Here is a 70,908-nt window from a genome sequence, read left to right as displayed (position 1 = left end):
AATGACCTTCCAAATATACTAGGCAATGAGTGATCAAACACACTTATTTCTGACCCATACCTTTACTGGTTGGGATACGGATATTTCTTTGTTTGAAAAGGAAAAAAGACTGCATGGGAGACATTGATGGTATTTGAAGATGTGACTTTAACATAAAGAATGATGATTGATCAGACTAAATCACCGGGGTTTTACTGTAAGATCGCTCAAATTTATCAGATGGAGCTAACATGGTAAACGAAGCAAGAAAATCATTTTTTGCACAAACGGGAAGGCTAACTATAAGTGAGGCTATTCCCACAACTTGGTCTAGTCTTTTCAAGCATTTAAAGCGTGCAATATACTAATGCAGATGTTTATATTTATAGTGAGACGAGCTTGGGATTGGCTCTTATGCTACATAGTCCAGGCACTAATGGATTGCGAAGGGACAAAGAGGGTGCCTTTAAAAAAACTCTTTCTGAGGCCTCATCATTTTTTCAGAAGCTTGTACATTGTGGATGTAACAAAGGATGTCGCGGTCATTTTGAATGTGGAAAATCGTGTCTCCCGTGCACTGCGTAGAGTGCATGTGGTGTAGACTGCGAATAAACATGTGTTTTTGGCCAAATAGCAATATTTTTAATTTGTTTTAGTACTATAATGATTTTATTTTGTTTTAATCAATATATCCAAAACTCTACATCGAAGAAATGGATTGAGGACTCAACTTTAAAATTTCGTCATATTTTTACCGGAAGCGTCAACTTTATATTTTAACATTAACAACATTATAAGTTATATGGTTCGCTACTGACCCCGTACGGATCCATAGAGGGTTATAAAATCCATAGGGGGTGAGGCCGGAGGCCAAGTCCCCTATGAATTTTATTCACCCACTATGGATCCGTAGGGTGTCAGTAGTTAACCGTATAACGAATTTATCGGACGCTGGACTTTTTCTGCGGCGTTTTGCTGAAAAATAATTAATGAACAACAACAACATTAGTAGATGACGTCGCCATTAACGCGTCATGAACCCCATATGAAACTTACTTACCCCATACGGTCTCATAGGGGGTCACCACGTGACGGCGTTTAACCAATCACAACGTGATAATTCATCTGTGTTCCGATAATATAAGTTATATGGTTCGCTACTGACCCCATACGGATCCATAGAGGGTTAGTAAAATCCATAGGGGGTGAGGCCGGAGGCCGAGTCCCCTATGAATTTTATTCACCCACTATGGATCCGTAGGGTGTCAGTAGTTAACCGTATAACGAATTTATCGGACGCTGGACTTTTTCTGCGGCGTTTTGTTGAAAAATAAACAATGAAACACAACAACATGAATAGATGACGTCGCCATAAACACGTCACGAACCCCATATGAAACTTACTAACCCCATACGGTCTCATAGGGGGTCACCACGTGACGGCATTTAACCAATCACAACGTGATAATTCATCTGTGGTCCGATAAGATAGAATAAGTGGTTTTTGGGATAACTTAAAGCCAAAAGTTTAATGACCAGCACAAAAATAAACATTTTCTTTACATTTAAAAAAAAGTTGAAAATTTGAATAATGAATTGATATTTCTATGTTTACCATTTTGGATATTACCGGAAGTAAGGTTTTTTTAAGACATATGTCTTATACATTGTATCCATCAGAGAAGCACCAAAGAAAGGTTCCTGCACAATGTAATGATAGTAGCAATACGTCAAAACACATTTCAATTTCCCTCCCTAAAACATAAGCTTATTTAAGTACAATGTCCGCCATGTTGGATTTTAACCGGAAGTAGGGTTTCTGAAGACATCTAATCTATTTAATTTATCCAAAAGTAGTACATAACAAAGATGTGTACGAAATATTATGATAGTAGCATGATAATAACACATTTTTACACACTAGCCTTCGATACTTGGCTGTTTTTATTAAAATATGACGTCGATCATTTTGGATTTTACCGGAAGTGAGACATTTTTTTCAAATGCCTTCCTATTTGAAATAAAAGAGTAATAGTAGAGAAAGGTCTATGACAAATTTCATGCTTGTAGCAGGATGTGCACATTTTTTTTACAAAGCCGCCGTACTAATAAAGGGAATATAGAAGGTTCATTAATTTGAGAATCAATTTTCTTGACCCCCTTTTATGCCATCAAACCTCTTGATTTCAGATGACATTAATTCTAGATCAATTCAGTTTGAGCAAAATTCAGAGAGACTTAGAATTTATGGAAAGAATGATGGTTGTTCCCTTGACAACCCTTTTAAATAAGAGGAAATCTCTATAATAAACGAACTTGATTTGTAAGTGATGGTAGCACAAATTGGTCTATAATACTGTCACGCCCCGGTGATTTGAAAGCTGATATTTTTATTGTGGTCTCCGTTCCACACTTGATACAAACAGGTGTCCGTTGCTGAGTTCTGATACGTATTTTACAGAAGAAATAGCTTACTTTGACACTATATTATATACTGACTTTTTTATGTCTATATGTCGACTTTATTTATATGTTTAATTATTCATTTTGTATGTGTTTATACTTAGTTTGAAATTTCAGTATAACACGTGTTGTTACGTGTTCTTTTTTAATGAATAACTTGTGTATTACATCACACTTTGTATAAAATCAGGGACGCATGTTCCTACGTTGAGCTTCTCTTCCAAAAAACCTTCATGCAGTTAGCAGTCTCTCTTAAACTAGAATTTGCTGTACCAAGTAGGAGCACTTGGTGATAATGCAGTGCACCAAGTAGATTTGCTTAGTGAAAGTATTTGAATGCAGTGCACCAAATAGATGTTCCTGCTCAAAACAGATTTTCTTGCACCAAGTATGCAGAGTATTTAAATGCAGTGCACCAAGTAGATTTTACTGCACCGAGTATGCTTAGTATTTGAATGCCGTGCACCAAGTAGATCTTATTACACCGATCAATTGTTTTATTAAACTTGGTGAAAGTATTGCACATTGCCGTATTGCTTATTACATAACATATTGTGTTTCATGAACCACTGTATTTGATCATATGTATTGTTTAAATCAAAATAATACAATTATGAATTTCCATTATGATTTTTTTTATAACTTCCTACACCGGAGGATCACAAAAGTAACTACAGCTGTATATCCTGACAAGAAAGCCTCAGCACGTTACAATACCCCCAAAATAGCAGTTTTGGCTTTTAACTTGAAATTTTGATATATATATATTATATATATATATAAAATGACTGAATAAATAGTCAACGATAAATCTTACGGGGCGATGGATCATATAAACATGATGCAGTACACTACATAATATAATATATAACAAGTCTAAAAGAATACAACATCATATATATATAGATTGCCTAACAATGTAATTTTAACACACTATTTAATATGTAAATATAAGAATGTTTAAAATATTTACAAAATGATGAAAATAAACGCAATATTTCGCTAGACCAACTAGCTTTATCAAGCGTGCATCTATCCAGGTGAAATCGGATGTAGATGATAAGAAACTTTTGCAGCTCAATGTATATGTTGAACTTAGCTGCCTTGAAAATAAGAAAATTTTTTAAGAAAGTTTTGCAGCTCAATGTCTATGTTGAATTTGGATTGAGCTGCCTTAAAAATAAAAAAATAAATAAATTTTTGCAGCTCCATGTATATGTTGCTCTTGGATTTAGCTGCCTTAAAAATACATAATTGGAAGTTGAAATTAGCAACGTCCATTGGCCGATATTACGGGATAAAAAGGACGATGCTTTGTTTTTAAATTATTCTTTATCTTTCCTGTATCTTTTCTCGTCTTTTTCGTTAAGACCATCAGGTTCTAAAGTGTGGAGTTGGTGGATCCAAAAGTTTTCTCTTCTCCTTCTCGCCGTGGTGTCCCACTCGGTGTTGACTTCTATAATTTGGAAAGTGACATTTTCAAAAGGATGTTTCGTAGAACGAAGATGTCTTGTGAGAGGACAGTTTTTATTGGTTTTGTACGATGAACGATGGTTATTAAGCCGAATATTAAATTTGTCCATTGTTTCTCCCACATACTGAATGCCACAAGTGTCACATGTTAATATATAAATTGAGTTCTCCGTTTTGCAGTTGGAATTTGAGTAGATGGTATAATTTTGTTTAGTAACGGAGCTGATGAAAGAACTGTTTGTATTGGCAGCTTTACAACACAAACAATTCCTTCGACCACATTGTTTGTAGCAACCGGGCGATGGAGTAGGCTGCTTTACTAATACAGAAGTCACTAATTTGTCACGGATGTTTTTAGGTCTTCTGAAGGCCATGACTGGTGGTGATGAAAATACTTTTTTTAGATTTAAATCATTTTCTATAATTTTCCAATGCTTATGAACAATGGATGACACATTTTTAAAATCAGGATGGTAAGTGAGTACAAGGGGTGTTCTGTTAGCTGCTTTATTCTTATCTTTGTACTCAAGAAGTTCTTGGCGACTAGTTTTGTTTGCTCTTTCGAAAGCGCTATCAATGATGTTGTTATTGTATCCTCGAACAACTAGATGTTTACGAAGTTGTCCAAGTCTAGCATCTTTCGTATTTTCATTAGAGCATATTCTCTTGATTCGTAATGCCTGGCTGAATGGGATACCACGGGAGCAATGTTTAGGATGGCAACTTTTTGGAGAAAGGAATTGATGTTTGTCCGTTTGTTTGGTATGAAGGTCCGTTATAATGGTTCCGTTCTTGATGTAACTCGTAGTATCAAGGAAGTTAATTTTCTCCATAGAGAATTCAGATGTAAATTTTATTGAATGGTGGAAAGAGTTACAGTGTTCTAGAAATTCATTAAGATGTTTTTGTGAATCTGTCCATTTGAAATCAATATCGTCAATGAATCGGAACCATGATAAGGGCTGATATGGAGCACTAGCCAAGAGGCGTTTTTCAAGTTGGCCCATAAATATGTTGGCATATGACGGTGCCATTTTTGTGCCCATACTAGTACCGTCTATCTGGAGATAGTGTTTTTCATTGAAAGAGAAGTTGAAAAACGCCTCTTGGCTAGTGCTCCATATCAGCCCTTATCATGGTTCCGATTCATTGACGATATTGATTTCAAATGGACAGATTCACAAAAACATCTTAATGAATTTCTAGAACACTGTAACTCTTTCCACCATTCAATAAAATTTACATCTGAATTCTCTATGGAGAAAATTAACTTCCTTGATACTACGAGTTACATCAAGAACGGAACCATTATAACGGACCTTCATACCAAACAAACGGACAAACATCAATTCCTTTCTCCAAAAAGTTGCCATCCTAAACATTGCTCCCGTGGTATCCCATTCAGCCAGGCATTACGAATCAAGAGAATATGCTCTAATGAAAATACGAAAGATGCTAGACTTGGACAACTTCGTAAACATCTAGTTGTTCGAGGATACAATAACAACATCATTGATAGCGCTTTCGAAAGAGCAAACAAAACTAGTCGCCAAGAACTTCTTGAGTACAAAGATAAGAATAAAGCAGCTAACAGAACACCCCTTGTACTCACTTACCATCCTGATTTTAAAAATGTGTCATCCATTGTTCATAAGCATTGGAAAATTATAGAAAATGATTTAAATCTAAAAAAAGTATTTTCATCACCACCAGTCATGGCCTTCAGAAGACCTAAAAACATCCGTGACAAATTAGTGACTTCTGTGTTAGTAAAGCAGCCTACTCCATCGCCCGGTTGCTACAAACAATGTGGTCGAAGGAATTGTTTGTGTTGTAAAGCTGCCAATACAAACAGTTCTTTCATCAGCTCCGTTACTAAACAAAATTATACCATCTACTCAAATTCCAACTGCAAAACGGAGAACTCAATTTATATATTAACATGTGACACTTGTGGCATTCAGTATGTGGGAGAAACAATGGACAAATTTAATATTCGGCTTAATAACCATCGTTCATCGTACAAAACCAATAAAAACTGTCCTCTCACAAGACATCTTCGTTCTACGAAACATCCTTTTGAAAATGTCACTTTCCAAATTATAGAAGTCAACACCGAGTGGGACACCACGGCGAGAAGGAGAAGAGAAAACTTTTGGATCCACCAACTCCACACTTTAGAACCTGATGGTCTTAACGAAAAAGACGAGAAAAGATACAGGAAAGATAAAGAATAATTTAAAAACAAAGCATCGTCCTTTTTATCCCGTAATATCGGCCAATGGACGTTGCTAATTTCAACTTCCAATTATGTATTTTTAAGGCAGCTAAATCCAAGAGCAACATATACATGGAGCTGCAAAAATTTATTTATTTTTTTATTTTTAAGGCAGCTCAATCCAAATTCAACATAGACATTGAGCTGCAAAACTTTCTTAAAAAATTTTCTTATTTTCAAGGCAGCTAAGTTCAACATATACATTGAGCTGCAAAAGTTTCTTATCATCTACATCCGATTTCACCTGGATAGATGCACGCTTGATAAAGCTAGTTGGTCTAGCGAAATATTGCGTTTATTTTCATCATTTTGTAAATATTTTAAACATTCTTATATTTACATATTAAATAGTGTGTTAAAATTACATTGTTAGGCAATCTATAATTTTATTTGTGTAATTGAATTAATCTCTGTACTGATTAATCCACACTCCCATAGATTTGTATGTCATGTGCTGCTATTTATAGGCACTTATATATATATATATATATATATATATGTTAGTGGCAATATAAGTAAAATTATGCATTATATTTAAATCCTAGGCATTCAATAAGTCATTGCCTTAAATTTTTAACCATTATTAGAGTATCTTATACTATTTAATATAATTGTAACCTTAATTTACATGATTTACAATTCCTCAGTAGATACTTGTGTACAACACAGGCTCTTGAGAGCCTTCAGTTTGGTTGTTTTTTTTGTGAAAAAGTTTTGGAAATGATCCGACTGTATTGTATCAATATGATGCAATGTGAACTAGGTGAGCCATACATGCTACTTAGACTTATTGGACATTATTGCCATTTTTAGACAAGGACAAATCTGCAAAAATTAAATCACTTGGATTTTATTACATTTTTTCAGCATCACTAGTTCTCTCTTTTTTTCAGAACTTTTGGTTCTGTTAAGTTTGACAATTGCTGAAGGAGAATGTCCTTATAAGGGTCTGAAAAGACAGTTCGCTGATAAAGGGAAAGATTATGCTGATGTGAACCCAAATATTTCAGGAGCCTATGACTTTAATCCAAAACTTCCAATAAAAGTATACGGAGAATCCTATGAACAATATATTCATTACAAGATAGGAAATGGCACCAGATGTTCATTTGCTGTATTTGTTCGCAGTAAGTAAGTTAATTCCAATGTGTATCTTATTGAAATAATAAAAGATGTGGTAATGCTTTTTGAGTACAAATGAGACAACTTTTGACAAAATTGAAGTGGATGTTTAACATGTTTAAGCATTAAGCAATCATAGGCAACTTAAAGTTAAACTTAAAGTAGAAAACTCATACCTTATAATTGGCTTTTAACATGATAAAAGGCCATAATGGAATAAACATGAAACTATTCAATCAAGAAACATATGAACTAATCTTGTAACAAAATAATTTATGAAAAACAAATATCACAGAATTCAGACAGGCATATAAAGAATGTGGTTGGAATAAACAAGTTTGTTGGAGCACCCCCCCCCTTTTTTACCTAGGATAATGGTGTGACAGTATAACATAAGAACAAACTATAAAACTAGTAGATAAGGTCAGATCTATACAGACCAGGCATCTATATATTGCATAACAACAAATGACTTCATGATTTTTTTTTGTACTTTTTGTATTATTTTGAAAATGTGAAGAACATTAACTTACAACTGAATAATTGGGGTGGGATTAAATGCTGCATAAAAAATGTTTGCAGTTTCTGTTCCATTGTATACACCAAAATTGTTGGCTAGTAAAAGTGTGGCCATAGGTCACATTCAGTGAAAATAAGTAAAGATGATTTGATTTTGATAATTGATAATAACAAGTGAATTGTAGTTTAACCAACTTCAACATGTGTTGTTTTTTGTGTGACCTTGAAACAAAAATTTAATCTTACTTTTTAATCGCAATGTTTTCACAGTTCTTAAGTGTGAATAGAAAGTAAGCAGTATAAGTGATTATGAAGGTGGCACTAACTGCTCCGACCTGATATGGGGGAGATCATGTAATGCCGCCTGTTCTGATGGTAAAGTGTCTGTTGGTGGACCAGCAGTGTTTACATGTGAAAGGGATAATAGTAACAAGACTTTTCTAAAAATAGATCACCCTGCTATATGTCAAGGTATGTTTATCTTTTTAGAAATTATTAAGCCCATAATTTTACGTCTATAAATTAAAGTATTTGTCAAGTATAATATACCATACCTGCGAATTTCAGAAGAGACTATTAGATTTCTTAGGATTAATGTTTCTACAATTATATGTTTATAACTTCATGAATGAACCTGTGATCTATGTATGTAGTTGTATCTTATTTTTTCTATATGTATGCCGTAAGAAGGAGATCATATAATCTGTATTTCATTACTTAGTAATTGTAGAAAAATAGTTCTTTATATCCTACTAAAAGACTCGGTTTAATCTTGTAATATATGTTGTGTCTATGAGTTCATCCTGATGTGTAAATTAGCATGCACAAAAAGTAACTAAATTTGACTTCTTCTTCATGATGATGTAAGTTTTATTGACCTAGACTGGCTATTCAGCCCTCACACAGTAGGTTTCTTTATTTTTCGAAGCCACTATTTAAACTAGAGACCAGACACTTCAAATGACATACAAGTAACCATTATTAACATTGGCCAATAACAACAAGCAACACTCATACAACAAAGTAAGCTATATATATGGCCCTGAAATAACATTGAAAAAAATCAAACAAAAAAATGAACTCCTGGACTGATTTATATACCAAACAATAAACAATTGTTGATGTCAAACCCTCCCTGAATTCTTTGACAGTGATATAACAGTACAACATACAGACACACAAACATACAAAATGTGGCGGGGTTAAACAGGTTTGTGGATGTCAAATTATTTCTGAAGCCTTTGACAGTTGTGTAACAGTACAAAATACAGAAACGCACTGATACAGTATATGGAGGGGGATATACAGGTTTTGCGGATTTCAAACCCTCCCTGTATATTTTGACAGTTCACAACAACACACAAACACAGGATTTGGCCTCTTTTTTTACTTGGAGGTGGAGAGGGCAGAATTTGTAGTTATTTTGGACTCTTGATTATTTCTTTTTTAGCGGATCTTTGAAAGGATGCTTTATAGTTGTTTTGTATTTTCCTAAGATTTTAAAATGAGGCTGCTTCCTTCCCCTTAATCATATATTATATTATGGTATATAGAAATGAGTATAAACAGAAAATGCAGAGATTATCACTAAACACATAAACATAATTGTTACTGCAGTTATATAAATATCGCATATTTCTCATTGGTAATTTTATGATCTAAACTAATTCTCATAAAACGTTCCTTCTTTTACATTATTCATTGCTGGATAACTGTTTATTTTCAGTGGAACCATGTACGACATCATATTTGTATACTTATTATACCCTGTGCAACAGAGTTAGTAAAGTGTCTTATTTCCTTAGGTCCTTATATAGTTATCATAATCCCAAAGCAAAAGAGTTACATACCTGTGTTGATTGTTAGGACATACTATATAGATGTTTATATCGATAGGAAATAAGGATAAAGTTTTCGTCTGGGACTTGTGCTCCTATCAACAAGAATTTTAAGCATTAATATACCATCGCAACAGTTTGTCTTAGCAATGCCTGTGAAACCATTTGACACAACAATTTCTTTAACCTTTGTAGTTAATCGCAGAGAACATGATGTACAGAGCTACATATAAAAATATCAGTAAAATTTATTTATTTTTAATTTTGAACTATGGTAAGATCTGGTAACTGGTGAGATTTTGATTGCCTATTTTCTCAGTGACTATTTAGGGGCGTTCCTGGGTTTGTGAAAGTGCTCAAATCAATTCTTTAGTTTACATATAAAACTACATGAAACAACAATTTATATATTTGTAGATTCTGACTATGCTGTGAAATGTCCCCAAGATGTTACAATCTACACAAATACATCTTCAAGTCGTACTGCATTTGTCACATTAGATAAATGGACTATTCCAACTTCATTGGATAGTTGAAAGTCAAACTGCAAAGGAACGACCATACTCTACATTTAGCACAAACACTAACATTGTGATAGCTACAAGTTCAACAGGGGAAATGAGTTCTTGCACATTTGACTTCATGGTTGAAGGTAATGTTTATTTCCTTATAAATAATTGTATTATTGCAAAACATCCCCGTTCTATCTATATATATTTGACTGCAAAAGCAATTTTAACACCATCATCCCTGAGTCAGGTGAAAAAATATCCGATCCTTGATATGGACCAATGGCAGCACATGAACATTTTTCCGTGTGGAGTTGTGTAAAAATGGTTGTGACAAGCATATACCTTGAATCAAATGAACTCATCATAGATACCCAGATCAAAATTTTATATTTACGCCAGACCCAGGTTGCGTCTAAAAAAGACTCATCAATGACCCCCAAATCCAAAAATGTTTAAAAGGCATAATAGAGTACAAAGTTTAAGAGCATTGAGGACCAAAAATTCCAAAAAGTTTTGCCAAATACAGCTAAGATAATCTATTTCTGAGGTAAAAAAAAACCTTAGTTGACAGTTTTTCAAAATGTCAATGTTTTGCTAACAGTCAATTTATAATTATGAACATATCAAACATATACATTTACCTTTCATCATTGTGTTAGAAACATATCAAAGAACTTCAATTAATTTATTATGACTTTAAAATTATTATTAAGTATTGTTCAATGTTGTTGAGTGCTTTCAAATTTTAATCAGTCTTTGGTGGATATTTCATCTGAGGTGATAAAAGGCTCCCATTGACATTACGGTTTTGGGTAAAGTAGATATAAAAAAGTGCATTAATTATGGAAATACAAGGAATTATCAGTACAACACACATATATATTAAGGCTCTGTCTAATTATATATTTATATTATTTTCAGAATTAGGATGTACAGTTCCTGAATCAGATGATTCTACAATTAAAGGTTCTTCACCAAACAGTACATATTATGTTTCAAATAAGTTGCAAAAGATCTGTAAACAGGGCTATGATTTGCAACCAGGATATCCTTATGACTTTGCGCGTGTTAAATGTGTAGAAATAATACCTGGATATCCAGAGTGGAAAGATTGGTACAGTCGGAATTGTTCAAGTAAGTTCTGATTTTGATGATAAGGTATAATAAAGGGCTACTAGCTGCAAGATGTTTAAAACAATCAAATATTTGTTTTGCTCAATTATCATTTAAAAGCATATTGTGAAATAATAATTCGCTTTTAATAGCCAGTATACTTAAATTTTGACAAAATATGCTAAAAACATTGATTATGAATTATTCACTTGCATGTGAATAATTCGACCTCATTGAATCTGTATTCATGTGAACTTCAATTCAACCCCTTAGCCTGAGAAAGATAACATGTGAATTTTATCTTTAAAGTCATTTAAAGGAACAGAATGTAAACATTGAAAGTGAAACAAAGGTAAATCATTTGATTGACTAATTCGATCCACAAAATATCATTCTTATACAGGTAAAAATGATGATAAACATTAATTAATTTCTCATCTATAATATGAAATTAAATAGACATAGAATAATCTATTTATATCTTTATTAATGTTTACACCGCTTATATGGTCATCTCGAGGTTAACTCGATAAATAATTAGATCGCGTCTTGACTAAGTTACACAAGAAAATAAACTATGTCTATTCATGTTCATGCCCTGTTAATTGTTTATTTTAGACTTTTAACACATGTTTAATAGTTTGGATAAATGTTTTACATTGTTATAAATAAAATATGAGAATTTGATTAAATTGGTGATCATGAATTTGACAGCTAGTGCCCCTTTTAACGACAATACTTCTTCTGGACACTTCTTATGTTTGTCACTTGTAAGTAAGTAAGTATCAATGTTTAATGGTCCTTACTGGTTGATTCTGATGTTTAATGATTGACCTCTAGTATAAGTAAATATTGATGACAAAAGACACAAATACACCCGCATTTTTGATATGAATTAAACAGGATTTTTCACAATATCGAAAATATCACACTCTAGTTCAAAATGTCAAAAATCCCAAAAGTAAATGCACACAATAAATTCAGAATTATCAGTATACTGTCAAAGTATAATCTTATATGTACTTAATTGAAAATATTATCACTTTAAGAAAATGAAATACCTAAAATCTGTGGGAGAGAAGTAAAACTTGATGGAAAAGAAACAAACGCTGTCTACTTCACCTATAACCCTGTGGCATGGAAAGGCTTGATTGAACAGAATATAACTTCTTGCAAGTTTGGGGCTCTTTTGGATGTTAAAAACCCATCAATGTATGATCTGGAAATAACATTCCATACAGACACATCTTCACATCTTACTGCGGACAAATGTTTCTTTGAAATCTTATTATTTGCTGGTAATTCTACACTTAGTACTCCAATAAAGGTAAGAAGTCAAATAATTATAGAGTATATATAAAAAGAAGATGTGGTATTATTGTCAATGAGTCAACTGTCCACAAGAGACCAAAATGACACAGACATTAACAGCTATAGGTCACCGTACGGCCTTCAGCAGTGAACAAAGCCCATACCGCATAGTCAGCTATAAAAGGCCCCGATATGACAATGTAAACCAAATTCAAACGGGAAAACTAATGGCCTTGTTTATATAAAAAAAAATTAACGAAAAACAAATATGTAATACATAAACAAATGAAAACCACTGAACTACAGACTCCTGACTTGGGACAGGCACAAATATAAATAATATGGCGGGGTTAAACATGTTAGCGGGATCCCTAACCTGGGACAGTGGTATAATAGTACAACACAAGATACGATATACCTATAGTTGGTCATCTCAACAAGATTGATTTTCTGGCTTGAGCCGATACTATTTAAGCAAACTGAACAGCTGTCATTGCTAACAATCAATACAGAGCTAACCAATAGTCCAATTTGTATTTATAGACCATTGCAATTAGTAAGGACATGAATTGCATAGAATGTTATATCTGTTTGTCAGCAAGATGAATTTAGTATATTTTTCAACGCGATACGAAATACCTATGTTAACACTTTATGATTTATTCTTTTTATATTTGCAGAAGTTTGATTGCACCATTAAGGGATCTGTAAAAATAAAATGGCCAACACTTTATTTTACATTAGTGTTCCGAGTTTTTGACAGTTTCAAGTCCCAACAACATACAGATTTGACTGGGAATGGAACAATACTTTTCACAATGACAGAATGTTCTAACTGTGCTCTTTCGGATTTAACAGGACTTAATCTTATAGAATCACAAATACCAATTTTCAAATGTAAGTAAAAAGAATCCAATGAGGTTGACTAAATTACTGGTTTTTTTGTAAATATTTTATATGAATTATACAGGATTTTTCTCAAAATCGCAAAAATTAAAATTGCATTTAAGTCTAAAATGACAATTTATCGCAATAAGAAATGCACACAATAATATCTGAATTTACAGTACTCATAAAACATTTAAGATATTGGTTATTGTATTTCATATCAGAGGGGATGTGTTATAGTAAACATAAAGTGAATGTCCACAATTGTCAGAAGTTGTGTTTTCATTTCACTGATATTTTTTTTATAAATGAGACCACAATGGTATTGAAATTGAAATTGTTCACACACTTACAATTGGATTTCATAAGATGGTTAGTCAGATCAAATTTTGTTTATAAAGTAAACAAGGACCAAAATATTATTTTCTTTGAAACAAATTATCAATTGTTGAAAATGCTTTATAATTCCAAAATTATAATCATACATTGTTGTGGATAGGTATTTCCAGACTCATTGACATACACAAATAATGCTTAATCTATTAAGATTTTGAATATACAGTTAAGAATGGTGGTTCAATAACAGAACCTGCATCTATTTTAAGATCTAGAGGTGATGTTACTTTTCATAGCTGTAGAGATATTGGCCTGAGAGATAAATTCTTAATGATTTGCATATTTATATAAAAACTCGAGTGGGATTGGACTTTTCATTTTCCCATGTAGGATTGCATTCTTAAAGACCATGTTGCAGAAACAATTTTCCAAACCTATGTTGGTATTACTGTGATATAATATCCTAGAATGCAATGAAAATTAAAAATGAAATTACTACAAAACTATTTTCCTGAATCCTATGATAAAGCAAAGCAACAAGAAATAAACGATGAAAGCTTTGAAAAAATATTCAAGTTTCACAAAACTGAATGCATGATCTTCCCCTTTTTAGTTTACCTGACCTTAAACGGTAAAATTAGCTTTTTTCATCACTTGACATACATCGTCATCATCTGTCAACTTTTCAAAAAACTTCTCCTCTGAAGCTGCTGGGACAAATTGAACCAAACTTGGCCACATTCAGCAAATAGGTGTCTTTTTTTTTAATGTTTCCAACGACCCTGCTTGTCAATAATATGGCTGCAATTGCTAAAAATAGAACAAAATAGGTAAATGCAGCTTTTGGCTTGTATCACTTAAACTAAATCAATTAGAGTAAATTTGACTAAGTAGAAATATTTAGCAGGATTAGATCTATCTGCCATGAAATTGTCAGATAAATCAGACAGCCTGTTGTTGGGTTGCAGCCTCTGAGTTAGTTATTTTTAGGACAATTTGCAGTTTTTTATACGAACGCAAAATTTGAAAAAAATTTCGTCGTATATTGCTTTCACGTTGGCATCGTCGTCTGCGTCGTCGTCGTCGTCGGCGGCGTCGGCGTCGTCGTCGTCCGAATACTTTTAGTTTTCACACTCTAACTTTAGTAAAAGTGAATAGAAATCTATAAAATTTTAAAACAAGGTTTATGACCACAAAAGGAAGGTTGTGATTGATTTTGGGAGTTTTGGTCCCAACATTTTAGGAATTAGGGGCCAAAAAGGGCCCAAATAAGCATTTTCTTGGTTTTCGCACTATAACTTTAGTTTAAGTTAATAGAAATCTATGAAATTTTGACACATGGTTTATGACCACAAACGAAAGGTTGGGATTGATTTTGGGAGTTTTGGTTCCAACAGTTTAGGAATTGGGGGCCAAAAAAAGGGCCCAAATAAGCATTATTCTTGGTTTTCGCACAATAACTTTAGTTTAAGTAAATAGAAATCAATGAAATTTAAACACAATGTTTATGACCACAATAGGAATTTTGATATTGATTTTGGGAGTTAAGGTCCCAACAGTATAGGAATTAGGGGCCAAAAAGGGACCCAAACAAGCATTTTTCTTGGTTTTCACACCATAACTTTAGTATAAGTAAATAGAAATCTATGAAATTTAAACACAAGGTTTATGACCATAAAAGGGAAGGTTGGTATTGATTTTGGGAGTTTTGGTCCAAACAGTTTAGGAATAAAGGACCCAAAGGGTCCAAAATTAAACTTTGTTTGATTTCATCAAAAATTGAATAATTTGGGTTCTTTGATATGCCGCAGCTAACTGTGTATGTAGATTCTTAATTTTCGGTTCAGTTTCCAAATTGGTGTACATTAAGGTCCAAAGGGTCCAAAATTAAACTTAGTTTGATTTTAACAAAAATTGAATCATTGGGGTTCTTTGATATGCTGAATCTAAAAATGTACTTAGATTTTTTTATTATTGGCCCAGTTTTCAAGTTGGTCCAAATCGGGGTCCAAAATTAAACTTTGTTTGATTTCCTCAAAAATTGAATAATTGGGGTTCTTTGATATGCCAAATCTAACTGTGTATGTGGATTCTTAATTTTTGGTCCCGTTTAAAATTGGTCTACATCAAAGTCCAAAGGGTCCAAAATTAAACTTAGTTTGATTTTAACAAAAATTGAATTCTTGGGCCTCTTTGATATGCTGAATCTAAACATGTACTTAGATTTTTGATTATGGGCCCAGTTTTCAAGTTGGTCCAAATCAGGATCCAAAATTATTATATTAAGTATTGTGCAATAGCAAGAAATTTTCAATTGCACAGTATTCAGCAATAGCAAGAAATCTTCAATTGCACAGTATTGTGCAATAGCAAGAAATCTTCAATTGCACAGTATTGTGCAATAGCAAATATTTTCAATAGCACAGTATTGCACAATAGCAAGAAATATCTAATTGCATAGTATTGTGCAATAGCAAGAAATTCCAATTGGATTTCGATTGGAGTTATCTTTCTTTGACCAGAATAGTAGTTGAATCAACTTAAATCATTGTTTTATACAATATACAATGTATATTCAATTTTACTACCAACTGATAGCTTAAAACAATCATTACCATTCAGTGATAACAAGCACTTTTTTTACATTTTAATATTTTATGATGTATTTAATTGAGTAGTTATTGTTGCAAACTTCAATAGAAATTTGCATTGAGATCAGTTTTGAAATAAGGGAAAGGGGGATGTGAAAAAAAAATGGGGGGTCAATTTTTTTCATTTCAGATTTCATAAATAAAAAGAAAATTTCTTCAAACATTTTTTTGAGAGGATTAATATTCAACAGCATAGTGAATTACTCAAAGACCAAAAAAAATGTTAAAGTTCATTAGACCACATTCATTCTGTGTCAGAAACCTATGCTGTGTCAAGTATTTAATCACAATCCAAATTTAGAGCTGAATCCAGCTTGAATGTTGTGTCCATACTTGCCCCAACCGTTCAGGGTTCAACCTCTGCGGTCGTATAAAGCTGCGCCCTGCGGAGCATCTGGTTGGTTATTATCTTGAACATTATTATAGATAGAAATAAACTAAGCAGCAATAATATAAAGCATAGTAAGATCTACAAATAAATCACCATATTTATTATGATCTAGTTTGTCAATTGATTCCTTTATGAGTAATTGCCCTTTATAGTCAATTTTTTACATTTTTTGGTAAATTTTTTGTTACCTTGTATAAAAATCATATTAACTTTATCTACTGGGCCAAATATAATTCAACTATTTCCAGTAGGATATCTTTATTTAAAATGTATCTCATGACCGTTCTATCCAACAAACATGGATGCTACTTCTTAAAATAAAACATAGGGATTTACTATATTGATGAGAAGCTAGTCTATGGGCAAATTGTTAAAAAAAACAATTTCAAATGGTCACAACTGGAACACTTATTAAGATAATGATAAAATATGGGTCTTCAGTAACTATTGTAAGACTTCACTTGGAGGGCCTTCAATAAGTTTTACTTTTGGGCTAAATTAAACCAAACTGGGTCAAAATCATTCAGTCAAGAAACATAGCCACTATAGCTATAATGAAACTTAGGGGGAAATGCATTTGAAAGAAAATATGACAGATACAAAGAACATTTAAATGATCAGTTTAATCCACTCACAAATATATAATTATATATTGAAATTTTAAAATATATATAGATTTTAGCAAAGCATTTCAGGTGAGCAATTCAGGCTCTTAATAAAGATTATTGATATGTGAAATGGGTCACTGACTCACAAACTTTGCATAACATTCAATGTGTTAATTAATTACTTCAGTTTATACATCAAAAGCCTCTAAAAATGTGTTTAGTCCCAATGTAAATTGATAAAGGCAACAGTAGTATACCGCTATTTGATAGTCATAAATCCATTGAGAGATAACAAATCTGGTTTACAAACTAAAACAGAGGGACACATATCAACTATAAAAGCAAAACAACAATACAACAGAAACACTTAAGTGCAACAACAACAAAAAAACAATGTAACACACACAGAAGCAAACTTTTAGATAACAACTGCTTTTCTCCATAGATCTTGGAAACAATTGACATTTTAAAGTTTTTTAGTGGTCTCCTGGGTATAAATTTTTTTTTCTTATATAGCATTTCGCTATCTTTTTTTATAAATGAACTTTATCCTATACTTAAAAGAAAAATGAAATAAAAAGATGGGGTCACAGTTCATTTAAGCTCACAATCTGCCTCTAGAAGTTGTTAATGTCCTTTCTTTGCTGTTGAACTAAAAGCAGAAATATATGTAATATCGAAATGAAAAAATACCTAATTACAGAATTCGCTTAAATTTTACAACTATTTAGTTTATGTACAGCTGATTTGAAAACAATAATAAGAAATATAGGTCACCGATGAGTTAAACAAGATATTTCAAATTTAAGGCCAAAAAAAATTGCATTTTTGCACCAAAGGGAGATGATTTGGAGCTTTTTCAATGATATAACCATTTTAAAAGTCATCTGGGGCCGAACGGAATCATTTGTTTGGGTTGATTTTTGTACCATATCATAGATAATAACTAAATAGTAAAATCACAAAAATACTGAACTTGGATGAAAATCAATTCGGAAAGTCCATAATCACATGGCAAAATCAAATAACAAAACACAACAATAACGAATGGACAAGAACTGTCATATTCCTGACTTGGTATAGGCATTTTCAAATGTAGAAAATGGTGGGTTAAACCTGGTTCTATAGCGCTAACCCTCTCACTTTAATGAAAGTCTCAACAAATTCCGTTATATTTACATTGATGCGTTAACTAAACAAACATAATAAATAAAAGTCAAAATATGGGTACATCAGTCATCATCGTATAATAATTTTAAAAGGAACTTTCATAGTGTAATAAATAAAACTTGAATTGAAAAATAAAGGTTCAATTTTTTGCTGAAATTTGTGTACCCAGGAGCCACATTAAACTGACTTCATTGTCACACTTGTTTAATTTCATTTAAATCTGCTTTGTCTAATTCTAGAATTAGTTACATATAATTATATTTATGAATTTCAGTTTACCCTTTCCGTCCGTGTAGAATGGATGGTTGTTTGGAAGACTCACTTCAAATGTTTAAACTAAAGGGTGCACCGAACACCTGGGACGAACTATCTGAATTAAAAGGACAAAAAGCATGCACTGCTAACATAGAAGTTCAAAGTAATACTAAGACGATATGTTTCAAACAAGTTTATCAGAAGAGAAATTACGATTGTAGACAATATGTTGACATGTACCTGAACATATTTATACATTTGGATTCTTTTTTCACTTTGGTAAGTATAAAGGAGTTATATGGCAAAGAACTTTATATCTTGGCTCAAACAAATTCAAATCAATAAATGTTTGTTTGCTTAGAAGATACTTTTGGTCAGGTGAGCTAAAAAAACAACTTCCCTGTGGTAGCATAGAAAATATTTTAACATATGGTCTAACATAGAATTATAGGGTCATGACTCCCTGTCATCTTGTAGTAAAAACTAGTTCTGTATAGTTTCAAATACTGATTTGAAACTATACAGAACTAGTTTTTACGCATCTTCTCTTAAGTTGATGTCTTTACGTTGGACATTTACTTATTTAGAATGGAGAAAACTTTAATTTCTAGAATTAAACTGCAAATACATATAGATGTATGCGTTTCCAAAGAAAACAAAATCTTTTTAGTGCATTTGGATATTTTTCATTGTTTGTTAGTTTTCTTTAATAACACAGTTGTCTCAGTACTAGTGCAGAAGCGGGATCTGGCTAGATGACAGGGAGTCATGACCCTATAATCTTTGTATCTGTCATATTTTCTTTCAAATGCATTTCCCCCTATGTTTCATTATAGCTATAGTGGCTATGTTTCTTGACTTAATGATTTTGACCCAGTATGGTTTGATTTGGCCCAAAAGTAAAACTTATTGAAGGCCCTCCAAGTGAAGTCCTACTATAGTTACTGAAGACCCATATTTTATCATTATCTTAATAAGTGTTCCAGTTGTGACCATTTGAAATTGGTGTTTTTAACAATTTGCCCATAGACTAGCTTCTCATCAATATAGTAAATCCCTATGTTTTATTTTTAGAAATAGCGCCCATGTTGGTTGGATAGAACGGTCATGAGATACATTTTAGATAAAGATACCCTACTGGAAATAGTTTAATTATATATTGCCCAGTAGATGAAGTTAATATGATTTTTATACAAGGTAACAAAAATTTACCAAAAAATGTAAAAAATTGACTATTAAGGGCAATAACTCATAAAGAAATCAATTGACAAACTAGATCATAATAAATATGGTGATTTATTTGTAGATCTTACTATGCTTTATGTTATTGCTGCTTACAGTTCTCCTTTCAAATAGAGAAGTCACTGGAACTTTTAGTTTCTGTTCTTCAATAAATTTGAGAATGGAAATGGGGAATGTGTCAAAGAGACAACAACCCGACCATAGAAAAAAAACAACAACAGAAGGTCACCAACAGGTCTTCAATGTAGCGTGAAATTTCCGCACCCGGAGGCGTCCTTCAGCTGACCCCTAAACAATTATATACTAGTTCAGTGATAATGAACGCCATACTAATTTCCAAATTGTACACAAGAAACTAAAATTAAAATGATACAAGACTAACAAAGGCCAGAGACTCCTGACTTTGGACAATTTAGATTGTCTTAACCAAATGTTAATGAACTACATTTAATACACAATTCTCATAATCACAACACACTTATCAAATTTGAATTCAGTGATGTCAGTTATACCGTTCTTCAGTGCCCCTTTACAAATGTAAAATATTGCTGAATTTGTTCGTTTCCGTTATCTTCCTCTAGATTTCTCAACCAAATGTAATTTGAAATAATACACGTCTATAACATATTTGAAATAGTACACATCTACAATTGCTAACATTCCAGAGGTGCTATCCAGCACTTTGATTCTAAAAGAATAGTAAATTGCCATGCAAATCATAAAGGCCAATCAAGTTTCAATATTGTTTAAAAAATCTGGTTTCTTTTTAACAACTGTCTGGGCACCTCCTTTCAAAACAAAATCGCCATCAAAAGTAGAATCAGAGCCCAAATCTGTAGCCGATTTTAACAATAAACCTTAATGAATCACCCTGCCAAGTGTTTTCCTTAATCTTTAACAGAATATGAGCCCAATTGTATCAAATATGCCAAGGATGCTTTTCGGAATGGGATTACTAAGCCTGTAATTGGCGATTAGGGTCTCCTACTATGATTAGATGGGTAGAATGTTGGTCCCCTGTTAGTGTAAACATACCATGAGTATCCTGAATCGATGAGACCATCCAGTCTTGAGTAACTCTTCTATATGAGAAGCCATGGGTCTTACTGGATCAGAACGCACATGACTTTTAACAACCAAATTTCTTTTACGCTTACTAGTAGCTTTTTTCTCTACACCAGTCTGTTAGCGATAAGGCGATTACCTTTTTCTTTTCTGAGGTTTTATCTGTGTTGAGGGTGGAACTGGATTTTAAAACAAAAAAATAACAATTTGAACAACCTTAATTTCTATTCAATAATTTAGAAGTTACGTCCCAATACACTAACTTCATGTGACAAACACAGTCACAGATCAGAGTACAGAGAAAAAGGGGGAACTCGAGAATACATATGGAGTTATAAATTTTAGTATGTCCCATTTTGGGGCATTATGTTTTCTTGTCTGTGCGTCCGTTCGTTGTCCGTCTGTCCATCCATCTGTTCGTCCATTGAGTAAGGTAAAAAACATCACTGGTACCCACTGTATTTTACAGGTTATTAAATGTGATGACCTTCAGGGTTGGTGGTGTTTACCCCAGGATTTACCAAAATTTGAAAATCTGACGATAACATGGGATGTAGGACGTCTCTTTGATGTGGAAACAGATGAGTTTTGGGTACTTTCTGCATCCACAGGCAATAATAACCAAGCATGCTCACAGCCTATTATTTACACAACACCAACACCAGGTAATTTATCATAGTACTTGTGTTGTAGACAAAGAAAAGAGATTAAAAAAAAGAATGATTTTTATGTTATACAGCATAGTAGTTTTGTTGAAGACAAAGAAAACAGATAAAAAAAGAATGATTTTTATGTTATACAGCATAGTAGTTGTGTTACAGAAAAAGAATGATTTACACTACACAAAAAACATTAAACCAGAGCAAAATTCTGAACATCTGATAAAAATTCCAAATGAATTAAGGAATGTATCTCCCTTTTTACTTGAACAGTAACTCAAGCTCCCAAGCCTAAACCTAAGCCTAAGGATGACAATGGTGGTTTGTCAACTTTTATGATAGTTAGGATAGTGGTCGGTGTATTATCAGCCTGTTTTGCATGTGGTTTATGTGGATATTGCTTTCATTGCTGCAGGAAAAGATTATCGCAAGGTATTTACTTATTTCCCCACGTTTTGTAAATAGACTGTCTCCATGTAGACTGACATTGTGTGGTGATTGGTAATTTTACAACATGCATATATTGATTTCACCTCAGCCTAGCCAAGAGAGATATTCTGAAAACAAATATACATATTTTACATTCCTTGTTGTACTTTTAAAAATATATTTCCTTCGAGTTCAGTAAAATTATTTCTAATCATCTTTCCAAATAGAATATCCATTAAGTTAATTCAAATTAGGCAAGTTTGCTTCTTGGAGTCTGCATTGTGTTCTTGTGACAACTTTCCACAGGCACTTGTTTCAGATCCCCTTATATACCTTAATATAACACAAGGTACTTAACTCGCATTTTAGGAAAAACGTAAGGGGGTAATGAAATTCCGTTATATGCCGATTTCATTGCTTATATTTAGGTATATAGAATTTTTTATGAGACAAGTGCCTATGGAGCTTTCACTAAACTAAAGCCTTAAGACTTGAAACAATTATGAAAATTGTACTCGTTTAACTTATGTTTGGTACAATGACTATATAAACTGTTTGTGTTTTGTTACTCTTGGACAATTTTCAAGATATAAAATTGCAGTATGGACAAGTGTTCCATCAGAATTTTGGCACAAATTTGTGGGGACATAAATGTGTTGTCAAAGCTCTTGGAAGCACAGAAGTCATCCATTGTTAAATTTGGGTACACTGTCATAGCTGATAGAACTCTTTAAAACTTTAAAGGGAGGAGGCATTCCATAATTATTATTGCATTTTAATTCTTACACTAATTAATTGAAATTTAAATCTACTTTTCCCTTCCTATACATAATATTTATATTAAAGTCATGGATTGCTAGTTGTTGGCATGAATTATGTTTAGGCCAAATAAAAAAGGATGTGTGTTTTCTATTTCCATATCTTCCTTATTTTTTAAGCTAAAAAATAACCTATCCTTCAATTTTTTTGTCAATTTTTAATCCACACTGTTTAAATCTGACATCTCAGAGACTCAAAGTAAAAAAAATGGTAAATTAAAAAAAAAAAACTCTATCAATCTACATGATCTACCCTATTGTTTTCACAGATGTAATAGGAAATACACATATTAATTTTCTTTGGCCTTATTAGTGATACAAAATACCATTTGAATCAAAATGATTGAATCTTTATGCAATATTTATATCATGATACTAATTATATCTTGATTTTGTAACATATTTTGAATCATTTTTCACAGGGTCAAGTTATTGACGTAAAATGAGTTGATGCATAACTCTATGGTGATGGGTAAAACTGACATTTAAAATATGGATGAATAAATGCTGTGTATAATAGAAGAAACTGTTTAGTTTAGTTTAAACATATTTATTTAGAGTGAATTGGGAAACAAGTTTTGCAACTTATATTAATCCCTTTCCACTTTGCGGGTGCGAGTGCTGCCTTGTAGCGGCATTAGCCTACTCTTTTTCGAAATCTACAAGGGTGTCTTTAACGTGCAAGAGATATGGCTCTCTCTTAACACGGGTCAGCCATTTATCGACCGCTACCGACGGACTATCATCGTTTCCTCAAGACCATACTCGCGAACGGTGTCAAGGGAGAGCCGAAAATTGAGTTCCTGAAATTTTCATCCCAAACGGGAATCGAACCAGGAACCTTTGTGTTAGTAGTCCGATGCACTAACCACTACACCACGGAAACCGTGTTTATGTGGAATGCAATTGAAAATGTTTGACAGTTATCATAAACAGAAGTTTTGATGGAGCCAAACCTATCCTTTTATTTGTACAATTCTATAGCAATATTTGATCTTAATAAAGAAATTGATTGCCAGCAAGGGTACCTTGTTGTACCTATATAATAATGAATATGAAGAGTGTTTTTTTTTTTTTTTTTGTGATTTTCTTTTTGGTTTAACTTAGTGGCTGTAGTTTAACATATTTATAACTGTCTACCTCATTGTGAAAAAATGTACAGGGATATATTATTTAGATTAATATCAGGATTTGTGAAGTAACTATATATAGAATGACATACATATCAAGACTTGTGCAATTATTACATAAAAAAAATCGAGGAACAAATACATCAACAGCAGAGTCAGAGATGATACTAATAAATTTGACTTTTTACTGATAGACAGCAATTGTCATATATATCCTCTATAATGATATGTGGACACATGCATTATGATAAAAGAAAAACTTGATTCGTATTACTTGTGTGGTTGTTTAGAGTATTTGTGAAGGTGAAATTGTAAACTGATAGTAAATCTTTTTCCCTATTCTGTCTAATGTTTCTTGTATAGCAAGAGTATCAAACAAGATTTTGATTTGAGTATCTCATTTATAATTATGAAAAAAAGTTTCTGTAAAATAAACATCATTTGAAAGAGAAGAAGGTTATATACAAGAAAAAATACATGAATTAAAAGAGTAAATTCCTGATAAGCAGACAATTTGTATTCCTTCAATTATTTTTTTCACTCCTTCACACAAAAAGGTAAATAGCAGTAATAGAAAAAAACACATGAAATGATGTAGGCTAACATGTCACACAACAGTTGTCTTATACCATTCAATATACAGGATATATTATATACATATTTTCTCCGCTGTTATTAGACAATTGTTATCTGATTGGTGCTTATCTTGTTGTTATTGTCTTTTTATTATGATTTAATTTATATTGTTATCAGATCTGTGCTTACTTGGACTCTTGACATTATTGTTTTATATCAGTTACATATATTTTTTATTAACTGATTTAATATACAAACTGTTTTTATTCTGTATAGTGAATCTGTGATAGTGTATCTCAACTTGAATAATGTTACACAATTTGATGCAAAGTAAGATCAAGTCGAGAGTATTTTTTAAGCAAATTATTAATGTTTTAAATTAATGTATGAAACTATGCACCACAAATATAAACACACTTGTGTAAATAGGTATGGTATATATAGAGAATAATACATGGCAAAATCCGTATCATATGTCGTATCATCCCGAGACATCAATATCAGCCCGAGGGATGATATTGGTCGAGGGTGATACGGCATGTGATACGGATTTTGTCATGTATTATACGCTTTATCATATATTTCAACAGAAGAGTATTATATTTTATGAACTGTTTTCTGATCCATAGCACTGGGTTACCTTCAGTTCTGCTTTTGTCTTGTTTCAAAGCTTTAATTAATAACTGCTGAATTATTTATACGAAGCACCAAGGTTACCTTACAGTCTGTTGTTTTGAAAATATTTTGATTATTATTGTATATATTTGAGTGTTTTGTATTTTTTATAGTTGCATTTAGTGTGCCAAAAAATATGTTGTAAAAACTTGATGTTCGTGACGTCACATACAATATAAAAACTAGATGTTCATGACGTTACATACCAAACAATGACGTCATTCAAAAAATTGGCCTATTTTTAGAAAAAAAATTCTTTAGTAAAAAAAAAACCAAGAATAATGACTTTAGTTAAAAAAAAAAATTAAAAAAAAAAAGGTATGATAAAATTTATATATTTAGGACAAAATACAGCTATTCTGTATATCTAATAAAGGTTCATTTTTCCAGTCTGTATCACCTACCCTGTATCGCATACCTCGTATCGCATTGCTAAACCCGTATCGCATACCCCGTATCGCATGGTAAAACCCGTATCGCATACCTTTTTTTTTTTTTTTTTTTTTTTTTTTTTTACACGAAGTCAGTTTTTTGTTGGTTTTTTTTTTGGCGTCAGAAAAAATTTCCTCAAAATAGGTCAATTTATTGAATAACGTCATTGTGTGGTATGTAACGTCACGAACGTCAAGTTTTCAGATTTGTATGTGACGTCACGAACATCAAGTTTTCACAACATATTTTAGTGGCACACTAAATGCAACTATAAAAAATACAAAACACTCAAAAACGAATGGACAAGTACTGTCATATTCCTGACTTGGTACAGGCATTTTAAAATGTAGAAAATGGTGGATTAACCCAGTGCTATGGATAAAAAAACAGTTCATGTAATATAAAACTCTTCTGTTGAAATATATGATAAAGCGTATAATACATGGCAAAATCCGTATCACATGCCGTATCACCCTCGACCAATATCATCCCTCGGGCCTAAAGGCCCTTCGGCTGATATTGATGTCTCGTGATGATACGACATATGATACGGATTTTGCCATGTATTATTCTCTATGGACGGTGATGATTATATATATATGAAGCATCACTGAATAGAGGATGTTGGATTATTTTTATTGAACTACCTCTTTTTATAAAAATTTACATTTCATTAATATGATTTTTATTGTTCAGATGTGCAATCTATTAAAAATAGATGTTTACCTTATTTATAAATGCATTTGTGAATGATGTCAGGACAGTAAGCCTATAGCAATGTTTACTTAAACTTATTAAAAGTTATAGCTGCTTGGATTTTTTGCCATGATGGATATTTAGAATATTTGTTTTTGCCATTATCTCTATTAGATTTTCAAACTTTAACTAAATAAAATAAAAATATTTTTATATTGTTTCACATATTTTTGATTATGGTCTTGGAATTTCAGAACTCGAACTTGTTTTTTGCTGTGCTATGAACATTAAGGTTTAAGGTGGTTTCTTACACTATAGTGAGACAGCTGTGTAAAATCTTCTAAACATTTTAATTGCATTGTGTTTAAAGGGAATGTTTAGCTTCTCAATGATCAAAATAAGTGTTTGTCAAACTTTTTGAAATTTTTATATTTTGTCAAAAGATCAAAGTAAATACTTTGTTAAAATTTTATGAACATTAAACGAGTCAAATTGATTTTAATGAAAGTGTTGGATACCACCTTAAATGGTCACATACATTGTTTCTAATATTTGCATTTTGATGGAGAACTCAGTGCAACATGACATGTCTTTATTTTAGGGTATCCAAAAACATAAAAACCTCAATGCTTTTACTCATAGAAGGGTGAGATCCTTATGAATAAAGTTGACAATTTTCAGTAGTGGTAATTACAGATACAAGCTATGTACCTTTATCATTTGTCTAGATATAAAAACTTTTAGATTTGTTCATTTTATAAATAAATGGCACATTTATTTAAAGGTTGTAGTTTTTATAAGTGCAAACTCAATTAAGGTGATACCCAACACATTCACTAAAATTAATTTGGCTCGTTTAATTTTCATAAAAATTTTGACAAAGTATTTATTTTGACACTTTGACAAAAATATAAAAATTTCAAAAATTTTGAACCAACCATTTCTATATCAGAAAAATTACACTGGTTATGTAGCAGTTTGACAAACACTTGTTGTGGTCACTGAGAAGCTTACTATTCCCTCAAAACACAACGTAATTAAAACGTTTAGCTGATTTTACAGAGTTATCTCCCTGTAGAGTTAGGTACCATCTTAATCTTGGCATTTGTTTTGATTCCAAAGACATTGAAACTTGTAACCTAATCTAAATGGTTGAAGTTTTAGTCTGTACCCAGTTTGTATATTTTATTTTACCAAGTGTAATTTTTATGGTGACATTAGATTTGTTTGCTTTAAATGTCACATCACGTTTTATATACTTGATATTATACAAACTTTGATATTAAACAGTAAAATAACTGGATTTTTTAAATTTAAGTACAAATACGTGCGTGGTGCCCTGCTGCATGTCAACTGGAGGATGATATTGTCAGGCTTTAAGATTTATATGAGCTGCTGATGTTTTGAGGAATTGCCTAATAAAATACGGCTGGTGAGGTGAGTGTTAACATATAATGGTCTAGTAGGGTGACTCGCTTTCCTGTTGCCTTACTTTACACTGGCCATTTTGGAACCCTTTATAAATTGCTGTTCGGTTGAGCCTATTGAAACTCTGTGTTGAAGGCCGTACTTTGGCCTAAAGTTGTTTACTTTATATACATTGTGACTAGGATGGAGAGTAGTCTCATTGGCAATCTTATCACATATACACTATTAAACGAGAAGACCTCATTTTGTGTGTCGCTTCTCTTCCTTCCACAGTAAATCAATCATCGTGCATCTCTGTCCTATAGGTAACATGCATAGTCGCATTTGTCATCCATTCTTATGATTTTTCAGATTGAGTTATTTTGGGAGAAAAACGACAAAAAAAGGAGTCCGAATATGATTCCGTCATCGGACTGACTTTTCGCCATAGATAAGACTTCCGGTTTGAAACATGCACAAATACAACCAATGGTATGATAGATTACAAAAATGAAAAATGAATAAGCCAATCAGAGCGTTCTCCATATCATGACGTTAAGATCGCAACAACCACAACTATTATACCTCCTTAGAGAGAACAATTATTTTTTGCGTCTATCTACATTGAAACTACGATTATACTACTTCAATATATAGAGACTCTCTGTATTATTTCTACTGTTTTCTTTAAATATTTACTATTTAAGGGGTCATACCAGTTGCATATATGTGATAGTCGTGTTTTACGGGGGTTCAATAAACGACAAGTCTGGGGTTCTTTGACATCACTTTATTAAGTAAACATAAGAAATAAATAACCCTGCAATAACAATAGCATATAGTTGTCACATTTATCAATATCACAGTCTTATTAAAGTCTTATATTAAAAACATATAAATATATTAACACTGGCATACTAACAATGTTACAGGATCGCATATAATATTCTATTCTGTATACAATAAACTATACTGGGTATCAAGAATGAGGTAACATTCATAATATGCAATAGACTTACAATTATATCTTTCTAAATACAAATACATGCTTTTGATAAGTCGTATCAAGTAGTATATCATTATAATCAATCAAGGATATTATAAACAAGTCGAACATATCGTTCTTTATAAACAAGTGTCATTCATAAAACCTTTAGCATACAAAGGTTATTATCTGTTCACTATAGTATATATTCTATTAAATTCGTATACACTACTGTAATGTGAAATATCTATGTAGGTACCATATAATATAATATAACCCTTACCAATCTGTGGAATCAGGTTATATATCTAACATCTACATGACAACCAGTATGTTTCAGGGACATCATAATCTATGTGTCCTAAAAATAATAAATAATAGTAAGTATTAGGATCTAGGAAAATAGTGATCCTTTATATAAAATACATCATATTAAAGACTGATATAATAAAATCAAGTTATTACACAGAATAACCATATATGACAATATGAATGAAATTGTCAATGTGACGTCATAGATGCATAGCGGAAAGGTCAAGATCACTTTCAAAATCATTCGTAAGTCTCCCTTTCTACATTCAACCTACAGATTCCAATCATATATTCTTAGATTAATACATCAACTATCTAACTCCTATCATATATAAGGTATATGGGCATACTTACCTATAATGGGCAGAATTGTATAGCATGCACTGCATACGCCTTTCACACACCACAAAGAACATAAAATATACTTACCAGATATAAAGAATGTAATTTCCAATAACTACAGTTATTCCAAAGTATGGAAACTTCCGTGAGTAATAACGAGCACTAAATATAATGTCTCCATATAAGTTTCATCACTGTATCAGATACGGTTTCAATAAGAAGTATATATTAAATAAATGTATGTCTCCAGTTTTCAAGAGTTAACCATCCATAACTTCTTTTCCAAAATCTGAGGTGTGCCCAGAATGACAAATAAGAACTGACCATAAAGGTAAACAAAGTGTGACAATTACTTTACTAATGAGTTGGACAGGTAGATACTATTACAACTATGCTCAATAAAGAATGACTGACTGACATTTTAAAGTGTGAAGAGATAATGAACTATAAATCAAAAGATCAAATAATCAAAGTGAAGTAATCAAGTCTAATATCTGGCATTTCATAAAATGTAAAATACTAATAAATGAAATACGTAAAAATATACTCTGTCACATTCTCCCTCTGCTGCGAGAATGTCTTCCAAGACATAACTGGAATCATGGTGACAATAAACAAAAATATATAACAATGATCTACCCCCTGTGTGAGGAAAAGACGTCCACGTCTAATACTGGACACAACTGAAATACAAAAATCAACTAATCATCTGGCTTAGTGATCAGCTTTAAATAAAGGCAACAGTAGTATACCGCTGTTCAAAACTCATAAATCCATGGACAAAAAACAAAATCGGGGTAACAAACCAAAACCGAGCGAAACGCATTAAATATAAGAGGAGAACAACGACACAACACCGAAACGCAACACACACAGAAACTGACCAATCATCAGACAAAACACCACGAGAATAACAAATATAACATGAAAACCAAATACATGAATTTGGGATAGACAAGTACCGTGCCACGTCTTATCTCAAAAATAAGAGAAAACACAAACGACTCAACGTTAAAATGCAACACACAGAGAAACGAACAATAATATAACAATGACATCTTCCTGACTTGGTACAGGACACTTTTAAAGGGGAATAAAAGTGGTGGGTTAAATCTGGTTTTATGGCATGCCAAACCTCGCACTTTAATGGCAAAGTTAAATATAATATTGAAATGACAACATAATATTACAGGACTACAATACAAATAAATAGGAGAACATATTAGACAAAGAAAAACATGATTAATAGATAACAAAAAGCATCAGGTTTAAAATTCAATACGCCAAAAACGCGCCTTGTCCACACAAGACTCACCAGTGATGCCCAGATATAAAAGATCGAAAGTGAAAAAAGTACAAAGTTGAACAGCACTGAAGATCAAAAGTTGAAAAGGTTTCGCCAAATACGGCATTGTTTTTATGCCCGGGATAAGAACATTCTTATTATATAGAACAATTCATGCTATTGCAAACAGTAAATTTTATCAAATGAATATGAAAGAGATATACATAAAGAAACTGAAGTATTAAAAATTACAGAAAACTAAACCTGAATACATAACGCCTAGATATTAAAGATCGAACGTGAAAAAGGTACAAAGTTGTACAGCACTGAAGATCAAAAGTTGAAAAGGTTTTGACAAACACGGCATTGTTTTTTATGCACGGGATAAGAACATCCTTATAATATAGAACACTTAATGCTATTGCAACCAGTAAATTTTAACAAATGAATATGAAAGCGATATACATAATGAAACTGAAATATTAACTAATTACAGAAAACTAAACCCAAGTTTATCACAAAATAGACACACATCCGAATCAGTTCAGGCGTCAACGTAATTAAAAAAATGTGACGTCACATACGATGACGAAAAGGCAGAAACGTTATGCCACATTTGAATTTATGAAATTTAGAAACAGCATGACGTCACATATGAAAAACTATCATTCAAAAATGAGATAGAATTAGGATTGATTTAGAACTAAATACTGATAATTCATTTAAACAAAATGCATATTGCAATACTTATTAATAGCAATTAACTGTAATATATATATATATGTCCAGTTTGTTATGAATCCAACTTCAAACGTAAATAAACGTACAAAATTTAATATAATTAATAAAGAGGAGGTGATAAATTTTTCTATACGTCACATCTAAATATATAATAAGAAGACGTCAACACATTTGACAAAATCTGATGAGAATTACAAATATAACATTAAACATGTAAACTAAATACATGAATTTGGGATAAACAAGTACAGAAACACGTCTTACAGTAATGCGAATTCACATTCAGCAAAACAGTCACAATCGGGAATAAGTCACGTTTGGTAATTAAAAGATTAGACGACATAATGACAAACCACAATCTACCATGTGGTAAAAATGTCCTTAGCTAGTTTGGTTAAAGAGACATCACTTGGATCCACCAATTCGTGATGGTGTCCATAAAATTTACGGAGTGTCAATTTTAATCTGTCCTCCTCATAACTTTGTTGGAGCAGTTTCTGCGTAAGGAGCACACTCCTGTATATGAAGTCTGTATAGTGTGAACAAGCACGTGAATAACGGATCAATTGTGATATGTAAACACCATACGAAGGGGCAGAGGGTATGTTACTGCTGAGAAATGGGAAATTGATAATTGGGAAGTTGAAATCGTCCCGTTTATCATAGATTTTTGTGTGAAGTCGTCCATCTACGTCAATATTGAGGAAAAGATCAAGGTATGAAGCAGTCCTTCTAGTATCAGTAGTATCCTTAATTTCAAGTTCACTGGGATATATGAGATGTAAGTATTGGCTGAAGTATGGGTTGTTCAATGATAAAACATCATCAATATATCGGAAAGAAAAATTAAAGAATTTAGCAAGGTGCTTTTTCTTTTTTGTCTTTTAGAAGGTTCTGAATAAATTCTGCTTCATACGAATACAAAAACAAATCAGCCAGCAGGGGTGCACAATTAGTACCCATTGGAATACCGACTGTCTGTTGAAATATAAATCCTCCAAACTCAACAAATATATTGTCGATCAAAAAGTCCAGCATTTTAATAATATCATCTTCAGTATATTTTCTGGAAGATTCAGTGTGATTCTTCACAAAATATTAGTGTTGTCAAATCGTACACTTTTGCCTAACCGGTTACTCGGATAATCGTTCGACCGATTAACCGGTTAACCGGTAATTTAAGTTGGTGTTTGAAAGCCGTATCAACTATAGCGTTTGTACCATCTTCAGATTAAAAAATAAAAAAAAAAAATTAATCTCGTAGAATTGAATATGTTATATGTCTGAAACCTATTATTCTTTCCTTTTCTCTTGTTGTCTCCGAAAATAATGGGGTGTGTTTCAATTTGAAATGATTAACTATAAAAAAAAAAAAAAAAAAAAAAAAGAAGATGTGGTATGATTGCCAATGAGACAATTCTTCACAAGAGACCAAAATGACACAGAAATTAACAACTATAGGTCATTGTACATGCTGTACGATCTGTTTCTTCACTGTGTATTCTTTTTTCTTCAAGCATGTTACTCGTACTTTCATGTATATTTTGAGTACATTCACATTGGTAAAGCATTTCACAATTTTTGAATTTAAAGTAAGACTAACCCTTGCACTACAGATGTTGAACATTTAAATGTAGGTTTACACAATATTAGATCGAAAACGAAATAATGAAGTAATTAGTAAAATTAAATCTCATTACTGATTTAAAGTTACTGTTAAAAAAAAACATGTTTACTAATAATGTTTCTTAAAGATCCTGCCTCGAACTCTAATTAATTTTATGTTTTTAGGATTAACAAATACAATAGCAATCAATATACTGGACAATTGATCTGTCAAACTAATTACCACGACGACAATTTTTAAATAAAACATAACTATTTAATGATTTGATTTTCAACTCAATTTTTTATCAAATCTATCAAAATTGAAAAACGTCCGGTTAACCGGTTAGCGTTTTTGGTATTCGGTATTCGGTCGTTCGACTGATTAACCGGTTAACCGGTTAACCGTTGACAACACTACAAAATATGAATTATTGTATCCCAAAACAAGAAAGTTGTATCTACGATTCCCATTTTTATAGAAAAAGCTCTGTTTTATGAGTTGGTGAAGTCGATCTTTTAACTGAGCATGGGGAATAGTAGTATATAGCGTAGAAAAATCAAAAGTTTTTATGTTGCTGCAAAATTGCAAACATTGTGATCACAGGTTAAGCAGTAGATCTTTTGAATTTTTGAGAATCCACATCTGGTTAACACCATTGGTAGAATATATCTCCTCACAATATTTTTTTGAAGCCCATCTTTAACTGTAGAAAGAATAGTAGTCAATACTTTAGAAAGATGTTTAGTCGAACATTTTGAAGACCCAGCTATGTATCGTTCTTTATATGGAGTTTTGTGTAATTTAGGTATCCAGTATAATGAGGGCAAGTTTTCTTCGTTTTCTTTGATGTTGATACCGAAAGAAAGAAGGACAGATTTATGATTTTGTAAAATTTCATCCTTGGTAAATGATGTTAAAGAATATGTAGGATTACCAGTAGTTTGATCAATTCCAAGCTCTGTAGTGAGACATTGCAAATAATGTTTTTACATATGAAGACAATATTATTGGAGGCTTTATCTGCCGGAACAACGACATATTTGTCATGCAAAGAGGATAAAGCATCCACAACCTCCGGATTCTTGAAAGGGTTAGAAACTCTAGTACTCATATTACATCTTAGTTTTTGTATGCGCCTCTGAATGCATGATCGGTCTAGAAACTTCATCAGCCATGTTGATAAACATTTCAGAGGATGCTGCAGTCCTAAGGTAGTCAGCACGAACTATCCATTCTGGTTGTGCATTCCTGAAGACTGGTGGAACAAACTCCTTGTACTTGGTTGAAGCTGTTGATATCTTAGTTCTGGTAGATCGTCTTTGCTGTGGTTCTGGTGTACTAGTATCATCATCATCTTCCTCTTCATCATCAATGTTTTCATCTTCCTCATCATTATCAATGTTCTCATTTTCCTTGCTATCATCATCTGTTACGTCATGTAAAGTATCTGTTGCCAAATCGTATACTTGATCATCAAGTGATGTTTCGTGCTCTGAACTTGCCATATAAGTAATCCTTAAATTTCTCTGTGACGGCCCATTTTAACGCCAGGAATTCTTGTTTGTGTACTGGATGGTTTCTCTCTGCTTTTGACAAGCCTCTGCTGGCATAAGCTAACACTCGCTGTTTTCCTTCCTGTGTCTGATAAAGAACAGCTCCAAGTTCATTTATACAAGCGTCGGTGTGCAGCTCAAATGAATGTTCGGAGTCGGGAAAGCTTAATATCAGCGGTGATGCAAGGTGACTTTTCAACTGTTCTTTATTCCATTGCAATTGTTGTTACTTGTGATCTTTCTTTGGTTTCTTTCCTCTAATCTTTTTCCCTGTTGTAGGCATCAAATCCGTCAAAGGTCATGCAATCTTTGAGAAATCTTTGATGAACTTTCTGTAGTAGCCAACGAATCCTAGGTATTGTCGGACTTCTTCGGGTGTTGTTGGGCTTGGCCATTTAGTGAATTTGCTGATTTTATCTGGGTTTGGCTCAACTCCTTTCTCTGATACAATGTGACCAATGTACCCCACCTTTCGTTAAAAGAAAGAAAACTTCTTCGGAGAAAACTTTAAGCCAACTTCTCAGAGACGCTGGAAAACTCTCTCGAGGCGATCTAGCTAGATATTCGTCCAAGGTTTTCGAAAAGATGATTAGATTGTCTAAGTAGATGAAGCAAATTCTTGCATGTAGATCACTACGTTGCAATTAAGAATTTTGCAAACAAATCAACTAAATATATTTCAGTTTTATTGTATGATATCAATTATTAATTTAGTGTCTGTCTTGCTTGTAAATGTATAAGTATATATGTAATTGTTTTTGTATAATTGTTATCCTTTTGTAGCACCATACGTGTGCCTTAGTTGTAATAAATTTTCCTGTCTTGTCTTGTCTTGTAATGACCAAGGCATTCTTCCATCAATCGCTGATATGTAGCTGATGAATGTGCTAACCCAAATGGCAATCGATTGAATTCGAAGAAACCAAGTGGTCCTACTGTGAAAGCTGTTCGTTTCTTGTGTTCCCCCTCTAAATCCACTTGATGATTACCTGACTTCATATCAAGCACTGTAAATATATTATTGCCGCCTAGATAGTCAATGATTTCTTCAATTCTCGGAAGTGCGTAGGCATCTTTGATGGACAGATTGTTGAGTTGGCGATAATCAACGCACATTAGGAGTTTCCCATCTTTCTTCCGTACTAAGACGACGTTAGACGACCATTGTGAGTGTGAACGCCTAATAATGCCTGCTGATAACAATTGCTGAAGATGATCTCTGACTTCTTCTAGCATTTACGGTGGAATTCGTCGGTGTCGTTGCTTAAATCGAGCGTTATCTGTTAAATCTATCCGGTGTTTCACTAACGACGTATAACCAATATCTGTATCGCTCTTGGAGAATATGTCGTTGTATCGGTTTATTAAGTTCTTTCCTCGTTGAAGTTCATCAGATTTCATATCATCTAGTAAGTGTATATCCTTGAAGATACTAGCTGGTTGTTGTCATCTGGTTTTACTTGTTCTGTTGTTATGGTTACTGGTTGAAGTTCACTTAAAAGAGCTCTAGATGCAACGGTTACGGTTCTTGTAGAAATGTTCAAAATGTGAACTGGAATATCATCTCGTTGATTCTGGTCGTAAGTGATAATAGCTTGTACAATATTTAGGTCGTAAGGTATTACTGAGTTTGAAGTTGCATGAAGCATGGAAACGGTGGATGGATACGGTAACATCTTGTCCATATATCCTTTGATAACTACTTCGGTGTTAGGTTGTATGATAATCGGCTTTGTTTCTGCTGATTTCACCAGTGCTAAACGGTTAAGACCTGTTGGTGACCTTCTGCTGTTGTGTTTTATTTGGTCGGTTGTTGTCTCTTTGACACATTCCCCATTTCCATTCTCAATTTTATTCCAAGTTCTTTCTCTCTTAAGGTCATACACCGGAAAGCTAAGTAGTATGGCGTTATCAGGGAAGCATCTTGTAGAAAACGTGTACCATGTACTTGTTTCATGTCTTTCAAAACTTCAGATAAGATATTTGTTCCGATTAGCAGTGTACTTCTTGGTGATATTCGCTATCTGGTATGATGAGAAATAAACCAGGTTGTATCTTGTTGTCATTTGCTCCTTGAAGTTGTAAATCAGCTTCAACGTATCCCTTGTAAGGTACACGTTGTCTATCGGCGCATTCTATTTTCAAAAGAAAACTGAGTGAATGTAATGGTGTCGAATAAAGATGCTGATTGTAAAAACTCTCGCTTATCGTTGATAGCTGATGAATGTGCTAACCCAAATGGCAATCGATTGAATTCGAAGAAACCAAGTGGTCCTACTGTGAAAGCTGTTCGTTTCTTGTGTTCCCCCTCTAAATCCACTTGATGATTACCTGACTTCATATCAAGCACTGTAAATATATTATTGCCACCTAGATAGTCAATGATTTCTTCAATTCTCGGAAGTGCGTAGGCATCTTTGATGGACAGATTGTTGAGTTGGCGATAATCAACGCACATTAGGAGTTTCCCATCTTTCTTCCGTACTAAGACGACGTTAGACGACCATTGTGAGTGTGAACGCCTAATAATGCCTGCTGATAACAATTGCTGAAGATGATCTCTGACTTCTTCTAGCATTTACGGTGGAATTCGTCGGTGTCGTTGCTTAAATCGAGCGTTATCTGTTAAATCTATCCGGTGTTTCACTAACGACGTATAACCAATATCTGTGTCGCTCTTGGAGAATATGTCGTTGTATCGGTTTATTAAGTTATCCGATTAGCAGTGATACTTCTTGGTGATATTCGCTATCTGGTATGATGAGAAATAAACCAGGTTGTATCTTGTTGTCATTTGCTCCTTGAAGTTGTAAATCAGCTTCAACGTATCCCTTGTAAGGTACACGTTGTCTATCGGCGCATTCTATTTTCAAAAGAAAACTGAGTGAATGTAATGGTGTCGAATAAAGATGCTGATTGTAAAAACTCTCGCTTATCGTTGATACAGTTGAATCTGTGTCGAGAAGTGCTGTTGTGTTTATTCCATTAACATTAACAGTAATAGGAACTTCATTTGATGAACCAAGTAATCCTGATATAGGTGATTTCTGTTCAGTTTGTTGTGTTGATTGCTTCATGATAAATGATTGTTGGAGGTTCAGAGCACGCTGTGTCTTTCTCGAATGATCAAGTCGTACATTGCAGTTCATAGCGTAATGTCCTGGTTGTCTGCATCGCCAACATGTAAAAGCATTATGTTTGTGTCTTCTATGTTGTTCTACTGGTCGATATATAGTTTTTTCATCTGGATGATATGGTGTCCATGATGTATCTCTTCTTGATCATTGAATGTTAGTAGATGGTTGGTCACAACTTATATCTTCCTTCAAAGCCTTGACATCTTGTGAGAGTTGTTTCACCAATGCTGAATTTGCCTATTTTCTATTGTTGTTGTCGTTGATTTACTAGCCGCATGTATAAGTGGTTTCTTTTTCAAAGATGGCTTAAGGTTATGTTAATTCTCTATTTCTCTTGTAGCTTTCAATAAGGAGTGAAAATCGGTGATGGTATCTTTCTTGTAGCGGACAATATTCTTCATCTCCGGTCTTAATCCATCAAAGAACTTTGACGTAAGCATGTCGTTGATGTTTTCCTCTGTTACATTCTTTCTGTTCTTGGCTTTGCTTAATATCTCTTCTAATCGACAAGTCTACATTACAACGTCATCATCATCTTGCTGTCTAGCCGTGTAGAATTGGCCAAGTAAGTCCTCTTTTTCTATTAAATGCAATGGAACAGTAAAAAATAATGCTTTGCATCAAGTTTCCCCTTGGAATATGTATGAAATGGCCTATCTCTATTATTCATTATAGCTGTAATTTGGATGCAATTGAAGTTTGAAAAGTCCGTACAAAAATGGCTACAGAAGGGTACATAAACCTTAAGTTTCTAAAAGATAAAGAAAATAAATATTGTCTGAAATGAATACAAATATATACCAAAAGTTTGTCTCTTGCTTGTTAAAAGTGTCAAAATTGTTGGCTGTTATGTTTTATTTTTGTTTTGTTTTGTATATATTTTTTATATGTGTTCATGTGTTTCAGCGATGATCCTTTTGTACTGGATTTCATACTGAATAAAATTAGTAAGTTAGTTTGCTTGTTAGTTTATAATATTTATCCAGTGCCGTATCATACAATCTTTTAGTTTTTTTTATGAATGGAGACCGTCATAGCTTTGTAAAACACGATGTATCGGATATATGTGTCACACCTGTAGACAACCTTGAAAGGTTCATTGACCTTCATTGGTTTACAGCAAAGTTCATGACAGGTCACATGGTATAGTATGGGACTGGAATCCCTCCTATTGATTCCGGAACACCTATCACAAGACATTTATAAAATATAGCCTCTTTTAGGTCTGCGTGTATATTCTTTAAACAGAACAGAACAGGTAGAAAGAGAAAAAAAAACATTATACACATAATAAATTTATTGTATGAATATTCGTAGTCTTTGTAATGTAGTGTGTTAAATGCAGAGGTTAAATGACAGTCAGTAATAAATATTATCTAAGGTACAGTAGACATGTTAAATATCCTCCACAGGCACTTGTCTCAGAAAAAAATATATACCTAATATAACACTGTTTAATATTAAGGTATATTTAAGGTATAATGGATCAAAAATTGGGGGATCTGGGACACTGAAGTGCCTGTGATGTCCCCTTTGCAATATATTGTAGTAAATTATATTTTTACGCTCCATGATTTTTGATATTCCGATTGCATTGTATTGCAGATAATACATCTCCATTCGATGAGAAGTAAAACATTACAGTGTTGTCATTTTCAATTTATGACTTTCCACATCGTGTGTGTCTAGATGTTGAAGATACTGGAACTAACAACAAAAACATCAATTCTTTCCCCTTGCTCAAAGGATTCCACCTTACCTGACATTCCTAAATTGCTACTACAATGTTTCAATAGCGTGAGTAAAATTATTTCTATTCAATAAATATGAATTTTCCAAATTATGTTGTGCTCTGATATATTCAAGGCCTACATAGGTATTTAATTTACACAAAAGTCAACTTGACTTTCTAAGTACTCAAGTACTATCTACCGGTATCAGGTGCGTTCGCCCTTATTACATGTTCGCCCCAAGTACGTTTCGCCAATAGAGTCCGTTCGCACCAAATTCGTTCTGCATACTTTTAAAACTAAAATCTTAAAGAGTAATAAAGTTATTTTAGATATATTTACATGGTTTAAATTCTCGAAATTGATGAAAATAAATGGAAAAATTCTAAAGATAATCACTTGTTTAGAAGCATTAATTGTTCATAATTACAGAGACATATAACTCATTTATTTATTATATTATATGTGTCTGATAATAATAATTCTTACTGATTGTTGTTAAAATCATAATTGTCTTTATTCAATGTTAATTGATGAACATGATTATAACAATTGATCAACTTAGTCTGCTATGGATGAGTAAAAACAATCATGTACCAATTATAAAAAATGAAAAATTTATTAATCTGTCATTTGTCTGTGAATTGACTGACTAGTTTGACTTATTTAATTTTTTAACAATCATTATAAATAATTAATACAACCGCATTATATGCACTTTATGAACATGTAAACTCTGTAATATTGTCCTGATGACGCCGGATTAGCGGCGAAACATGTCGACTCAATAAACTATCACCTTGCGGTAACCCAGATGTTGTTGTCTTTACATATTATATTTGGTATCCATCTTGGATACTCTACCAGCTTTTCCGTTAGAATTAAGGTGTTGGTTCACTCGTCACATATTATTTATTTTTCTGTGAACCCCTGCATCCGCACACGATCCACCTTAGCCGTCCTGCGTCGTAGTTACAACCGTCAGCCTCATGTCTACCGACCAGTTCCATTCTACCACCAACCTCACTGAAGAAACCGCCCATACCTCGAAGAAAAGAAAAACCAGCGACGAAGATATGGAGGATAGTACAACCGCACCCGCAACTGCACCCGCTCCTACTACAATAACCATCCAAGAGAAAAACTTAGCCCACTTTAGATCCTTACGGAAATTGAACATTAAATTCATCCGCAGCCAGAACCACCTACAATACCTCGAACACATCTACCAAGATTTACAATTCCCAGAATTGCGGCAATCATACACTTCACCTTTTACTAATTCAATGGAAGCAGTACCTCCCTCGGAGCCAAGCCAGTTGATTTGGTACGGGATGGCCAATGGGGTGTTGTCCAATTTGGAAATGAACTGACATTTTATGAGCCACTTCCATCATTTCTACCATATTACCACTAGAAACTTAACTTTTATTCTTGCTACATTATGAACACTATTTTACATTTTCACTTTCACTTTTATTCTTTTACATCATAATTAATACAACCGCATTATATACACTTTATGAACATGTAAACTCTGTAATATTGTCCTGATGACGCCGCATTAGCGGCGAAACATGTCGACTCAATAAAACTATCACCTTGCGGTAACCCAGATGTTGTTGTCTTTACATATTATATAATCATTATAAAGATGAATACATTGTACACTATTCCAATATATTACACACTCGGAGTCTCCCCTCTTCTTAAAGCTTTTAAGAACTTTTTTCTTTATTGTTTACATTTTTTAGCTCACCAAAGCAATATTAAAGTGTGCTTTTCTCATCACTTGACGACTTAGTCTGTAGTCCGTTGTTGTCTGTTTACTTTTGCAAAAATCTTCTCCTCTGAAACTCCTGGTCTCAATTCAACTATATTTTAATTGCCACAATCATTATTTGGATACCTAGTTTAAAAAATGTTTCTGATGACCTCACAAGCCATTCAAGATGGCCAACATGGCTAAAAATAGAACAATGGGGGTAAAATGTTTTTTTCCGCAAATCTGACAAAGTGAAATTGTTCAATAGGTCAAGTTCTATCTGCTCTGAAATTTTTAGACAAATCAGTCAACATGGTCAACTTGATGTTGGGTTGCTGACCCTGAATTGGTAAAATTTTCTACCAAAAAAAAAAAGTTTTTTGTTAATATCTGCAATATTGTTATCAAAATTATATAGATAGATAGAAATAAAAAGTAAGCTTCACAAAAATCTGTTCTCCTGAAACTTCTTGAACAAATTAAACCAAAGTTTGCCACAATCATCTAAAGGGTAATTTTTTTTTTCAAATGTGTGACAGCATGCAGTGTCCAATGACCATGCTTGCCAACCAACATGGGCGACAGTGCTAAGACATAGATAGTACATTTGTAGTTCATAGGGTAAAATGCAGTGTTTGGCTTATATCTCTTAAAGCATAAACATGATAAAGAGCAAATCTGATCGACACAGTAAAAATTTTAATTTTCAGACAATAAGATGACGATGTTGTTCAGTTGCTGTCCTTCAATTGGTAATTTTAAGGAAATTTTGAAGTTTTTGGTTTTTATCTTTAATATCATTATGTATATATATAGATAAACTTTAAACAGCAATCATGTTAAGCAAAGTAAGATCTACAAATATGTCAAATGATCAAAATTGCCAATGAGGATCAGTTATTGCCTTTTAAATTCAACTTTCAACAATTTTCTTAAATTTTTGTACATAACTATCTATTTCTATTTTAACACCTCTTTATTCTCTAGTCTTTTTTTTCATTATTTCTTTTTTTTCATTTTCCTCCATTTAACATATTTTCTTCTATTTTTTATTATTTTCTTTTACCCTCTTTAAACAGACCCTCAATCATTATTATCAAACACATTTTGACAATAGTGTTCTGTGTTAATTAGTGTGTGTTGTATTAAGAATGTTGTAGTACAAATGTAGTACAGTTATAAATTTTATGCTTAACCTTGGCAGAAGTCACCACCACTTACACTCTATCTTTAATGTTATACATGTTGATGTATTTAATTAATTTCTGTTATGTATTTAAGTGTACATATATAGAATATTTACTGCATTTTCCTAATTTGTAAAAAATGTGTTTACTGCATGACTTTTTTAATGTTTTACAGTTGACTGAATTTTGTATGTCTGGGTGACACCTACAAATATCCTATAAAATTATTTTTTTAAATATTTTGTTATGAGTCATGAACTAAATGTATACATCATTTAATTGTACATCAGGTTCATTATATGTATGTCTTGTACAAACAACTGTGACATCTAGAGACGGCTCCCCCATGTTTTGGGAGGTTCGAGCCCTTAAAAGCATGGGCAATGCCTCCACTTTTTAGCTCACCTGACCTGAAAGGTCAAGTGAGCTTTTCTCATCACTTGGCGTCCGTCGTCCTGCGTCCGTCGTCCATCGCCCGTAAACTTTTACAAAAATCTTCTCCTCTGAAACTATGAGGCCAAATTCTACCAAACTTGGCCACAATCATCCTTGGGGTATCTAGTTTTAAAAATGTGTGGCTTGACCCGTCAAACCAACCAAGATGGCCACCATGGCTAAAAATAGAACATAGGGGTAAAATACAGTTTTTGGCTTAAAACTCAAAAACCAAAGCATTTAAAGCAAATGTGACGGGGGTAAAATTGTTCATCAGGTCAAGATCTATCTGCAGCCCTGAAATTTTCAGACGAATCGGACAACCTGTTGTTGGGTTGCTGCCTGTGAAATAGTTATTTTAAGGAAATTTTGCAGTTTTTGGTTATTTTCTTGAATACTATTATAGATAGAGATAAACTGTAAACAGCAATAATGTTCAGCAAAGTAAGACCTACAAATAAGTCTACATGACCAAAATTGTCAGTCGACTCCTTTAGGAGTTATTGCCCTTTATAGTCAATTTTTAACAACTTTTTCGTCATTTTTTGTAACTTTTCTAAAAATCTTCTTCTCTAAAACTACTTTGCCAAATTTAACTAAACTTGGCCACAATTATCATTGTGGATTATAGCTTTAAAAATGTGTGGCTTGACCCAGCCTTCCAAACAAAATGGCCGACATTGCTAAAATTAGAACATAGTGGTAAAATGCAGTTTTTGCTCTACATTTTGCTCTATATCTTTGAAACTAAGACATTTAGGGCAAATCTTCCAAGATGTAAATATCCCTCAGAATAAGATATATCCCCTCACAAATTTTCAGTTGAAATGGACAACCTGCTGTTGGGTTGCTGCCCTAAAATTGCATGGTGATTTTAAGGAAATTTTGCAGTTTTTGGTTATTATCTTGAATACTATTATAGATAGAGATAAACTGTAAACAGCAATAATGTCCAGCAAAGTAAGATATATACAAATAAGTCTGCATGATCAAAATTGTTAGAGGACCCCTTAAGGAGTTATTGCCCTTTATAGTCAATATTGAACAACTTTTTAACCAAATTTGGCCACAATCATAATACTAGGGTATCTATTTAAAAAAAAGTGTCTAATGACCCTGCCTACCAACGAAGATGGCTGACATCAGTAAACACATTAGCAGGTGAGCGACACAGGCTCTTGAGAGCCTCTAGTTTCATATTCCTGTCACAGGCCTTGTGACCTAAGGGGGGTACCCTACTATATATATCCCTTTTGTATTTCTGTCCAATTGTCTTTATGAAAAAACATGCAACCAACTGTAAAGTCAATGCTTTAAGGGAGCAACCATTTAACTTCAAAGGGAGGGTTATGATTTTTTGTCTGAGTCAGAATTTTTTTTTTGTGCCTAGCGAACAATTTTATTTAATTTTTCAACACTATATACCAATCAAATTATTTGTTTCAAAGTTCAACACTATAAGGTATGGGGAAATCTGGATTCAGAATATTATTTTTTGTCATCTGGTTGAACAGAATATTTGAATATTTTATTTTTTTCAAATTGGGGATCAGAATATTGCTTTAAGAAAAAACCTTAACAATTCCAGTAATGGAGAACAAGTATTAAAGGTGTATTACTCACATCCATTTCATTTGAACTCTGGTGGAAGTTGGCAATCATACCACATCATTTTGACTCATTTTATGATCCCGATATCGGGATTCGGGTTGAGGGGTAAAAATCGGGATTATACCGCGAAAATCGGGATAGTTGGCAGGTCTGCATCTTCTTATTTTTATATGCCAATCAAAGGTTGATTATTTGATTTGTCAGTACATTTGTGCAATACTTCTTAAATCAGTAAAATTTGTGTTCTCAAACTTAATATTTTATTAATTGTAGTAACATTTTTTTTTTGAAGTTTGTATCCAATAGCCATGAGCTTTGTCAGAGGCACTAAGTTAGTAATTTTAATAAGATTTTTTTTTTCTTTAGGTATAGAAAAAAAATCAGCCATTCTGAAGATTGGAGTGACAATTACAGTTACATGTAAGTTTATTAATGATATTAACTTTGAAAAACAAATAAAACAAGAAATGTGACAATGACATTTTACTCAGTAACCTAAAGAATTATTAATGAATAGTTGTAAATGGGGAAAAGAAATTTAGAATTTAGAAGGCAATCCACAAATAATGAGATCAGAAAGCAACAAAAGAAATACCTTGTCAACCTGGGAATAGCCTAAATTATCAATATTATTACATTGGTTGCAATTAAATATCAAAATATCCATAATCATGATAATAGGTATCACTTCTCTGACATCATACATCAAAGCCATTTTCAATGAGGATGCATCAAACAATTAAATAAACTCATCATAGATACCAGGATTAAATTTTGCATTTATGCCAGCTAGCGATTCGTCTACAAAAGGCTCATCAGTGACGCTCGAATCCCAAACAGTGCTAATTTGTAGAAAAAAGTGTAGTTCTTTGCATTTTCTACATGATTACATTAAAAATCAATGCATTCTGTAATAAAAAATAATAACAAATCCAAAAAATCATTGACAATAGTATTCTAATGACCATGTTGACTTAAAGTCATGAAAGTGTTGTTTAATCTCTCTCAATATATTTCAACATTTGAATTTTTGGATAAGTCCATATTTAATTTCAACCATGAGTATCATCAGGTCCTCTGTGATATAATTACAATTACTAGTGATAGCTTGGATGGAGAGTTGTCTCAAAGCTAGTCCATAATTATTTCTCAGCCATGAGTGCTGTCAGGTCCCCTAGGATAATTCCTATATTTAATACCACTTCTTCTTCTTTCGTTATTCCCTCCCGTTTAGGAGCACAGTTGTTTGAGACCGATAAATGTTAACAGTATCTGTACATTAAAACACACAAAATCCTCTGTAAAATATGAATGAACAGTATCCTCCACCATAATAACAATGTATGTAGAACAAGTCGTGAATTTATATATAAGCATGATAATATAGGGACTTTTAAAGTAATGTATGTTAAAATGGCAAGAGATATAAATAAATTACATGTTCCTATAACCTGTTTTGTTTTACAGAATGTTAAAAAAGCTTCTGATTGCGATTGGTAAGTGTTAACTGGTATTGAAATAGAAGGGATAAAAAGTATAAATTCACATATCTTCTTTATTCTTATACAAATTATCTATATGCACTGGACAAATATACCTCAAATTTTTTATTGCTGTTCTTTATCTTAATGTAAAATTGAGGCTTTCAAAAGGTAGCTTAACAAAGCTCCCATTTCATGACAAATTCAAGACAACAGTATGAATAATTTGATACATTCAGATGTAGTTTTGAAATGAAAATTTATGGACTATAATATTCTGACATCGTTGCGAGGTTTTAAAAATGCAAATAGTGCGACTGAGTGAGAATCGCATGAATAGGAACTGGCATTATTATATCTGATACATATATACATGAATATATACATGCAGATTTTCACGTAATCACAATTATTAATCTCACGATTTTGTCCATTTAAAAAAATATTGCAATGATAACTGCACACATTAATTTCTGAAATTACAATATCATATATTAATCAGAGTTAAGGAATAACAGTACTGTAGTTGAAGAGTTATCACCATCAATTGCTGATTTGACGTGGCAATGCGTAGGGGAGACAGTAAAACGGAGATTTGCGACAGTCAAATCAAAATTAATGGCGACAACTCTTCAACTGCAGTACTGTTATTCCGATTCTAATGCATTACAAACAAAAATTATAGGATAAAACTTGACAAAATGTCTAAATTTGACAAATAAAAAAAATCCGTGAAACTTCCTGAATGATTTTGGTGCAAAGACGCCATGGCTAAACGTGATGTCATACAAATGAAAACATACAAACTGGAGGTTATTACGTTACCTGTACGATTCAAATTCGGATAAAATTATATTAATATGATGAATTCCAGGTAGGTGTTGTTTTATTTTCGAATATATAACGTGACGGTACCCAAATTGCACCTATTTTGACAGTTTTTTCACCTACGTTTTTTTATGTGTTTATTGTGTAGCCCTATCCTTCTTTATCGTATAGGTACACCAATTTAATTTTTAATCCATAATGAGTCATAAAAAAATGGGTTGAATCAACCTCCAAACTATCCATGAATCTGAAATGAGGAGTACCCAAATTGCACACATGCTTAAATTCACATCGTCAAAAGTCTAATAACCGAGCTTTTGTTTCCTTTCTTCAAATATTTTGAACAATTAGATATTAGTCCATGCTTATTCTTCATATTTTACGAAATGGATACTTATTATATAGTGTATTTGCTAATTTTAAAAAGATGACGTTTTGATGACGTCGCATGATGACGTTTTCGTACATTTTGCTTTTTCAGTAAACAGTCCATCTGTTGATAAATACTGTGAACGTTTTGTGTTTATGATATCTAAATATGTTTACCTATGTTGAAAGACATGCATAGTATCAAATCATAAAAAAAACAAATTGTTTAGTCTCTAGGAAACCTTGTAAGATTTCCGTCACTATTTTTTCTAAATAGGTGCAATTTGGGTACTCGGTGCAATTTGGGCACCCTTACGTCAGTAGTAATCAAACATTTGTTGATTCAATCAACTGTGGATTTGACAGCAACTTTTAGCTAATGAAAAAAATTGTTACATACAAATTGCATTAGAATATATATTATACCCCCTCAAGTTAAGTTGGGGCTATATTTTACTCAGTTTGTTGGTCAGTCTGCTTGTTGGACTTATTTAAAATTTGCCCTTTTTAGATATTGAAAAAGTGGAATATATCTAATGACTTTTTACTTTGATTAGATATTTTTATCACAAATTCTCCCTGTTTCAGGATTTTTATTTCAGTTAAGTTTGACAAGTGCTGAAGGAGAATGTCCTTATGAGGGTGAAAAAAGACTGAACAACGATAAAGGGAAAGAGTATGCTGTAGTTAACCCAGACATTCCAGGAGCCTTTGACTTTTATCCAGAACTTCCAACAAAAGTAGATGGAGATTCTGGAGAGAATTTTATTATTTATAAGATAGGAAATGGCACTCAATGTTTTTTTTCCGTTTATGTAAAAAGTAAGAAACTTAATTACTTTATAGTGCATGAATCTATTATCAGTACCTAAGGTTCTAGTGATGTCATAATTAAAGTAATATTTAGATTAACTTCCTTTGTCCAGCATAATTGTAGTTGAACCAACATCAACTATAATTGACATATCTCTAACTACAAAAGCAATGTTTAATTTTTAGTACCCACTGCAAAATGAATGCAAGCACTCAAAAGCACTTGATTTATTTTGTTCATTAATTCCTTGTTTGTTTCACTTTTTCTGGACAATCTCATGTTAATTGTAGAAATGTAAAGAAGAATGAACATCATAGTTTTTATCACAGTTTTTGGTACTGTGCATTAATTTTTTTTTCTGTGAATTGAAATTTTACAAAATTTTTGTGGATATTTAGATTTGAAGTTTTGCATAAGTTCGAATTGAATTTTATAGAAGATTTTTAGTTTGTTGGTTGTTTACATAAGCCCATTTAAGCATGAATATTAGTATCCCACAAATAATAAGGAATCAACAGTCACATGACAGTATATTTCAAAATACGTTAAAATGAAAAGAAAAAAAAAAATTAATAACACGATTGTTATTGTGTGATTGACCATGTGACACTATAGAAATTATACATTTGTATCTCCATGTTTTACAGTTCTTAAGTGTGACCAGGAAGTCAGCAGTATAAGTGATTTTGAAGGTGGCACAAACTGCTCCGACCTGATATGGGGGAGATCATGTAATGCTGCCTGTTCTAATGGTAAAGTGTCTGTTGGTGGACCAGCAGAGTATACATGTGAAAGGGATAATAATAACAGGACTTTTCTAAAAATAGATCACCCTGCTGTATGTCAAGGTATGTTTATCTCTTAAAAATTATTAAACAGATATTTTTACTTCAATCAAATTATGCTGTAATTTATTTCTCAAAGATAAACAATTGATGATTTAAAAGATGCATTTTTGGCAAAGAAAAGACAAAAAGCAAACCCAAAACATGTTGAAAAGTGCAATCAGGGTCTATTTTACAGTAACTTGGGTAATTTAATTTACAATTATCATTATTCTACATGATACAATTAACAAAATTGCATAAATCTAACCTGGGCATTTTCTGCAATCAAATGTATGTGTTTATTCCCTATCATATTGCTATTTAAAAGTGTAAGGTGGACTTATCTAAATTTAATGCAAGAGTGGTATGTCAATTTTGTTATGTTAACCACAATAACTGATAATATGATTTGAAATTCACAACTCTTCCAGTCTTTCCATCAGTGATTACGATCGTCCAGTCTTTCCATCAGTGATTATGATCGTCCAGTCTTTCCATCAGTGATTACGATCGCTTTGATTGTAAGAAGAACCTAAGATAAAGAACACTATTTCTGAGAATATCATTTGCTGAAATTTTGTTTAAAGAATTTCATTAGCTCATTTTAAAAAATAGAACCAACACTGGTAGATATGTAGTAAAATAATAATGAAAATTATCATGTTCTACATTTAATCCAATTGTGGTCTTTTTCTATGCTGCTGCTGTAGTCAACCTTAGTCAACAGGGGCATTAAGTGTTACCCTTGGCCGTCCTTCCATCCATCTTTCCTTCCTTCCATCTGTCTGTTTTTCCATTTGTCCCATTTTTGTTTCTGTACTTTAACTTAAGTTTGCCTCAAGCACATTTTATGAATCTCATACACAATGCTAAAAACCGAAACTTGCAAACAGAGTTATAATTTAGGTAGTAAGTCACATGCGGTTCTCAAGTTTTGCCTAATTATTACTTGGAAAATATCAATTGTTTTCTTTTCCTCACTCTAACTTAAGTTTTCCTCATTGCAATTTGATTTTAATGAAACTCATACACAGTGCTAAGAACCAAAACCCAGGCTGACAGATTTCAAATTTGGGTCATTTGACAATCTATAGTTATGCCTCATTTTAACTTGGAATATTATCAAGCTTGTGCGGGCACATTCCTGTCCTCAGACATTTACTTCTTTTTTTAAATTTATACTGTGAAAGTATGTTTATTTGTGGGGTACCAATTTTCGTGGTTTTCGTGGATTAGTACTTTATCAACGAACTTAAGTGTCCAACGAAATAAATCAACCATTGTTCAAATCAAGACATGGAAAGATCCCCATCGGTAGTTTGACTACTGATATGATCTAGAGAATATATTGAATAACGCCAAATAGGATTATACTTTAATAGCAGTCACAGAACTACAACGGCATGCAGGATTGTATCCATTTAATCTTTAATAACCTATATCAGCACAACTTTTGATCTTTTAATTCTCATAAAAAATATTTTTGATCGACGAAAGTCAGATTTTTAGTATTGATATGCTAGTATGATAAAGTGTTCATTTTATATCCTCATAGTTCTCATACATATTTTTTTAATTTTCAAATGAGATCAGAAAAATGTTGCGACTACATGTAGCTCAAAAAAATGGCTGGAACACAGCACTTATAATGCTTTTATTCTAGGAGTTATGCCCCTTTGAACTTAAAGGTAAATATACTACTGCAACAGTTCTTCATTGCAACTCCTCTGAAACCGAATTTTATGAAAAATTGTACATAATGAGAGCATATATATACAACATTATGTAGATGAGCATATTTACAAGGAAACTAAGATTTAAAATTTTTTTCATAGCAGTTATTCCTCTTTTGACTTTGAAATTTGAACTAGATATACTACTGCAACAGTTTTTCATTGCACCACCCCTAAAACCACTCCAACAAAATTGCATAAAACTTTGTAGTTAACCCTTTCCTCCAAAAGGACCCTTTTTGACATCACCCCCTTTACTCCATAATGAGGCCTATTGACGCCATCCCCTTTACTCCATAATGATGCCTTTTGACGCCAGTGTAGTGCCTCAGTTTAAAAATCTTTCCTACGAAAAATCTGTATCAGACTTAATAGAGTTTATACATGGAAATATTCATGAGAACATCTGACTGGAGTTTCATTGATGAAATATTCGTTATCACAATGCATTAATATTTTAAACGTACTTGATGATTTTTTTTTAATTGAAAAAATCCTATGATAATCAAGTATTCAATGGAGGAAAGGGTTAATAATTGGACTAATTATGAAGATGTGCATATATCCTCAACAAAAAATATATCAATTAACTTTTGTTGGAGTTATGAGTCTTTGAACTTAGAAATCTGTTGAGATTTTGTTTGGCCAGTGACAGTGTGGGGTGTTTGGTATATTTAGTTAATTAATAAACTTGCATGAAATAACTGTCTGTATGATTTCAGATTCTGCTTATGCTGTTAAATGTCCACAAGATGTGACAATCTTCCCGGAATCAACTTACAGTCGCTCTACAGCCATCACATTAGATAAATGGACTATTCCAACTTCACTAGACAGTAATGGAAATCCTTGGACGGTGGAAAGCCAAACAGCAAAGGAAAAAAATTATGAAATTGGCAGATACACCAACATAGTGACAGCTTACAGTTCAACAGGGGAAATCAGTATTTGCAAATTTGACTTCATCATTAAACGTAATGTTTTACTTTCCATATGAAGTTGTTGAAGGAGAAATATATAAGTAACATATAATTCAGAACAGGCAAATTTTTACCAATTGAGCAACTCATCAATTTAGGAATCTCTTTTGTTGATAATCAATTATTTAAGATAACAAACTTTTGCTATTTGGTCAACTGTTTAGTCACACTTAAACAATTTCAACAATATTTGGTGTATAGAAATCACTATTAGATATACATTTCTATCTGACAGTAATTACTTGACCCTGTCATCATATTCAGGGTTCAATAACTTATATTTAAGGTTGTCAGTTACTATTAGGTATAGTGGTTAGAATAGATGTAGATTGAATTTCTTCAGTTGTATACCATGTATACATATATGTAGTCTGATTAATACCTTTACTTTGATCTTCACATAGTACACCTCTCTTCATACAATTCAGTGTCAGTAATGATTGAATTATTCAAACAGATATCTCAGTGTGTCAACTGGCATGATTTAATTAAACAAAAAACATGGCCATCAAAATTTGGATAAAGATTCAGCATCAGCCTTTGACTTTTGAAAATGCTCCCATAGGGTGAAGAAAAATCCTATGATACTGAGGAGAAAAGGTAAGAGCAGCTACTGAAAGCTGACATTTTTGGGGATTATAGGTTGAAATTCACCCTTGAAAGAAAGAAAAAATTTGGTGATCAGTAGGCCATAGGTCAAGGTCATAGTGCCTTTTAACAGACTGAAATTGTGTGTAAAATTTCATCATTGCAAGCATCTTTTTGAACTATAATTCAGATACTTACCAATCTTTGATGGATAATGTATAAGTTGTGGTAAACAACTACTGAGCTTAAATTATAAAAAGTGCTATACACAGACAGACGATCTGACATATGAAGGCTCTGACTTCCATTATTTAAAGTCAGAGGGGGGGGGGGGACAATCAAGTCTTTTTTTGTTACTCAAATTACCCCTAGTTTGTACATATATCTAAATATCCGATTAATTTCAGGATTAGGATGTACAGTTCCTCAAGTGGAGGATTCTACAATAGAAGGTGCTACACCTAACCGTACATATATTATCTCAACATACGGGGAGAAGAAGATATGCAAACAGGGCTATGCTTTGAAACCAAAAAAGAATTACCGTGACTTTGTGAGAGTAGAATGTGTAGAGACATCACCTGGACAAACAGAGTGGAAGCATTGGTACAGTCGAAACTGTACAAGTAAGATCTTATTTTAATAATAAGCTACATCAAAAGACACCGGACACTTTGTCAATAGTACAAGTAAATGTTCATAGTCAATGTTTCTCAACTGGTATTGGCAAAAAATTGATTGTCAATGTTTTTGTACTACATGTAGTAAAAGTATATATAGATAGTTTAATATGTGTAGTGCCAATGAGACAATTCTCCATCCAAGTCCGAATTTATAAAAGTAAACCAATATAGGTCAAAGTATGGTTTTCAATACAGAGCCTTGCCTCACATCAAAAACAGTAAGCTACAAAGGGCTCCCAACATTACTTGTGTAAAACCATTCAAACAGGAAAATCAAAGGACTATAATCTATATGAGTAAAATAAATAGTCAGTGGTGGATTCAGAACTTTTTGTAAAGAGGGGGGTGTTGGCCTGCTGACTGTGCTAACTGATCTTAGAGGGGCCCGCTCCAGTCATGCTTCAATGATTCCCTATATCATCAACCAAAATGTTCCCACGAAAGTGGAGGCCCAGGCTTCCCAGCACCCCCCCCCCCCTTTGGATCTGCCTATGATACAAATTTATCTTACTGACTATCTAAACATGTGGCATTTAGACTAGTGGCCTATCAAAGTGATTAAGCCTTCATTACTGTAATTATAAAGAACATACTTTCATTAGTCTATACAAAAGTGTTGCAGAAGTTTTTTCACTGACATTCAATTCATAGAAATCCTAAATCCTAATAATCTAAATACAGAATTATAAATTTTATCTATTTCAGAAAATGAAGTACCTAAGATCTGTGATAGACAGGTTAAGCTTGATGGAGAAGAATCAGAAATTGCCTTTTTAAGTTATGATTTTATGGAATGGAAGAGCTTGGTTGAACAAAATATAACTTCATGCAAGTTTGGGGCTATTGTAAATGTTGATAAACCATCAATGTATGATCTGGAAATGACATTCCAAACAGACACATCTATACCTCTTACTGCGGACAAATGTTTCTTTGAAGTCTTATTATATGCTGGTGAATCATCGCTTGGTACCCCTATGAAGGTAAGTGGTCAAAAGTTTAACTTAACAATCAGACACCTAGTTTGCGAATGAAAGTATGAGATCCAATAAAAGATTAATATGAACAAGTATTCTGAAGGTATTGTACATGCAATACAATATCTGCTTCCCTCTGTAATGCAATTGATCAGTTGATTCAAGCTTTACAGAAAAAAGTATAAAAACTGATATTTTCTTATTAAAATGCTACATATTCAGCAAAAATAATTCAAATGAAATCAAACTCATCTAAAGCTGTAATTTCTTGTGGTTAGACAACTAAACTAGTTAACTGATTCAGACATTTCAGAAACATTTAAGGAAATCTGATATTTTCAAATTCAAAATGCTACATCTACAGTAAAAATCATCAAATGAAAGGAACTCATTTCAAGCTGTAATTTCTTGCGAATGAACAACTAGTATACGACAAATATCTAGTTAACTTATTCAGGATTTATAGAAAAAAGTGTGGACAACTGAGATTTTCAATCAGTTTTCTATCTATAAAAGCAACAACATTGATTTAAATGCTCTAACAGAAGAAAAAAAACACTAACTCAATTTGCAACTAGTAATTCTATATGGCTGTACTGAAGAATATACAAGGTGCAAATATCATACCAATAGTTCCCTTCTTATCTTTATACCACTGATAATAGTTAAGACAGGAAATACATATGATGGTCCATTTATTTGTCAGGGGTACATGGCAAGTGATACTTTTTGTAAATAAACATTTTACCAAGCCTGAAGTTTTTTTATCAAGGAGGAAAGATATATCTGTGTAAACCGTTTATGATTTATTCTTTTTATCTTTGCAGAAGTTTGATTGCAACCTTAAGGGATCTGTAAAAATAATATGGCCAACTCTCGATTTTACATTAGTGTTCCGAGTTTTGGACAGTTTCAAGTCTCAACAAAATACAGATTTGACAGGAAATGGAACAATACTTTTCTCAATGAAAGAATGTTCTAACTGTGCTCTCTCTGATTTAACAGGACTTGATGTTATGGTATCTGAAATACCATCTTTCAAATGTAAGTAAACATTCTTGATTATGGTTAAGTTATGTATGAATATCGTTCCAAATATAATATTATTCATGTTACAAAGTATTCTATAAGTTAATGTATTTCATATTTTTGGAGTGCATTTTAACTATCTTCGAAGAGACATTTGTTGTCGAAATACACATCCGGTGCAGAAAAATTGGTACCATTAATGTTAATTGACCTTCAAATTATGTGAGGTTATGTTTTAAATGTACTGATGTTTAAAACTGAGAAAATCATTACCTAAAAACAACCTAAGCACTATGAGCACTGTGGGTATTAAATTACACTCCCACTGGACTTGCATCCCTGTGTAATGCATTCTACATCAAAAGTCGCAGGCAAGCCAAAAATAAAGCATTATTCATAGAAACTTAAGAGCAGTAAATTCAGTTATATTTTTTTTTTTAAACTGGCATTACATAGTTTTATTTGGCAATCGCCAATGGCAGTCAGCAGGGTTAAAGAACATCAGTTGTTCGACCTGTTAGTCAAATGCGTTTTGTTTAAATATACTTTTTCACTCTTTTGGTCTTTTGGAAAATTTTGTTTGTGCTGTTTTTAGACCCTTCTACAACGAAATTTGTTTGACATGCACACGTAAAAAAATTGCGGTTTTTATCCAACGCAGTCATAGGTTTGAACGTAGTTTTCAATTTAGACTCGTTTATATTTTTTGTTTGGGCATGTATCATATTTTCCCTCCGGTTTATATGATCCGTTCATCCTATATATTGACTCTTAAAATTCAAGAGTTAATCTAAAAATGAGGGTACTTTCTCTTAAAATGAGGGTGCTTTTTATATGGCCTTCCAAATACCGTTTCGATCCCTAACATCACTGAAGAGACATTTATTGTCGAAATCCGGATATGGTGTACTAAAGAAATATTGACACCAAATGTTTGTGGCACAACATCCTGTCCACAAGTTAACAATTATTTTGTTTTCTGTGACATATTAAATTTATAATAAGATCCATTTTGTTACAACCTGTGATCAATTTTATTTGGCAATCGCCAATGGCAGTCAGCAGGGTTAAAGAACATCAGTTGTTCGACCTGTTAGTCAAATGCGTTTTGTTTAAATATACTTTTTCACTCTTTTGGTCTTTTGGAAAATGTTGTTTGTGCTGTTTTTAGACCCTTCTACAACGAAATTTGTTTGACATGCACACGTATAAAAATTGTGGTTTTTATCCAACGCAGTCATAGGTTTGAACGTAGTTTTCAATTTAGACTCGTTTATATTTTTGTTTGGGCATGTATCATATTTTCCCTCCGGTTTATATGATCCGTTCATCCTATATATTGACTCTTAAAATTCAAGAGTTAATCTAAAAATGAGGGTACTTTCTCTAAAAATGAGAGTGCTTTTTATATGGCCTTCCAAATACCGTTTCGATCCCTAACATCACTGAAGAGACATTTATTGTCGAAATCCGGATATGGTGTACTAAAGAAATATTGACACCGAATGTTTGTGGCACAACATCCTGTCCACAAGTTAACAATTATTTTTTTTCTGTGACGTATTAAATTTATAATAAGATCCATTTTGTTACAACCTGTGATCAATTTTATTTGGCAATCGCCAATGGCAGTCAGCAGGGTTAAAGAACATCAGTTTTTCGACCTGTTAGTCAAATGCGTTTTGTTTAAATATACTTTTTCACTCTTTTGGTCTTTTGGAAAATGTTGTTTGTGCTGTTTTTAGACCCTTCTACAACGAAATTTGTTTGACATGCACACGTATAAAAATTGCGGTTTTTATCCAACGCAGTCATAGATTTGAACGTAGTTTTCAATTTAGACTCGTATATATATATAATATATATAAATATATGTGCCCTTTTGTTTACAAAGTGGGATTAAATGCTTAATTTGTAAGCGCATTCTTGCCATTTATACTTTTCTATTTCATTAATTTACAAATAAATGTTTCCCAACTCTGTGTCAGCAATGACAAGAACATAAATTTCAATAACTATTAAGCACTGTGAACCATCATAGTGAATAAGACAACAATCCTCCAGAGTTTAAATGAGGAGATATACACACATGACATAAGCAATTCTAAGATTATAGGTACTGTACGGCATGACCATCTACAATTGAGAAAAACCCATACCTTATAGTCAGCTTTAACATGAAAAATATGAACAAATGACCCAAACTTTCATCTGAAATAATTAGACTCTAAATTGAACGATCTTTGTTTGGGAGACGTTATGAACTCGAAATAATAAACTATCTTGTTGTTTATAGATAAAGTCAAGATTGCAATGAAATCTACACAAACAAGTATTTACAATTTTCAGTTGAAAACAGTTGATATTTTCATGCCTTTTGTATGATTTTGATTTTATAATCTGTTAGTAAGTTAAACATTTATGTAAGTGGGATTTTCTCGCTTTGTTGAAGACTCATTGGTGGCCTTCGTCAGTTTTCTGCTCTTTGGTCAGGTTGTTGTCTCTTTGACACATTCCCCATTTCCATTCTCAATTTTATGTTGTACACATCCAACTACATTGTTTATTTTTAAATATTATGAATTTATTCATATTTATAAATTTCAGTTAACCCATTCCTTCCCTGTAAAATGGATGGTTGTTTGGAAGATTCACTTCAAATGTTTAAAATAAAACGTGCACCAAATACCCGAGATCAAATGTTTGAATTAGCATACAAAACATGCACTGCTAACATAGAGGTACAAAGTAATACAAAGAAGATATGTTTCCGCCAAGCAAATCTTAATGAAAAACTTCATGACCGCTGTAGACCAGCTACAGATAAATACCGCCACATTCTTATACATATGGATTCTGTTTTCACTTTGGTAAGTTTAATTGAGTTTATAAGGAAAATACTTGATTTTTGCCTTGAAATTAAAGAATGTCAAATCAATTAAAGATTAAATTTGCTCATTAGAAAATAAATACAGATTGATTGTTGTTTGCTAAACATTGAGTGGCATTTAACTGAAATAAAGCATTGAAAAGAGTGGCGAAAGATACCAGAGGGACATTCAAATTCATAAGTTGAAAATAAACTGACAAACCCATGGCTAAAAAAGAAATAGACCAACAGACAAACATTAGTAAACAAAACACAACATAGAAAACTAATGACTGAGCAACACGAATCTCACCCAAAACTGGGAAATGTTGTAATATTCACATATTTTGTTTCCATTGTTGAACGTGGACCCTTGATAGAACCTCAAAATGAACTGCAAAAATATTTGAAGTCTTAGTATATATATAATAGTTGGGTGATTGATAAAAGGTTCGATTATAATATGAACATGGCAGCCAAAGTCACTGGTCCCTATTGTATTTTACAGGTTATTAAATGTGATGATCTTCAGGGATGGTGGTGTTTACCTCAGGATTTTCCAAAATTTCAAAATCTGACGATCACATGGAATTTGATATACCTCCATGGTACCGTTACAGAAGAGCTATGGGTACTTTCTGCATCCTCCGGCAATAATAGCCAAGCCTGCTCACAGCCTATCATTTATACTACACCCACACCAGGTAATATATCATATTAGTTTTGTTGTATGTGAAGAATAGAGATAAATAAAGGAAAATTTACAATACACCACAACCATGTTATATATCTTGTAAGTTTTATTTATGACGAAGAATCAAAATAGATAAAGAATTATATTTTCGCAAAGAGACATTGTTTTACCCTTTGAACTTTTTTGAAAATGTTTTGGTTTTTTTTCATTAACAGTAAAGGTTACTCGAGCTCCTAAGGAAGATAACAGTGGTTTATCGACTCCAAGAATACTAGGGATAGTGTTTGGTGTATTGTCAGCTTTATGTACATGTTGTGTAGGTGGATATTGCTGCTGCTGCAAGAAGAGAAAATCACAAGGTATTTTATTGTTTTCCCCTAAATCATTTGCATGTTCTGTTTTATAAAGACTGCACAGGGTGTATTACTGATTTGTATCATGGTTTTGTGAGTAGGTTCTGTTCCATAATAGATGTATTAGGTATATTTTTTCCAATTGTTTTGTGATTAAATTCTAGTCCATATAGTCTGCATTCAGGTATTTGACTGATTTCTCCCATATTTTGTGATTAAATTCTAGTCCATTATACACTTATTCAATGATATTTAACCATTTTTTGTGGAAAGATTATAGTCTGCATACAGTAATTCTCTTATATTTCTCCATATTTTACGAATAGATACTGATCCATTCAGACTGAACCAGGTATTTTATTGTTTCCCTTTTATACCTTATGAATAGATTCTGGTCCATATAGACATGATAGACGTCATAAGGAGTTTTACTGATTTTTGGTAAATAAATTCTTGTTTTTAACTGACTGTACATGGTATTTTATTGATGTCCCTTAAATTTTGTGATTAAACCCTGCCCTTTAAAGACTCCACCAGGTATTTTTCTATATATTTTGTGATTAAACCCTGCCCTTTAAAGACTCCACCAGGTATTTTTCTATATATTTTGTGTAACTTATCTGTTACATACAGACTGTTACAAAAAATATTGGATTTCCTCTCAAAATATTTTACTGATTTTCTTCTATACTTTGTGCAAATATTCTGTTCTATCAATCAACATTTTGTTGTAAAGGATAATTTTCAATATACAATTTTTTACCAACTCAGAATAGTCTAGGGAAATTTTGTGAAAACAAATATACATAATATCACATAAACAACATTATTCATAGAATATTTTTAACAAGATTTTACTGTTAAAAGTTCAGTTCTAAATAGTTAATCCTGTTTGTTCATTTTTTGGTGCTCAGATTATATACTATGCTCCAACTTATTATCATGTATTCTTTATATATCATTTAGCTTTGTCTATCTTACTTCGTAGCAATTTATTTCAATATGAATTTATAGATAAAAAAGGTCAAACTTTTACAACATCATGATGATTTCTACCAGTTTTATTTTCAACTGGCAAAAATATATAGATCTGGAAAAATAGTTGTCCTATAGAAACAATTTATAATTAGTGAGGCCACCTAAGCACCATGCTTTAACAGAATTTCTCGATCAGTATCATGCATTGATATGTCTTGTGTTTGTTTGTGTGTGCATACATTTTACTGTACCAGCATGGCTAATGATTTTAGAACAAACTAATACCTGTTTTGTCTGAAATCTATCTCACTTAAGAGTAGACATACATGACAAACATTGTAGGTCAATAAAAAACAGATTTTTGATTTGATGTATATATCTACAAAACATGGCAAAAAAAAACTCCCAGGAAAATTCAAAACGAAAGTCCCAAATTAAATGGCAAAATCGAAAGCTCAAACACATCAAACAAATTGATAATCAGAAAAGGATAGATTGATTGAAGTTTACACTGATTTCACCATTAATAATTTTCAGAACCTAAAATACGTAGGTGCATCATAACTTGTATGCAGATACCCTATGATGAGTTTCTATCTTTCAGACATCCCTTTTCCTTGACCTTATTAACTATACTACCTATGTTTGTAAGGAGCATATGTAGGATTCACCTGATCTTGACCTAATTTCATAGATACAAGAACGAAGGTTAAAGTTGCCTAGATATCTTGGATACCTTAAGCAGTATGTTAATTATATGTTGTGCATTCACTGAATGTAATTTGTACATGTCTGACATGACATCAATTTCTTGATATATTGAAAAATGATTAATTTGGTGTTGTTATGTCAGTTTATCAGTTACTATGATAAAAATAATAAGTTAACTATAGTAAGTGGATATGTTGATTGTATTGCAGGGTTCATATAAACTTGACATCATTTCATGGTTCATTGGTCAATGTTGCTATTTTGTGGTTTGATCTGTTTCTCTGGTTTTTTAAGCGATAATATCATCATATTTGGTGTATGGAATGCATAATTGTTACATGTACATGTCTGCCTAGCATGGTCAATCTTACTGTGACAACATTTTCATTTTGATGGATCTTTGATACCGCTAATGTTAATTTTTTGCAGTAAAACTTTCATAATTCAAACTTCCAACACTAATTTGATGTTTATGGGTTCCTTGCTAATATACATGTTTGTAAGTAGCAGCATATGTAGGATTCACTTGACGTCCACCTCAAGTGAAGAAATTGAGACATTTCAGTATGTATTCTCTAGCTGTCGTCGTAAACTATTTCAAAAATCTTCTCCTCTGAAACTAATAGGCCAAATACTTCCATACTTTAACTGAATCTTCCTTATGGTATCTAGTTTATAAATTGTATCCAAAGTTTTGATCTATCAACAAACATGGTCGCCATGGCTAAAAATAGAACATAGGGGTCAAATGCAGTTTTTGGCTTATATCTCAAAAACGAAAGCATTCAGAGCAAATCTGACATGGGGTAAAAATGTTCATTAGGTCAAGATCTATCAGCCCTGAAATTTTCAGATGAATCAAACAACCCATTGTTGGGTTGCTGCCACTTAATTGGTAATTTTAAGGAAATTTTGCAGTTTTTATTTATTATCTTGAATATCATTGAAGAAAAAGATAAACTGTAAACAGCAAAAATTTTCAGCAAAGTAAGATCTACAAAAAAGTTAACATGACCAATATTGTCAATTGACCCCTTAAGGAGTTATTGCCCTTTAAAGACAAATTTACTCTATTTGTTCATCAAACTTGCTTAAATTAAAAAATCTTCTCCTCTGAAACAACTGGGCTAAATACTCTCAAACTTTAAATGAATATTCATTGGGGTATCTACTTTCTAAATTGTATCCGAAGTTTTGATCCATCAACAAACATGGCTGCTGTGGCTAGAAATAGAACATAGGGGTCAAATGCAGTTTTTGGCTTATATCTCAAAAACTAAAGCATTAAGAGCAAATTTGTCAGGAGTAAAATTGTTCAATAGGTTATGATCTATTAGCCCTGAAATTGTAAGACCAATCTAACAATCCATTGTTGGGTTGCTGCCACTTAATTGGTAATTTTAAGTAAATTTTGCAGTTTTTATACGACCGCAAATTTTGAAAAAATTTTCGTCGTATATTGCTATCACGTTGGCGTCGTCGTCTGCGTCGTCGTCGTCCTTGTCGTTGTCGTCGTCGTTGTCGTCGTCGTCTTCCGAATACTTTTAGTTTTCGCACTCTAACTTTAGTAAAAGTTAATAGAAATCTATGAAATTTTAACACAAGGTTTATGACCATAAAAGGAAGGCTGGTATTGATTTTGGGAGTTTTGGTCCCAACATTTTAGGAATAAGGGGCCAAAAAGGGCCCAAATAAGCATTTTCTTGGTTTTCGCACTATAACTTTAGTTTAAGTTAATAGAAATCTATGAAATTTTGACACAAGGTTTATGACCACAAAAGAAAGGTTGGGATTGATTTTGGGAGTTTTGGTTTCAACAGTTTAGGAATTAGGGGCCAAAAAAGGGCCCAAATAAGCATTATTCTTAGTTTTCGCACAATAACTTTAGTTAAAATAAATAGAAATCAATGAAATTTAAACACAATGTTTATGACCACAAAAGGAAGGTTGGTATTGATTTTGGGAGTTTCGGTCCCAACAGTTTAGGAATTAGGGGCCAAAAAGGGACCCAAATAAGCATTTTTCTTGGTTTTCGCACCATAGCGTTAGTATAAGTAAATAGAAATCTATGAAATTTAAACACAAGGTTTATGACTATAAAAGGAAGGTTGGCATTGATTTTGGGAGTTTTGGTCCCAACAGTTAAGGAAAAAGGGGCCCAAAGGGTCCTAAATTAAACTTTGTTTGATTTCATCAAAATTGAATAATTGGGGTTCTTTAATATGCCGAATCTAACTGTGTATGTAGATTCTTAATTTTTGGTCCCGTTTTCAAATTGGTCTACATTAAGGTCCAAAGGGTCCAAAATTAAACTTAGTTTGATTTTAACAAAAATTGAAACCTTGGGGTTCTTTGATATGCTGAATCTAAAAATGTACTTAGATTTTTGATTATTGGCCCAGTTTTCAAGTTGGCCCAAATCGAGGTCCAAAATTAAACATTGTTTGATTTCATCAAAAATTGAATAATTGGGGTTCTTTGATATGCCAAATCTAACTGTGTATGTAGATTCTTAATTTTTGGTCCAGTTTTAAAATTGGTCTAAATTAAAGTGCAAAGGGTCCAAAATTAAACTAAGTTTGATTTTAACAAAAATTAAATTCTTGGGCCTCTTTGATATGCTGAATCTAAACATGTACTTAGATTTTTGATTATGGGCCCAGTTTTCAAGTTGGTCCAAATCAGGATCTAAAATTATTATATTAAGTATTGTGCAATAGCAAGTCTTTTCAATTGCACAATATTGTGCAATGGCAAGAAATATCTAATTTCACAATATTGTGAAATAGCTAATTTTTTTTTAATTAAGAGTTATCTTTCTTTGTCCAGTATAGTAAGCAAGAAATATCTGCAAGAATTTTTTTAATTGGAGTTATCTTTCTTTGTCCAGAATCAACTTAAATCTTTGTTATATACAATATACAATGTATATTCACTTTTTACTACCAACTGATAAATTTAAATAATCTTTACCATTCAGTGATAACAAGCAGTTTTTTTACATCTTAATATTTTATGATGTGTTTAAATGAGTAGTAATTGTTGCAAACTCCATTAGAATATTTTAATTGAAATTAGTTTTGGAATAAGGGAAAGGGGGATGTGATTAAAAAATTGGGTTCAATTTTTCTCATTTGAAATTTCATAAATCAAAAGAAAATTTCTTCAAACATTTTTTTGAGAGGATTAATAATCAACAGCAAAGTGAATTGCTCTAAGAGAAAACAAAAATTTTAAGTTCATTTGAATACATTCATTCTGAGTCAGAAACCTATGCTGTGTCAACTATTTAATCACAATCCAAATTTAGAGCGGAATCCAGCTTGAATGTTGTGTCCATACTTGCCCCAACCGTTCAGGGTTCAACCTCTGCGGTCGTATAAAGCTACACCCTGCGGAGCATCTGGTTGGTTATTATATTGAATATTATTGAATATAAAGATAAACTGTAAACAGCAAAGTAAGATCTACAAATAATCAATATTCAAATGGCATTTTAAAGCAAAAATAATAATTGTGAAAGGTTTAAGCAAAACGTTTCAGGTGAGCAAATCAGGCTCTTGAGAGCCTCTTGTTATATGAACTTTTACTATTGGGATGTGTCTCCCAACATTGATTGTGTTGTAATTTTACCACAATACCTATGTTGGTATATTGACTTTGTTAGAAACACCAGAAACTGTTCCTGATGTCAAACTGTCTATGCTTGATGAACATAATGACAACCATTAATTGAATTCATACTTCGGTAAGTATAAAAGTTTGTTCATATATAGATCTGTCTGTTGCTTTTCCTTTCTTAATTATAAACTATAGAAATCTTGATCAGATTGGAAAAAAAACTTCTTATGTCAAAAGTTTCAAATACTGTTCTGTAACTGCAATAAATAGTCTATTTAGGCTAAGTTATACAAGGCTCTCTCTGAAAGTGTGGATACATGTGTCTTTGAATCATGCATCTTTATTACTGCAACTTGAGTGTTTTGATCATCCATATATATATATATTCCCATACTATCCTAAGTTTCACATCACATCAGCATTTTCATTGAATTCTTTGTCCCACCTGCAAATATTTTATTTACACCCTTTACACATACATTTCATATGAGCACATAATCAGGTTTCCATTGATTTTCAAATCAGTTTGATTGTTAATCCCTTTTTAAACTTTTCAATGTAACAGTAGACTAGACATGATAGTGTGTCCACACTTGTCTATAATGTTGCATAACAATTTATATATTTTGCATGTGCTGTCATTTTGAAATTGACAAATCATGTCCTTAGAGCTATTATAGAATAGAATTTAAATAAATAATACATAAAATAAGTTTGCTTTTCGAGTTTGTAAGAAACTTTGCAATTAATAGTAAAACATCTATTACTGAAAATTCTGAATTATTGAGAACTTTTCATTAATGCATGTGAATGATGCCACTGGCTGAATACAGCAATATATTTAAAATATATATAATATGGTTCATTCTACACAAATCACAGCAATAAACGAAATTGAGGATTGAAATAGGGTATATGTCAAAGAAACAACAACCCAACCAAAGAACAGATAAACCTGAAGGCCACCAATTGGTCTTCAATGCAAGGGAAATCCAGCACGTAGGAGGTTGCCTCAGCTGGCCCTAAATAAAAATGTTTAATAGTTCAGAGAAAATGAAAATCAGACTAAACTCCAAAGTTCAGAATTAACTGTATACAGTACACTTTGTAATTTGTCAATTAAATTTGTTCTCATTCTTACCAAGCCTTTGTCTTTGTGTGCTAGTGTCTGTTTTAATTGTAATGCTTGAGCTAATTCCACAAACTTTGTTTCACTTTTTACATTGTAATGCTTGCACACAAACTTGCACAAATGTTGTTTTACTGTTTTAATAATGGATGAGCAAACTTCATAAAAATTTGTACATGATTTTTTACCAAAGTTGGGAATATTGCACTTCATCCAAACTAAATGATAAAAAGGTAAGTATGACAAGAATTAAAAACAATAAAAATAGATATAATTATCAAATATTTGGAATAACAATATCCTTCTCTGCTGAAATCCTGAAAATTATACAATTCAAACTTTTTTGTTGAAAACTTAACCTCAAGTTTATAAAATAGATAGCAAGAAATACCCAAAGTATAGAACAATAAAACAGTCAAAACCTAATGAATATTAATATCTCAGACCTTTTTCAGACTTTTGTTATATTTTTGATTAATTTGATTTGTGGTACAATAATTTACATATGGGGTTTGCATTTTGTTCTAGTGAACTGAACTTTCAAGAAATACAGTTCTCTGGCTAAAAACAAAATATGAAAATGAACTCATTATAGATACCAGGATTATAATTTTTATATGTGCCAGATGCACAGTTTGTCTTCAAAGGACTCATCAGTGACAATCAAATAAAAAAAGTTAAAAAGGTGAAATAAAATAGAAGAGCCTTTGAGAACCAAAAAGTCTTAAAAGTTCTGCAAAATTATATACATACTTTTTATTACTTAATGACTTACAGCTTGATATTGTGTGTTCATTCCTGTTGAAAAAATTTATTGATATGGCTGCAGGCAGGGGCACAACATTGTATAGTGTATTTTTTTAGTTGTTGGTGAGAAAATGTAGTCATTAATTAAACTCATCATAGATACCAAAACTAAATTTTGCATATACCCCAGACTCATCAGTGACGCTCAAATCCAAAAAAGTTAAAAAAAAAAAAAGAAAAAAAAGCCAAATAAGTAAGAAGTTGAAGAGCATTGTGGACCAAAATTCCTAAAAAATTTGCTAAATACAGCTAAGTTTATCTATGCCTGAGGTAGAAAAGCCTTAGTATTTCAAAAATCAAAAATTTTGTGAACAGTAAATTTATAAATATAACCATATCAATGATAATTCATGTCAGCACAAGTGCTGACTACTGGACTGGTAATACCCTCGGGGAAATAAATCTCCACCAGCAGTGGCATCGACGCAGTGGTAGTAAATAAACTCATCATAGATACCAGTACTTAATTTTGCATATACACCAGACGCGATGACACTTCATATAAATCCATGAAGTTTAATTGGCATACAATACCGTGTGATTCAAAATGATTGGATCATCCTGGACTATTTAAGACAAGTTACATCAATTATGATTTTGTAATTTTAATATTGTATCATTATTCACAGGGTCAAGTAATGGATTTCAATTGAATTAAATTCAGAATTCAAGGTGACAGAAAGAACTAAGCTGCCATTTGAAACTTGGAATTATTATGTGCCTAAAAGAAGAAACACTACTTATGTTAAATGCAATTGGAAATGTTTGACATTTATCACTAATGGAAATTATAACATGATGACCTGTGATTTTGTTTCCTTGATGGAGCTAAACACAACCATATTTGTATAATTTCATTGCAGTCTATGGCATCATTTTATGTCAAAATTGAAATGATTGCTAGCTTAATTTTACTTAGTTTTACTTAAATTTAAATGAGTACTAATTTGTTATTGCAATTTTTAGGGGCATTGTGATTGTTTTGTTTGTTTTGTTTTGTGTTTTATATATCAGGGCAGAAATACAGTTTTAAATAAACTCATCATAGAAAAACAGAATTAAAATTTAATGTATGCAAGAGGCGTGTTTCTATAATTGATAAAAGTCTACCTCATTTAGATCAAGATTTTTGCAGCAACATTGCATCACATATAGGAACAAATAAATCAGAAGCAGAGACACAGATAACACTTGCTTATGTGACTTTTCAGGAATTGAAAGATATTTTTCATCACTTCTCAAAAATGTTATTTGAAAAATGCTTGATGATAAGGAAAACTTAATTGTTATTACTAATATTAAGGTTGTTCAGAGTGTTCAATTTAGAGAAATTGTCAGATGGTTGTTTATTTTTCTTTCTCCATTATTTCTATATTTGTCTTTTCATAACAAGATTCAGAAGTAAGTATCTCAATTATAGTTGTGAAAAACACAGTTTTCTTTACAATAAAGAGCATTAAAAAGTAGGGGAAAGGGTATATGTCAGAAAAAAATTAATAAACATGAAATGAAAGTGTGAATTCATTATGAGCAGACATATTTTTATTGGGTTTTGTCACTCCTTACTTTTTCCCAAAAGATCCATGGTTTCAAACTATTTTGCATTGTTTGTTTATTGTCTGAAATGTATGCTTTTTCTTAAAAATATAAAGTTATGAGCTTTGCAGTATAAAGGGAATAACCATGATTATTTGAAGATATCTTATTGTTTGAACTCAGAACAACCAATGAAGAAATTCTCATCAAGCTTTTGTATTCTACCTTTTTCTAAACCTAATACAAATATTTTGTTTTATTCTAAGACAATGTATAGTTATTCAATATATTTCCGTAATTTATATTATATTGTTATTTGATTGGTGCTTATGTAGACTAGTCGCTATATTTTACAATATATATTATATTGTTATTAGATATGTGCTTACATTGGCTCTTGGCATTGTTGTTTTATATATCAGTATTTAAATTATTTGTAACATAATTTTTATCAATTTATTAGATACAAATGACTTTTATACTCTATAATAGATCTTTATATAGTTTTTCTCCGCTAAAAAGGTGACATTATATTTTTACTTTAAATGGAAGTATTCCTAAAGGTTTTACACTATGCATGAAACTTTTTATATGTGTTTGATTAAATAAAATATCTTAATGCATGTTTTGAGTTATATACATGTGCATGTCTAAATAGAGGATGTTGTTTTTGGTTTTGATCCTGTTATTGGAACTACCTCTTTTTATAAAAAAAAAATCTATTTTTTTATATACCTGATTTTTATTGTTTATATGTGAAATCTATTTGAAATTAATGTATACCTTAATTTTAATATAAACCTAGCTGCTTGATTTTTTGTTTTGATGAATAATTCCGATAATCTCTTTTGAGATTTACAGTCTATAATGATTATGTAATTTGCTGTGTTATTAGCATTTATCATATATTTAGTACAAAATACAGCTATTTTGTATATCTAATAAAGGTTGTTTTTCCAGTCTGTATCGCCTACCCGGTATAGCATACCCCGTATCGCATGGTAAAACCCGTATCACAAACCTTTTTTTTTTTTTTTTTTTTTTTTAAATAAAGTAAGTTTTTTGGTTTATTTTTGCTTAAGAAAAAATTTCCTCAAAATAGGTCATTATTTTTAATGACGTCATTGTTTGGTATGTAACGTCACGAACGTCAAGTTTTCATATTGTATGTGACGTCACGGACGTCAAGTTTTTGTATTGTATGTGACGTCACGAACATCAAGTTTGCATATTTTTTGGCACACTAAATGCAACTATAAAAAATACAAAACACTCAAATAAATACAATAATAAACAAAATATTTTTAAAACAGCAGCAGGCAAATGGTAAGGTAACCCAGGTGCTTTGTATAAGCAGTTATTTTAAGACTTTGAAACAAGACAAAAGCAGAACTGAAGGTAACCCAGTGCTAATCTATGGATCAGAAAACAGTTCATATAATATAATACTCTTCTGTTGAAATATATGATAAAGCGTATAATACATGGCAAAATCCGTATCACATGCCCTATCAACCTCGACCAATATCATGCCTCGGGCCTAAAGGCCCTTGGGCTGATATTGATGTCTCGGGATGATACGACATATGATACGGATTTTGCCATGTATTATTCTCTATTTATATACAAACTCAAGCAACTATTAATGATTATTGCGTAAAACGACAGGCATATCATGCACTCATGGCGCAGCTGTTTATTATCGTTTTATATTCTACTGATTTCTACATTTCCCAAGAAATAATTAATCATTTTATAAAGTGTGCCATTTTTATTGTAATATTGAGAAATTTTGTCAAGCTTTAAATGTCATATTAAGTGTTTGATATAAATAAAGATATTCAAAACTTGGATAATAAACAACAAAATCACTACAGTTGTTTTAACTAAATACAAATACCTTTGTGGTGCCCTGGTAGCATTTTCTGTAAAGTGCAGAAGGATAATGCTTTGGTCCATGGCCTGGTAAAAGGCTTTGAGAAGTTAGAGCTAGGACTGAAAAGCTTGAAGTGAAATTAATAATCCAATGGATACACTTATATTACTTTATAAACCAGGTCTGTAGAGCCATAGACATTATAACACAGCCAAAGAAGCAGATTGTTAGTTACAACTCTCCTCTATAGCATCATAGATATTTTAGCTCATGCACTTTATAAACCAAGTCTTTCATGCCATATCTCCTGCAGTTTGTTATCAAATATGTGACAAAACTAGAAACAGTGTTAACCTGTGAACATCCATTTCCTGGGTTCTTACTTCTAACTTGTGATGGGTTCCGATTGATAACTATTAATAATTAGTTGAGCACTAAGAAGGCCATATTGCATTTAAGGATGCACCCATACCGTTAACAAAAATGATAAAAAGTTGTGTTTTACAATATAAAGATTGTAAAAAGTAAAATCACAAAAATACTGAACTTAGAGGAAAATCTAATCGGAAAGTCCATAATCACATGGCAAAATCAAATAACAAAACACATCAAAAACGAATGGACAAAAACTGTCATATTCCTGACTTGGTACAGGCATTTGCAAATGTATGTTGATGATAGGCTTACACCACAACTACAATTTTTCAGACGAAGAGAAAAAGAATTCAAATTAAATTATTACTCACGAATAATATATGACTTAGGAGTTTGGTATCATTTACATTCAACGTTTTAAATCGGAAATTTTCTTTACTATGAATGTTTGGGTTTAAACATTGATAGTAAATAAAAAATTTCGATAAAAAAAGTTGAAATTCATATATTATAGGACAAAAGAAGACTCAACTTCATAAGTTTCTATTATTTCACTTGAAAACAAATTTTCCACGATTATTTAGTAAGATTTTTTTTAATATTGAAATAAGGAGTTGTTATATAATTGCAATTAGTTATCAAAGATACCAGGATATTATTCAATATGCCAGACGCTTGTTTGTCTACATAAGACTCATAAGTGGCGCTCAGATCAAAATAGTTGTAAAGCCGAACAAGTACAAAGTTGAAGAGCATTGAGGATCCAAAATTCCAAAAAGTTGTGCCAAATACGGCCAAGGTAATGTTCTCCTAGGATAATAAAATCCTTAATTTTTCGAAAAATTTAAAGTTTTGTTCCAGGAAATTTATAAAAATGACCCGCAAATGAGACAAGTATCCAGCAAAATTCATTTGAATAAGA

General features: G+C 32.3%; 2 protein-coding genes and 1 long non-coding RNA gene across 3 annotated transcripts in view; all 3 read left to right on the top strand.

Annotated features, from left to right (window-relative positions):
• The window catches only part of LOC134683506 (uncharacterized), a 13,737-nt gene extending 6,423 nt beyond the window's left edge, over positions 1-7,314 (top strand). Inside the window, exon 3 of the long non-coding RNA XR_010101039.1 lies at positions 7,087-7,314. This is a non-coding gene — a long non-coding RNA (uncharacterized LOC134683506). The remainder of the gene's footprint in view (positions 1-7,086) is intronic.
• Positions 7,315-10,290: 2,976 nt separating this feature from the next.
• LOC134683598 (uncharacterized) lies at positions 10,291-21,893 on the top strand. Its single transcript, XM_063542906.1, has 6 exons — positions 10,291-10,324; positions 11,106-11,318; positions 12,347-12,624; positions 13,289-13,505; positions 18,927-19,186; positions 21,684-21,893. Exons 1-6 carry the CDS (start codon positions 10,291-10,293, stop codon positions 21,891-21,893), a joined length of 1,212 nt encoding a protein of 403 aa, XP_063398976.1.
• A 17,828-nt stretch (positions 21,894-39,721) lies between these two features.
• On the top strand, positions 39,722-67,837 carry LOC134684989 (uncharacterized). The gene is made up of 14 exons (XM_063544316.1): positions 39,722-39,797; positions 45,095-45,148; positions 46,196-46,224; positions 47,995-48,228; positions 48,868-49,068; positions 51,503-51,754; positions 52,756-52,974; positions 53,737-54,014; positions 54,836-55,052; positions 57,645-57,907; positions 58,415-58,610; positions 58,816-58,959; positions 64,310-64,390; positions 66,829-67,837. Exons 3-13 carry the CDS (start codon positions 46,197-46,199, stop codon positions 64,372-64,374), a joined length of 2,097 nt encoding a protein of 698 aa, XP_063400386.1. The 5' UTR covers positions 39,722-39,797; positions 45,095-45,148; position 46,196; the 3' UTR covers positions 64,375-64,390; positions 66,829-67,837.
• The last annotated feature ends 3,071 nt before the right edge of the window (positions 67,838-70,908 follow it).

This window comes from Mytilus trossulus, chromosome 9 (genome assembly GCF_036588685.1).
Source record: "Mytilus trossulus isolate FHL-02 chromosome 9, PNRI_Mtr1.1.1.hap1, whole genome shotgun sequence".
In the NCBI taxonomy this organism is placed as follows: Eukaryota; Metazoa; Mollusca; class Bivalvia; order Mytilida; family Mytilidae; genus Mytilus; species Mytilus trossulus.
The sequence above is the reverse complement of the archived record's forward strand: the minus strand, read 5'-3'. Positions and strand labels throughout refer to the sequence as shown.

What these genes read in the sequence shown, in the direction of transcription:
- LOC134684989 (XM_063544316.1), top strand. Translation starts at nt 46,197, where the DNA reads ATGTTAAAAAAGCTTCTGATTGCGATTG. An exon ending in AAAGCTTCTGATTGCGATTG is followed by an intron (nt 46,225 to 47,994) that starts GTAAGTGTTAAC and finishes TCCCTGTTTCAG; the next exon opens with GATTTTTATTTCAGTTAAGT. An exon ending in ATTTGACTTCATCATTAAAC is followed by an intron (nt 51,755 to 52,755) that starts GTAATGTTTTAC and finishes GATTAATTTCAG; the next exon opens with GATTAGGATGTACAGTTCCT.
- LOC134683598 (XM_063542906.1), top strand. Translation starts at nt 10,291, where the DNA reads ATGAGTTCTTGCACATTTGACTTCATGGTTGAAG. An exon ending in ATTTGACTTCATGGTTGAAG is followed by an intron (nt 10,325 to 11,105) that starts GTAATGTTTATT and finishes TATTATTTTCAG; the next exon opens with AATTAGGATGTACAGTTCCT. An exon ending in ACAAATACCAATTTTCAAAT is followed by an intron (nt 13,506 to 18,926) that starts GTAAGTAAAAAG and finishes TATGAATTTCAG; the next exon opens with TTTACCCTTTCCGTCCGTGT.